The 72,089-nt window shown below is 35.2% G+C and overlaps 1 protein-coding gene across 2 annotated transcripts; it reads right to left on the bottom strand.

The window, feature by feature from the left end:
* Positions 1–14,233: 14,233 nt before the first annotated feature.
* Positions 14,234–51,622, bottom strand: dpr18 (defective proboscis extension response 18). Of its 2 annotated transcripts, XM_074104045.1 has the most exons (8): positions 51,499–51,622; positions 33,372–33,474; positions 27,608–27,778; positions 22,010–22,188; positions 19,468–19,681; positions 18,347–18,776; positions 18,023–18,126; positions 14,234–17,118 (listed from the first exon to the last, which is right to left on the bottom strand). In XM_074104045.1, the coding sequence occupies exons 2-8, from the start codon at positions 33,430–33,432 to the stop codon at positions 17,012–17,014; spliced, it is 1,266 nt and encodes a 421-aa protein (XP_073960146.1). In that variant the 5' UTR covers positions 33,433–33,474; positions 51,499–51,622; the 3' UTR covers positions 14,234–17,011. The 2 variants fall into 2 exon arrangements, with proteins under 2 accessions (XP_073960146.1, XP_073960147.1); XM_074104046.1 differs by lacking the exon at positions 27,608–27,778.
* Between the last annotated feature and the right edge of the window lie 20,467 nt (positions 51,623–72,089).

Raw genomic sequence — 72,089 nt, 5'->3', positions numbered from 1 at the left:
CAGCGCATTGGTTTTTACTGTTTTTACCTAATGCTGTAATTTTTTTGTAACAAATAAATGTGAAATGTACTTAAAATATGGTCAGCGCAGACATGATAAGACCTCTGCACATTACATTTACTGATTAGTTACAGTTTTTTTTTTAATCCTTGACCTTGACAAGCAAGCAGAGCAAGGTCCGCCCGAATTGCTACCACCATCTTGCTCGCTAATCCTGCCGTAAAAACTAATGAAGGAGTATTCTTTAATAAAAAACCTTGGATAGATTTATTTTACAAAGTCGACTCCAAAGCAAAGCAAAGTACGCAATTCCGAAACGAAAAAAACTAACTACTCCCATTTCCACGCCCATGTCTACATATTTCACTAAAACTATTTAGATCCCTATGCTCTATGAATGTCAAATGGGGTAAAGTTTTGGAGAGGAATAAAGGTAACTTATTTGCCAAAGGGACGTGATAAAGTAGAGAATTTGCCTTGAATATTTTTTATACTTCACCCGCTTATCCCTGACGTTTATATATCTTATTACATTCTTAGGTTAAACAAAAACCATGTTATAGATAAAATATAAGAAAATTGATGTATATAATGCATTTTTTTTGTCTTATTCATTTACGTTTTAATTTCATTAATCAGTGTGGATTTTGATAAATTAACCAAAGATGGGAATAATAATACTTAATAAATAATAATAATATTAATAATTTAAAAGGAATTAATAATAATAATTTAGTAGTGTTGCGTGTTTACACGCAATATTTTTATTTTCTCTTCTCTTGTAATCTATATAAATAAAAGTGAATCGTAAAATGTGTTGCTAAGCGCAAACTCGGGAACGCCTGGTCCGATTTCGCTAATTTCTTTTTTGTTGTGTTCGTTACTATCAGGAGAAGGTTTTTATGAAGAAAATACAGAAAAATACAACGGGGGCGAAGCCGCGGGCAACAGCTAGTGTCATCATACAGATGAAATAGTTATAACTATAGTAATGTAGTAAAACAATAAATAATGTCAGTATCAAATTCTAAATACTCTTAACGTAATGTAAAAATGTACCTGAGATTTTATTTCCGTAATTTTGTCTCCGATAAAAGAAACATTTTACTTAACAAGCAGAGCATTCAACTTTTGTAACTGAACGAATTAATATTATTATTGCTGATACTGAGGAATGGGAGGATCATTTGTAATCATGTCGAAGGTGAAGTCAATAAATATAGATGACAAGAAGTGAAAAAAATAGATCGAATTTTCGATCACACTGTTAATTACCATTTGTTACAGCTTAGATGTCGATTTAAATGATAGTGGCTAGAAACAAAAATAAGCCCATACCTACTAATTCTAGTTGTTTAGGGCAAGTACCTAACCTCACAATATTCAGACAAAACTTTCATTCGTTTTCTTTTTATGCGAACGATACATTCAATAGGTACATACGTATACAATTTCGAGCTCTCAATAATTTATTTAAATCAATTGTTTCATGATAAGTTTAGGTCGTAGGTTTAGAATTGACAGTGAACCTTCATTATAATTTTCTTAATAAAAAAAAATAGTGAGATTTCCTCTTCATTTCCACATGTCAGTTCTGGAGTCCGCATTTCAAGTAAAAGTAATTAGCACAAGCCTTTGTTCCACGCAAGCAGATCCCCAGGAACAGCACAGGAAACCTACTAAAAAGAAAAGAAAATGTTTTTTTATTTAAAAAGTATCGATAAATGAGTTAATGATCCGCGCTAAAGTTACCTTACACTGCGCTTGATCTCAAATTCGAAGCGCGTTTTCGACCTCCGCGTTATTTCGCCGGCAATTCACCAAACCTAATTATTTTGTATTCTCCTTTACTTTTGATTATCTTTTTGACAGAATCTTCAAAATAAATGTCTTATATTTAATGAATGAGACGGAAGCCTTAATTCACAAAATAAATTCCTTTTGAGAGCGTAACTAAAAATACTACGAGTACCTACTTCGTAACGAAACTTACCAAGATAAAGGGACGGGGGAATAATGTAGCAAAGCCAGTAATCTGGGCAGGTTAATAAATTAAATGGGTTGCCCTAACTTCTTCTTACTTTATTTCCATAATAAATTAGATTACCTTTTGACGTATTACTATCATAAAATTAGCTAGCACCTAGCTCTATTTTTTAATACGCTTGAAGCTATAATTCAATTCAATGCAACGTTGGAGTTCTCTAGAAGCAATAAATAATTCTAAGAAAATCTCGAATCACTCGGCCCGTTATTCTCGGTTCTACATCAGTTCTCCTTTGTGGGCGTGAGATCAGAGTACGCTGAATAGAAAGAATCACCAAACTCCCATATTTTACGGCGAAAACTAGTTACAGATTGCTATCGGAAAACGTGCGACTGAACAAACCCTTGCGGTCTGTGGTCATTGTTACAAATATTAATTCTGTATGCTGTACACGTAATAGTTATTATCTCAAAATTGTATTAATCAGCGAGTTATTAAAATTTACGACCAGTAATAAAGTTAGTTAACTATCTACGCTGGCAATGACTTATTTCCGTGAAAAACGACAAACGTATCATGATCGTTAGTTTAGACGCTTATATCAGATACAATTATGATACCAAAATTATATTAATCTAAAAATGGACCCTGCGGCATGGTACCAAAGATGCTGGCAGCATTTCCCCGCTGGATCGCAAGACTGATGCGTTGAGCGAGAAAACTGCCAGCTCTTCGGTCTCCTGTGGTATCTCTGAGTCTCTTCGATAGATCTTTGAAGAGATTCAGAGCGCCAGGGCCCCACGGACCAAGGGTCTCGACGCCGAAAGGTACAAAATCATATTCAGCACCGAGACCACTATATTTTCCTGCTTTGGCAGTTTCCGCCATTTCTGCTGCTGCTGCCCTTATTGATGTTCGGTGGAGATGAGACGGGGCCAGTGTGTCAACACAAGTTGCATCCCATACTAGCACACGTCCCATACTCCACGGAATCAGCGACATTCCGTCCGGTCTCTTGCCGTCATTTCTAGATATGCCTGTTGGCTCTAAAATAGCCGGCACATTGACCGTAGCAAGAGACCGACGGATAATATCATTAAGGGCAGCATGTCTTGAGAAACGACCCGCACTTCTCTGGCAGGAAAGACCGTGATGCCCAAGCCGGTCCACGTCGTTTCCGCAGGGACACCGATGTGGGGCGCAGACCGGGACCCCGAGGCGTAGGCATACCGACAGTCGCAGGGTATTGGGTTCTAGGAAGGTGCCCAAGTTTCGGGAGGGAGCGCGTGGAGCCAGTAACCAGCTTCTCTCGTGCCTGCAGCTAATAATCTGGCTCGTCCAGCAGTGCAGGATTCGCGGAGTAGAGATACTTGGGACAATTTAGATATAGTGTCGTCCCAGCTCCGTTGCGATTTTGGATTTTCCGGAAAATTTTGACTGGGGCAAGCAATTGACCAAGCGTTTTTGGCATCTTCCAAGTCCGAGATCTCATAGTTTGTGCGTAGGATTTTGCCTATGAGACTGATCGAGCTATGGACTGACGACAAAAAGGCTGGTAACGCGACATCCGAAATTTTGCGGATCCCTAAACCACCGTACCGAATGGGGAGGGATCCTTGGGTCCACGACTGCTCGCTAAGTTGACAATTAAAGATAGCTTCCAAATTAGTTTTGAGCAGATTATCCATTTGTGATAAGAGATTTTGATATTTCCAGAGAGGGGAGCAGCGTAGCACGTAAGTTAATTTAGGAACGAAAAGGCAAAATTTAATGACAGACAATGCGTAATGTGGGCTAATTTCAAGAAGGCGATGAGAAAGATTTTCGAATTTAGATTTGCAATTTTGAATATATCCGGGAAAGCTGTCTTCAAAAATGGGGGATCCTAGGAGGCAAAGCGTATTCTTATCAAGTATTTTAATGTTTGGTGCAAGTTGGTTGAATTTTAGTTTCAGGTTGTCGACATTTGTGTTGGAATTTGGAATATATAGTTCACATTTGTTGAAATTAAGTTCAAGACCAATAGATTTGAATTTGTCAATTATTAAAGAAAGGTCGGATAGTACAGAGTCTGCATCACCTCCTAAGGTCCCGTCATCCAAATACCATACATTAAATTTTGATGTCAAATTTTGAATTATTGGATTTATTGCCAAACTGAAAATTGCAGGCCCCAGGGGATCACCTTGCTGACAGCCGACTTCGGATGACAACTCGTTTGAACGGTACATCAACTTTGTTGGATCTGCATAGCAGTGAAGGAGATAATTGTAAATTTCGGGAATGTTCGATTTAATTTCGGAGAGCAAGGCGTCCCTATTTACCGAATTGAAGGCGTTTTTCACATCAATTTTGAGCAACACTTCACACTGGCCGTCACTAAGGTAGGTCCGAAGGGCATGTACAGCGGCCACGCAGCCTCCTTGGACTCTGAATCCTAACTGAACGGTTTATGCCGCAGGGTCCATTTTTAGATTTAATATAATTTTAGTTTATTTATTTTATTGTACATAATATACCTTATTTAGTCGAATGAATATTAAATATAATAATGTTATTATTATAATGATATATTTTTGGACGCTATTTTGGAGAATATTTTAACATTATGATACCTAGTCGTCGATGCTACGCGACACTAGTAGATATGGCACTCTATAATGATACAAACGTACTCCCACCGATACCCTTAACTTAAGCCGTGATTTTAAAATGGTGAACTGCGGCAGCATAATCTGGCCATTATACACGAAAACCTTTCACGGGAAATCCTATAAATCAATCACGCATATTGAATGTACATTATCGTGGTCATAACCACAGATAGTTTTAAACCTTTTGCAACATTAACAAGGGTTAAGGGCTGAAAGCCACAACGTTCGGTAGAGGTGAACAAAAAAGGATAATACGTGTTCCAATAATAATAAGTATGCATAATATTAAACTGGGAATCAAAGTCAAAGTAAAAGTCAAAATAAACCTTCTACCTTATCTGATAACATTATGAATGGACGTTTAATATGTATTGTACATTTATTAGTGGTATCTATAAACTTACCTATATAAAATAAAAATTTACATAAGATAAAAATAGAAGCTAAAACTAAAACAAATTACATAAAGAGTACCCATTAGGCAAGGTCCCGAAGATGCTGGCAGCGTTTCCTCTTTGAATAGCTAGGCTAATTCTTTATCCAAGGAAGCTGCCAGCTCTTCGGTCACCTGTGACGTCTACTAACCTTTTAGAAATTTCTTTAAAAAGTTTAAAAGCGCTAGGACCCCACCACGGACCAATTCAATTTAGGCTATAACAAGCACTTATGAATGTCAAAAAAAATCTACCACTGGATCGGAAAAACCTCTGTTGAGAAGAATCCGGCAAGAAACTCAACGAGGTATATGTTTTTTGTAAACAGATTTACAATATTATTAAATGATATCTATACATCACAAGTATTTAACACAACTTTATTTTTAACACAATAGGTTCGCTATTTGAAGTTAGGGATCGCAAATGCGGATTGGAATTAGTTCCAAATATCCCTGTCCATGATATAATCATTAACTATATAATGCGCCTTAGATATTAATGTCTTCTTGACAATGAATATTTACGTCTGCAATTAAAAAAGTTACTTTGACGATAGACCTTATAGGTACTTATGATATTATTTATTTATTCAATTTCAAATTTTAAGGCTAATTTATAGTGATTTTTAGTAATAATTAAATATAGGTATAAGATTTGTGTTACAAAATTGAATTAATAAATTTATAAATGAAACGTACATAAAATCTGCACAATGCGCTTAAATAGATGTGTAATAAGTTAATCAATGCTGATATTATTATTCGGAAGGCAAAATATTTACGCCATAGGAAAGATGATTGCGTGAATTGGGTCGAGAAGATGCCAATCGAGCAAGCCAAAATAAAGGCATTGTTTGTCCTTTTTTTGGGTACGCTTAGGAAAGGATTTTCGAGTGGAACCTTTCAATTTTGCGTAACGTTAGACTACTAAGGCAAGCTTTACAAAAGATCATCAAGATAAAAATGAATAATGGCTTGATAATAATGCACGTACCTATATTTTTCTCATGTCTTAACAATGCTGCAGATGTATTCAGTGCCCTAAGTTTAAGTTTTCGGTTACAAAATACGTTTCGATCGCGTTCGCGTTAAAATCACAATTTGTACGGAAACACAAACATCGCAAACGTTCCGCTAGAGGCGCTGTTCGTGTTTCCATAAAAATTGAGATTTTAACGCGAACGCGATCGAGACTTATTTTGTAACCGAAAACTTACACTTAGGGCACTGTAATAACTTTCCTATTATGTACTAGATGAATACAGATTTTAACTTGGTTATTTTTAGGATAGTTTTTCTTTCAATTGTACCATTATAATATTGCATAATTGTTATATAATAAATAAAATTTTTGTTTATGAGTCTACCCATTTTCGCTGTGTGTGTTAAAGCTGTGTGTGTGGAAAAACTATACCAAAGGAAAACTCCGCTTAGCGAGGCGAGGAAAATGTGAATAACCTATTGATAGATAGATAGATAGAAACTTTAATCCTCATAGCAAAATAACATGGCTCTATACACGTTTACGTACGTACGTATTGGTACGTATTGGTGGTTCGTATTGGTGGATTTTTATATAGACACAATGTGATGAAAAAGAATTGTCTAATAATTATTATTGATACTGCGATGCACATTTGCAGATTATCTGGAAAAACTGTACCGTTTACCACCTGAAAAAGAAAAGGAGGAATTAACATGAAAAATATGTTTGAGTACGACTAAATCCTTTTTTTCTACTCTCCTTCACGTTGGCTTGTTCGTTCACGTTTTAGTGCCTTAATATTTCTTGTTGCATTTAAATGTTTTAACCTTGTCTTAGTTTCTTTCGATTTAAGCGGATCTACTCTACTATTTAGGATTTATTTTAGATTCCTTGAACTGGTCCCATTTCTAATCGTATTTTTCTTGATTAGATAGCCGAGCGAGCTATATGCTAGATATACCTAACATTACAAAAGCTGTTCGATTACCGTCGCACTTTATCAATATTTTATTTCATATTTTAAACTTCTTTTTCTTTAAATAATTGATTGATTTAGGCTACTTTGCGAAGATTCATGTCATTGAACTTCGACGTACCTTATTTTTAGTAGCGGTGAAGCAAGAAAAAGCATCGTGGATTATCTATTTCTGACTGTAAAGAGAGCTGGCATTTGCTAATAGCACTACGTCATCAGGTCTTCCTAGTTATTATGTAAGGCAGGTTTATTAGTGCATACGACCTGGGAAATATATAACCTAGATAAAATATATTTAGAAATTGGTGTGGAAATTTTCCACTATGAGGTGTTTTCCCATCTTAATGTTATTTGCGATATTTATTTATTCATGGAGTAACCTAAAGACATGTTATAAATATTCATTACGAATATAAACGTGAATTAGGCGTGCTCTCTATATAAATATTGAAGAGCAAATAAATCTCCCAGAGGACTAAATCAAATCAGTCATTTAAATAGATTTCAGAATCAATGAACTAAAAGAATTTTCTTGCTCACCCGCGACCTTACGATAGCTAAGCTTATGCAAAATATGCGTGTTCATGCAGTTCCTCCACCTCCACACTGTAAGAACACACACAAATCACACAAACCCATCTATCACCACCACCACACTACACTGACGCGTTTTGAACTCAACCAGAGCTCATCTTCAGAGTGACACAACCGTACACCATGCTACCAGTTGTTAGATTAACGAACCTCAACCACCTTTTTAATTTGTCACTGTTACTCCCCAAGTACCCACATATATTTTATGAAACAAAAACAAAAAAAAATATATATATATGTGGGTACTTGGGGAGTAACAGTGACAAATTAAAACGGTGGTTGTGGTTCGTTAGTCTAACAACTGGTAGCATCGTAAGGTCGCGGGTGAGCAAGGAAATTCTTTTAGTTCATTGATATGAACCTCCGCAAAGTAACGCCTGATCCAATACATTTCGTAATGTTTAAAATAATTATAAAAAAAAATATTCGACTGCATGGCAAACGAGCAAGTGGGTCTCCTGATGGTAAGAGATCACCAGCACCCATAAACATCTACAACACCAAGGGTATTGCAGATGCGTTACCAACCTAGAGGCCTAAGATGGGATACCTCAAGACGTGCCAGTAATTTTACCGGATGTCTTACTCTCCACGCTGAAACACAACAGTGCAAGCACTGCTGCTTCACGGCAGGATTAGCGAGCAAGATGGTGGTAGCAATCCGGGCGGACCTTGCACGCACAAGGTCCTACCACCTGCAAATAAAATAAAACTAAACACAGTCTCTAAGAAATGTGCAATTAGCTCTACCAAATTGTGCAAATCTTCGATATACAGTCAAAACATATTATCATCATAGAATGTTTTTATTGTATTTATTAACAGAACCGTAAATTTGATTTTATCTCCTTGAGACAGCAAATTTAGTGCTGGTAGCAACCATTACTGCCAATGACGCCTGACAGAGCAAAATATACGTGTGTCTGACCGGTTATTAAAGGTTTTCTAAATGGGGTTTGTATTTTAGGAGCGAGTTTGTTGCGTACCTGGAATAGACATACGCAAAACATAAAGACAGCACAAAACGTAGAGACAGTACGTTTAGGCATTACTAGTCGATTAGTTATTTTGATACTACGGAACATTTGGATTACCTAAGTCAAATATTTCCGTGTAAATACTCGTAGGTTACTTACTGGGTACCGTAAACTGCTACAACTTTGCCCTCTGGCCCCAACATTGCCTGATTCGATTTAGAGTCGATAACTTAGCACCCTTTAGGTTTTAAAACTTTTATCCCCCCCGTAATAGTAATTCCAGTGTAGATAAAAGTTTAAAACCTATAAGAGTGCTAAGTTATCGACTCTAAATCAACTCGGGCAATGTTGGGGCCAGAGGGCAAAGTTGAAGCAGTTTACGGTATTTAGTATTTTATACCGAAAACGTGTTTGCTGGGCTAGAAACATTTTTCGCTATTTTGTATGCTTGTAGAATGTAAAGGCCCGGTTACAAGGAGCCCAGCTAGCGCTGTCCATCATCCCGCTCGAGTCTCAAAGGGCTAACAATTTCAGCTCATTTAGACTCCAAGTGCCTGCCAAGCACCGGCAGGTGTTCCTGCGCTCCGACTTCTGGCCGAAGGGTGTGGTGTTCCGTCGTTTTAGGGTAGCGACGAAGACGACGTTCAAAAATCCCTAACCATTCATAGTTTTTTTTAAATGTATTTTATGTCTTTTTGTTTGGTATAATTTGAATTTTACAGCGCTTTGGTGTCTAACTGTGTAATGCTGTATTTTTTTTTGTTGGAATAAATAAAAATAAAATAAACAATGGTTTTTTAGTCGGTTTGGAGTGCGTTAACACAAAATGTGTATGTCATGATTACGCAGCAGTCTCCACAGCCACAGTAGTGTTGCAGATAAAATGATTAATGCCGATGAAACTAAGCAAATTGTGATCCAACTTATTGAGTTATTTAGGGAATGTTTGACCATTCATTGATAATATTTATTTGACTGATATATGTGACGTTCGGATAAAACGAACATAGACAGCATCAGAGATAACTGACGCATACGAGTACAATTTATGTGTGGTGGAACAGACTGATAATATTATGAATTATGAGTCTATACCACAGTTAATCGTCGGTAAATGATCTTACGCGTAAAACCATATTGTTATGCAAATGGAAAAATTATAAGCTCTAATTTTATTCTTCTTTTCACCATTCATCCTGATCCATATTATTGTTACTAAAGCCGGAGCACTTCTTTGAAAAGCAGTTCCTAAAATAAACCTAGAATCACTTTTAACCCTTTTCTTACCTTAAATCAAATTTGCCGTCATCCACCCACTTTCAGATAAGTAAAGGCAAGTACACAATACAGATATTATAGGATAGATACATACATATAGTGACGTGGCATTGTAACAAAGCCGTATAGTTTTTTTTATGTCACTTCAGTGATGGATGGCAAAGCTTGTGTAGGTATAGTCAATCAAATTTGATTCCTAGGCTATCCATCACAGAATCGTGTCGTGAAACTTACTATGGACCCCTTTCGTAGTGTCAATAGTGCTTTCTAACGTCATTGACTAAATCTAACATTAAGATATCAATGCAAAATGTTTATCTTGTCACTGTCGTAGTTAAAAACTCATTGAGGCTATAAAAATTGTAAGCCATAAGTGATTTTCGCATTGGCAACTCTAAAAACAGGCACATGCTGTACGTTGTTGCGGCAAAGAGCCAGTCTATTTCTTGTAACTAAGACCAATGTATCTTTCAACGTCATTCTAAAACATGATACAATAAGTTTTCTTGTCTTGAGTTACTCAATTGAGTGACCACTAACAGCACATATTTTGAAAGTTTGTACTAAGACCAAATGATAAACACGAATTGTATCTTGTGTCATTTGACGTTACGCCGTGGGGTTAGGATCATTTTGTCTAAAAAACAGCTGGTCTTAGTAGCAACTGGTCTAAAAAGCAGCTGGTCAAGTAGCGAGTTGTCTAAAAAGCAAGTGGTCGTAACTTGTTTTTGTCGAAAACTTGAAACATAGGTAGGCTAGGTTAGGTTAAAGTTGCGTCAAGGCGTGAAGCACCTCAGCCACGCGGAATAAGAGCTCTGCGAAGCGGAGCTCCGTCGACTTCGAGTCAAAGAATTTTAGACCACTTGCTACTTAGACAAGTTGCTACTTAGACCAGTTGCTTCATAAACCACTTGCTACTTAGACCAATTGCTAATTTGCTACGTACACCAGCTACTTTTTAGATGAAATGATACTAACCCGGTTTTTGTTTAGTTGACAAAGGAAAAATACCTACATGTACAATTTTTTCTGATATTCTAACCGGCAGACTTAATTTAATAGTATTTTTTACCCAGGAAACTACAAAATTGTGAAATTGCTAACCAATGCAGAAAAAACGATTTCTAAATCATCATCATCATCATTAGCCCATAGCATATGCTGGACATAGGCCTCTTCCATGGCGCGCTAGGGCCTCGCATCTATCCGCCGCCAGCGACCCTCTTAAGGTCGTCTGTCCACCGTGCCTCAGGATGCCCTACACTACGTTTTCCCGTCCGTGGTCTCCATTCGAGGACTCGTCTGCTCCACCGTTAATCGGTCCTGCGACAGACGTGGCCAGCCCAACGGCACTTCAGCGAACTAATTCTTTTTGAGCAACATCGGTGACTTTCGTTCTTCGTCTTGGGTTGTTTCTAACCAACCAACAAACCAACCATCCCAGCCTATATACGTCCCACTGCTGGGCACAGGCCTCCTCTCAGAACAAGAGGGCTTGGGCCATAGTTCCCACGCGGGCCCAGTGCGGATTGGGAACTTCACACGCACCATTGAATTGCTTCGCAGGTTTGAGCAGGTTTCCTCACGATGTTTTCCTTCACCGCAAATACCGCACCGGTAATTTTTGGGTTGTTTCTAAATACAAATTAAAATTAATTGCAGGTTTTTTTATTAGCTAGCAAAGATGACTACTACTATAACAGTTATAATTAAAAAACAGCTGGCTTTAGCTTTCCTTCTATTTTTACTACTTGAGCTTTGTAGAACGAAACCAATGAACAATGTAGGGCACAGGTAGGTGTATGCATATCGTATGTAGACTAAAATGCATACGAGAACGCTTCACTGCACTGCGTGGCGCGGTTCACTTTTGTTAATTAGTTTCCGAGCACCCAGAGACTTCAGAGTTTCTATTTCATAGAGACCTTAAAGTACAGGTTTTAATAAAAAAGCTAATTATGCATGTTGACTTCCAATTCGTACGATCTTCTTAAAGGAATACTTATAACTAGTAAGTAAGTGAAATAACCGACATAAGAGGTAATTTTATCTTATCCGTCTAACCAGGCAAAGCTTCTGCTATCCTCTGGTATGAGTGTCCATCGTGATGGTTTTCACTCAACATCAGGTACCTTGCATGCTCGTTTGCTACTCTTAACATCCTTTCACCTTCACCCAATAACTTTTTTTAAATAACGGGATATTTTACAGAAACCTAGCTTCAGAGATAATAATATTTATACAGGGTTAGTCTGATAAAATTCAGAATGATCATCCTTTTTTACGAGCTTAATGTAGGTAACCTCAAATTTATTCAGAACACTTTTATCTAGTGAATATGAGAAATACTGTCTAGCATTAACTGAACTTAAAACACTAATTAAGTAAATAGTGGAAATCATCTTATTAAAGCAAATCTACGTTCACAGTATTTTTTTTATCAAAATAAGCACTTTTCAAAAGATAATAATATACATACATACAATTAAATAAATTTTTAAATAGTTAATTAAAAAAAATCTAACACTACTAAAAACACGTAACATGTAAAATTATTCATTAATCAAAAAAATACCAAACCAAACATTCCACAAGAGTAACTCATATCAGTATTAAAAAAGATCTTAATAAGGAAAAACAAAGCAGTCCGCTAACGATGTTGAAATACCGTTGAAAGTATTTTCAATTGAAACAGGCTATGAATTAAGCAAATAGAGCTTATACAGACTGCTCGTTTGTAAGTATTGCAAACATTTGCAAACTCACTTTGCAGACTGAGAACCAAAATGCAAAGAGTTTTTTAGAATCTACGTAAGCATATCGCAATGAAAATAGTTTACTTTTTGCAAATGGTCGTTTCTGAATTTTATGAGTTAACAATATCGTGTAGATCTTACCCAATCGTACAAGTTTTAATACTCGCAATTTGCACTCGCAAAGATTAAATAAAGTGTAGATTACTTTGAACATCACAAGCACTCACCCTTTTTTGCTGCTGATTATAGTATGAAAACAATTAAAGGAAATTTATCATGCAATCTTGAGCTCCAATTTATCCTTGTAAATAGTCTGACTGTTTAAATATAAGAAGTTGTATAGGTAATTTTAAATAGCAAACGTTGTTGATAGGTACAGAGCACTTTGTGATATTTATGCAATTAAGGTATTTAATAAAATAAATAAATAAATATCACGGGACAATTCACACCAATTAACCTATTTATGAGCGAATATAGCCAAAATGCTTGCCACGTGCCGTATCGTGATCATGACACCTGCTCCTAAAACCATCAGGCTTCTGATTCAGATAAATACGATGAAACTTGCCGCTTTCGTGCGAGTCTGTAAATAGCAACAATTTTAAATGTATTGTCTTGCTAGTCCACGTCTCAATACTGCCGATAGGCAGAATGTTTTCTTATAGCAACTTCGAGTCGTTGCTCTCTCCTGTTATCGACGTCAGTTTGTCAAAAATAGTAGGTGCATGTAACAAAATAACCGGTAGAATCAGGATTATCAAGTTGTACTTAATTAATTTCGTGATTGGCCAAATGCTTTTAACTTAATCAAAGTTATGTCTAATCCAAACTTTGGAGATTAATTTGGTAACAATAACAATTCTACAGGCTTCGGATTAGTATTAAATTCTTATCAAGGTGCGTGAAAGCAGGCTTAGTATTATAATTTTAATTAGTTGGAACCACTTCATCATCATCATCATGTCAGCCGAAAGACGTCCACTGGTGGACACAGGCCTCCCCCAAGGCTCTTGGAACCACTTATTAAAATGAAATTAAAAAAATAGGTAGAGTTTGCTAACCACAAAAATAAAAAAATATATTGTTGTACATACTTAGAAGGAGCAGGCAATTTCTTCTATACCTAAACTAATTTTTTACCCAAGTAATTTTGTCAGTTCAAGTAACTTTTATCTTCGTGGCTGTTTTTTTAAATATCGTGAACTAAAATGAGAAAACAAACTTCGATAAAATTGTGCTTAATTTTTTTTTCAACGTTTCAAATCGTCCGCTGCACTAAGTGCTCGTACAGATTTAATTTTGAGATTGAAAAATATACCTTTAGCTGCCGGCTTACAGCATTATGACTACAATAGCGATAGCACCTTAAGCTCTACATTGTTAATAGAAACATCGGGGGCTGAAGCTTCTTTATTATCCATTGAAGTCAGCTGTATAATTGATTTTCTACGTCGCCGACCCCCTTTCCCATTTTCTCCCGAAGGTAAAGATGATATCGTAGACGCGTACTCAAGCTCAGTATTTACGAAACGATTTCTATTAAGTACTCTTAAAAAAAGTAGACAAAGTAAAACAAACGAATGTGTCATTAAATTTATTTTATAGATTTTACAGTTACTTATTCTTAATCGCTTTGTTTTTCTGTTTAAAAAAGATTTTTGTATGTGTTTAACGTAATCGTGCAACAACTTATAAATATTACTTTGTTAATTAAAGAGCTTAGAGGCTTTGCCATTTATAATCCACAATTATTAAATCTATTTATTATTAACAGTGATTCAATAGGCTTGAACTGTACATTTTTTGTATTAGATACACGTTTAAGTAAATATTTAAACCTACAATATAACATTGAGATATACTGTGAATATCCTCTTACGCTATATCATTTCGCCTAAAATTAACGTTAGTTAAATACAATAAAATTATTTACAGCTTGATTAAGTAGATCACCAAAACGATTGCTTAATCCGTGGCAAAGGTTGTGAAGAATTCATGTTGCTCCAACGATTTAATTTCTTTAAACGGTTAATTTTAAAGAAATGAAGTCACTTAAATAATTAGGTTTTCTTTTTAATTCACACACTGTAGCTGTACTCTTACTTGTGTATTATAGGTTTAGTTTCTCGTTTCTCGTCATGTGTAGGTATGAACCGTTAAAACACATTGACTTAGCAAGATTTATAGTAGGACAGTCTTATTTGTATTCAAACCATACATAAAAATAGTAATGTAACCGACTGATAGACACCACTTAGCTTACCACAGGAGGTGCTAGAAAACTGGAACTATAAACTCAGGTTGTGAATCTTAGGTAAACTGATGAGGAATATTTAGAAATTCTCTATATATGGGGTCACTGGGGACACGGGGTCTTATTCGTTATTTATAAGCTGACCCGATGAACTTTGTACCGCCATGTAATGTAACTTATTAGCAATCGTATGAGGGGTGTGTTTTTCAAAGTCGCGACGTGTAAGCACAATATACGTTTCAAAGTTTTCACCAATAGCTGCAATAGGCGACTTCAATTATTGTTGGAGTCGGACGGCCGAATTCACCATCAAGTTTGATCATTGCAAACGCTTGAAGATTCACAGCAAGTATTCCTTCAAATTTACTTCATTAGAAATATAGAGAACCGACTGAATTAACGTCAAACGACCAATACAGGGTTATAAATATAAATTCTTTAAGATCTGCGGTAATTGTTTTATGAATATCGTGGATTGGTTTGGTCGTTCAAAACTGCTTTAGATCGCATGTAGAATGATGAACACACAGGCGTGATCAGAATGGATAAACGACTTGACAAACGAACTGAACACACAAACGATAATTCGATGTTCTAACAAAAGGATGAAGTCGCAATTGCGGTTATTAGCAAAAACCGCGATATTGTGCCTTCACATCCCGTCACTGAACAACTGCAACGAAACGAAATACACAAATTAATTCACGTTTTCCTAATAATTTAACAGTATATTTTTCTTTGCATGATCAATTCATTAAAAAACTGAATACTGATGCAAAGAAATTGCTGCGCACATCTCTGCAGAGCTAACGAAATACCTAGGCAGTAAAAGAACCGTCGGCCTGAATCAATGGTCAAAAGACAAAGCCATTTATCAGCATTACCAGAACCAATATACAACGCCAAGTTTTTTCTTGCATTTTTCCCTAAAAAAGTAATTTAGTTTACAAAATATATCCGAAAAAATCATTCTGTACAATTTATATGAGAAAGACGATTTTTTTTTCATACGAGAATTTTTAGAACAAACACGAATCCAACGAGTCATGGATCAAATCAGTCCTGAGTCCTGTAACTAACACGACTGATTTTATAACAAGGATCACTTTTTTTTAAGAGCTGCTAGAGCAATCTTCAAGAGATTATTTTTCGATCGAGTCATTTTTTTACGCTTCAACTAGAATCATAAATCACAGCGAATGAGCAAAAAACATGGTGTAGCACAGACAGTAATTGAAAATTAAGTAATTGTCTTTGGATTGTTTTTCGCATGCACCTAGTTGAAGTCTTACACAAGTACTAAAATAACTTTCTCCATAAAATATCTTGCACCTTCGGATTCTTATAGCCAATAAGCGGGGACTTTGGTGTTGACGTGAAGTGAAACTTTACAGTTGTTAGTAAATTGGCATATTTTTAAAGTTGTACATAACACGTTTGGATTTTTGTACAATTAATCTTGAACTCCCAGTAGCCTCCATCATACAACAACTATGGAGTTAAATAAAGTGTCATTAAAAGAAAAAATCGAAGGAAAACTGTTGAACTCGTGATTATAAATGGCTATTATTTGACGCATATTGTGCATTGTGTGAAAAACATATGTCTGTAAGTAGTTTTGGAGTAGGTTTCATGCTGATTTAATTTGTACTGAAAACGACAGCAATGTTATTTTACAAATAATTTTACAAATAAATTAAACTTATTTTGAAATTACTTTACAATAAACTGCATTAAAAAGTAAATATATATATGTAATCATGGGTACAAAGTATGAAAATTAAATGTGATATTTTTTATCAGTATGCAGAAACTCTCTGAGCATCTAAATTAATTCAAATAACAATGTGAAAATTTAGAAACAGCGTAAGCAATAAAATTTAATGCTACAAATATTGAAACCATACCCTTCAGCATATTAATGTTCTACTAATTAAGAGTTCGGCAAACTCCGATTGTATGGAACTTTGTTCACCCTTTCGGCACTGTTTCCACGAGACTATGTTCTCGTTTTAGAATATTATATACTTACAACTTTTAACGAACTGTGCACTACTTTCAGGAATATTTACAAAGTACTTCTGTATTATTAGGTCTTAATTAGGGAGAATTCAAGTGGCAAATATGACTAAAATCGTAATGTACGCCAAAGATAGACTGTTCCAGAAAAGGGTCCCCTTGTTCCACGTATCATGGTGTACTGCTGCCTGATTTTCACCTGTCGAAAAAAAATACAGTCCGGCTTAGAAGACCTATCGTCGATGATACTGCAATGATCAAAAAATGGCTAATGCCGCGTAATCAACAATGTAATTTTTTTATAAGAGCGTTAAAATTATTAGTAGATTATTGTCGTGGCCTGGAAGTAGGCAATTGCTGGCTGAGTACGAGAATTAAACGGACGAGCTTGCGAGTCCGTTTAACTAATTAATACGAAGCCAGTAATTGCTATTTCAGCCGAGACAATATAAAGCTTTTCTAAAAAATGGTGAACCTTTTCTCAACAAAATATATTATGACATATAATTTTATTCCAAAATTTTTTCATGCTTTCCTGCCTTTTTTTCATTAAAAAAAAAACAGCAGGTGTATATTTCTACACCACACCACAAGCTGGTTCAGATCCAATAAAAAAAGTCTGGAGTTCCAACAAAATAACTGATAGCAGCCATTTGTGTTGGCTGTATACGTTTGTGTTGGCGTTATGAGAAAAATATATTTGTGTTTATAATATACCAGCCGAGAAATCTCAAATTTGTAATTTTTGTTGGGTACGCGGCATTAGCCAATACTTTTACGTTTAGTCGTGTCATCGAGACAGTTTACACAAAATCATTCATCATTGCAATCTGGGCCTTTGTATGTGGGCTATTATAACGACAGAATTGCAACGACAACACTCAAAAGTGGGGCTTAATCACGACTAAAATTATGACTACATGAACGTTTTCGGAATGAATATTAACTATGGATTTAATAATTAGAGATAATGGAGTTTTACTGATAACTACTGAGCGCTGAGAGCAAAAATAAAATGCTAGCCTGCGGCTTATCAAATACAATAGCACAAATAGTTTGTTCGATTTTGTATGTTAAAGATAAAATAAATATGAATGTCTTACCAATCAAGACATGTACGTTGATGATTACTTGCGAATGGTTCTGCAAGTGACACGTGTAAGTGCCGCTGTCATTTTGCGATGCCGATGCTACGCTGATAGTGGCACTAAAAATGTATGACTCGTTTTATATTGTGGTCACAACTTTACACATCAGTGTAAATATCGGACCACACACTATTATAGTGATATCTGATATCCTCTATAATAGAGATGTTTTAGTGTAAGAAAAGAGATTATTTAATTTGTGTAGGTTTTCTATTTTACTGAACTACATATTTTCCAGTAACTTTCAATGAAAACGAATAACCATAAAAAAAATCTTACCTCATATTTCGCCACGAGATATTTTCGAAAAATTCCTTTCCCTGCTTTTTCCATACCATCCCGTAAATGTTATTCACCACAGGTGGGACGGTCGACGTTATTATTGGCGCCAACGTTGTTTTCAATTCCGGTGCATTTTTAGTTGTAGTACTAACACTAACAGTTGAAGTTATCGTTGTGGTTTCAACGCTCCAACTTTTGTTCATTACCAAATCTATTCTATTAAATACTGTACTCATTTTAGTTGTTAATTGTGTTGTGGTGGTTGAAGGCGTTGTGGTGGGAGCGGGCGTCGTTATAGGCGCCTTGGTGGGTAGTGATGCTACATATTCATCTGATATGACGCAGGATAGTTTAATTGAACTTCCTGCTTTGTAAAATCTGTCCTTGAGTTCGTGAGTCTGATCTCCGTTTATGGTTAGAACTGGAGCTGAAACAGGATAGATAGGTAAATAAATCGAAGCTCGTCATTTTTATGAAATTAAATTGCAAAATTCATAATAATATGTAGTTGTTGTAAAATTTTACAAGCCGATTTTCACCTACATCTACGGTCGAATTAAAATTAGGTGAGGATTATGTAGACTAGATGACATTGTAGGTACAGTCAGCAAAAAGTACAATAAACATTTTTTTTTTTCAAAAACTCACTAGGGAATCGTACTTCAAAACAAAACAACTGAATCCAAGATTATCCGTCTGTTTGTCAGTAATTACGTCTATCAAGTTTTGACATTCGCAAGTTTGTCAAAACCAAAAGGTCTGCATCTTTTAGATGAGATGTAAACAAACATACAAGTACCATTTTGTAATAATTGTTTTATTTACATGGTCTGGATCTGCTTTAAACTTATTTTTAATTTTGTTTTGGGGACACTTTGTATTTTTAACTAAATGATGCTGCTATAAAGTTTCAAATATCAATCAATTAATTAGTGTTCGTAATGAAAGGATACCCCGATGAAGCTGTTTAGTAAAAAGACGCTGGGCAAAAAGCAATGCCAAAGAAAGTAGCCCGTAGGCAGATTTAATTATATTTTGTAAAAAATCCATGGCGACCTCACTTCTTGTTTGCCCGCCCATAGCGGCTTTCTTTAAGTTATCAGATTTCGGATACTTACGTAGTACTGTTAAATTAGCTAATATTGCTTTAGGTGGGTGTGTTGATATTTGGCACATGTATAGTCCGGCGTCGCTGCGTTTGACTGGGTTCATACTAAGTCTCCAATTATTAGGGTATTGGTACTTGACAGCTATCCGGTTGTCGCCGGCGTACGGCGCCGGGCCAACCGTCAACAGCTGTGCTGAGTCCGTCGTCCGACGCAGCCACATTACCTGGATAAACATACCGTCAATTAGTATCAAAATCGATAGTGTAATTATGTTTACAGATAGGACTGGTCCTGTGATCCTGAATATTATAAATGCGAAAGTTTTTGAGGATGTGTGTGTGTGTGTGTGTGTGTGTGTGTGTGTGTGTGTGTGTGTGTGTGCTGTACGCAGCATAAGTAGTGTTTGGACTAAACCCCGTTATCTAACGCTCTGTTTGGGGGCAAGTGATGGGGCACTTTTGATAATCTGAATCGATAAAAAATTAAGTTGATTTACTCACTCACTAACATATCAAAAGATCTGATTCATATTCAACAGAGCTCTGCTATAGTGATTTTTTAAATTATTATGAGATAAAAGTTTTTTTTTATTTATTATTGTGTTTCGTGACAAATTAACAATATTTTTTCCAAATCAAACTACGTCGCCTGCTTATAAAAATCCATTTTAAAAATAGGTACTATGAAAAATTGTCAAAAGAAATATTTATGTCAAAGAAACCTATAGATAAAAAAAATAGAAGACATGAAAAATGTTTTTTGATTTTAAAGAGAAAATACTACTTATTTCTTCTCAAAAGAAGAATTTTATTTTGACAAATAGCACTTTATAAGTAAATAATGAATAAACTAATTATGTGAAGCAACATCACTATTTTAGCTTGCCCCCAAACTGAGCGTAGATAACGGGGTTTAGTTCGGACAGGTCATCGCAAAACAATCGAAACACGGTAATAGAACAAGATTAATAGCCGTATTATATACAGTATTATTTAATTATATTTTGAAATTAAATTTATAACGGTAACCCAAAATTGACCATGCTTAAAAAGTATTTTCATTAAAATTATTAACCTTTTTCAATTTCACTATGTTTAAAACATTTAGAAATAACCATTAGCAAATAATTTACGAATTCCAATTTTATTGTTACAAAACGGTTCAGGGATGCCAATTTGACAAAACTATGTCAGACAGGCAACTAAAAAAAAGGTCACATGTTAAATTACGATAACATCTGCTTTAGATAATTATAATTTTAGGTACTACATATTAGGACTCTATTGAATCTTGTTCTATTTCCAATCAGTAAGTAATTCTGTTTTTGCGATGACCTGTCCGAGCTATGGTATTATTTGACGTAGTCATTCTATATTCTCTTTGACAGTTGACACCCAAGACTACTATGTGGCCGCTGTTTACAAAATTATACGGTAGTGGTTTCTAAACGCGCCGCGTTGCGACTGTTACGTAGTTAACAAAGTAATCTGGACAAGTATTTTTAATCTATAAACTTTAAAATGCTGAAATACCCCTGACTAAGCTAAGAAATACTGCAAGGATTTTTTTCTCATGTAAAAAAAAACTTCATCGAAATCGGTCCATCCGTTTGAGAGCTATGAAGCCACAGACAGTCAGACAGACACTGGCACAGGCTTATACCACCCTTCTTTTTGTGTTGGGGGTTATAAATAAAGAAAAGGCGTTAATTTGCGGATGTCTACATAGTTTATTTATAACTGAGCAACTCGGTAGCGGAGTAGCAAAATTGTTTAACATTTATTTCAGATTTGGTGATCGCAACGGATTGTGCTAATACTGCTCAAGTAATTGCTTGAACTGCTGTAGACGGGACTCCAAACTTCCGTTTATTAGGTAGAGATCCTCGCAGCACATGCAGCCATCACATGGACACTAAAGTTTTAATTTGAATGTTTAGAAACGACCGAGTTTGTGAATTTAGACAAGTTAAACCTAAGCGTATTTGACTTAAAGTGTGAGGCAGTTATTTAAACTTATTTAACCATCGCAAATCATTTTCTATTTTATTTATTTCTTGCTATTTAGAACATAATATACGAGATAGTTTTATAAAAATTGAACTTCTCAATCGGGTATTCGTTCAAGCTTGGAAAAAATGGAAACATGTCGTGTCGAGCAAAATTACTTTGACTACCTATATAATGAACAGACTTGAGTGACCCGTGTGTAGGTAGCTATGTAATTGAATGTCTCAGGGTTGTTTTGTCTATGCAGTTCATGAAACTGACCACGGTACAGATAAAACAAATAGGAAGTTCCTAGCTCCCAAATATTATTAGTAAAATAGTAACTAACTCTGTTACCAAAACTCACATTTGAAGTTTCTATCAAGTTATCAAGGCTGGCCTGCATTTTTGTGTGAAGATATCAGTATTATAGAATTGAATCGGTAGCCCAATACCCTGGATTAACCTCTGCCGCCTTTTACACTACTGAATGGTTATCTGTTAGCTGGAAAGATCCGAGTTGATGAAAATAGGCACAACTAATACACATATTGTAAACTTACAGTTTTATCCTTCAACATCCCAACTCGGCAATTCAAAAGGGCTTCGGCCCCTACATGGGCCGTCACTTGCATCGCACCCTCAGGATCCCCGACGTCACCTTCGAAGTACGGTCCCCAGTGATGCTCGTGGTGATGGTAGCCCTGGTACGACCCATAGTGGCGGGACTCTTCTAATTTATCTGCCAAAGAAAATATAAATAAGTCCAGAGGGTCTACTTCCAAAAAAATACGTTCAGAGGGTCTACGTCCAAAAAAATAAGTCCAGAGGGTCTACTTACAAAATTATATGTGTGAAAATGGCGATCCCAGGTGGATCAACAAACATTTGACAAATACCTAAACAAAAAGTTGCTAAAGCACAAAGGCGCTTTAAATATCCCTAAAAAGTCAGTTTTCTATAAATTGACGTGTGTAAGGTTACGTCAACGTTTGTCTAAGATTATTGGTAGCACGACAGTTTTCTAAAAGTAACGAGTGGGGAACATGTGCCTGGTTGTCTAAGTTATTTCTTATACGGAAAGTGTTTTTTAAACGATGCATGCTTTCGATCAAAAATTTTTTTGTGAAATGATAGCAGTTACCTATACTATGAAAATACCTCTCGAAAATAGAGATTTTTTTACAAATTTTGTATTATGAGTCAAGTAATATTTTTTTTTTCAAATATGTATGGTGTAGCGTCTCATAATTATTAGCTACTTTTTACTGATAATGTCCGGCTCAAATCAGGCTCGGGACACTAGCAAGACTATGGGTCAAGCCGCTCCATTGATCTTAAACGCGTAAAGTGCAGGTGGTAGGACCTTGTGCAAGGTCCGCCCGGATTGCTACCACCATCTTGCTCGCTAATCCTGCCGTGAAGCAGCAGTGCTTGCACTGTTGTGTTTCGGCGTGGAGAGTAAGACAGCCGGTGAAATAACTGGCACTTGAGGTATCCCATCTTAGGCCTCTAGGTTGGCAACGCATCTGCAATACCCCTGGTGTTGCAGATGTTTATGGGCGGTGGTGATCTCTTACCATCAGGAGACCCACTTGCTCGTTTGCCATCCAGTCAAATAAAAAAATAAAAATAAAAGTTCAATCATTTGACCAAGGGGTAGGTACCGCTTATGATACGGACATGAACTTTACGCTTCAATGTTTAACAGAATGTCCGGAATAATGATGTAGGAACTTTAGGAGATAAAAAGTAATGCACTGAACAATAAGAAATAGTTTAAACACGTAATGTCTTAGGTAGTAGTCAAATGTGTGAACTTCAAGGGGCACGGCAGTGCCTCCGCTAAGTCGAGCGCAAGGCAAAAACTGCCGTACCAATATATTTTCTGGAACCACTTCGACGTATTTTCACGCCAATATCTTGCAGCATTGGGGTACAAGTTTTAATTTTTAATAAATGTACCCTGTACAGTTGGCCTAAATGCAGCTTTTACAATATTATACTCATAAGTGCTAAGGTTTGTATTTGCGTAGCAAAAAAAAATTATACCTTCTTCAGTAATCTTGACAACATTATCTGCAATGCACAGCTTAAATCATTGGAGATAAAAAAAAAACTAAAACATATTTATTGGGTGTGGGTCGAAGATGCGCATTAAAAATTAATCTTTTATAATTCCCACGATATAGGCTTTACATTTTGGAATCAAAGTAACTTTCTTTCCGTAGCTATTTGAAATCTCACGTTTATTTAAGTTATTTAATAGCTCAAACGATTATATTGCCACGGGATAATTATTATAAAGTCGAGTTTCATTATACTTACTCAAAGAACTAGAGCGGTGTAATTGAATAGTATCGATTTCTTTATTACAATTTTTACTACCTACGCGTAGATAGTAAAATCTAGCTTAAAGTAAATAATGAAGGGAACTTCAAATACGTAATGTATTTCGAATGTTACGTAATTGCCTTTCATGTTTAGCTGTTCTTGCAGGTCGTGAGAACATCTCCATTGCAGCATCGAGTATCGATTACGATTAGTGACAAAGGCTAGGTTTAATTCAAACTAGGTCACAAACAAGTTATGAAGATTTATATATAAGAATGAGCTTGTAATTTTTCATTTATTATATTAATGAAACGTAGCGTAGCATATCGTAACGAGAAAAAACACGTGTTTTGTATGGATGTCGCTGCTATTCTGCCTGCCTATTAGAGTTCTAAAGATACGGGTTTATTTCAGACTGCCAGACTAACAGAGGAGAGAGGGTCCCGTTGGGTCTTGTGCCCTTTTAGTACGTAAAACTAAAAATGGTCTAAAAGAAATGTCACAGTAGCGTCAGATAAATTCTAAATAGAGGCGGCCACTCTGACTTTACATTCTATCAAGTTTGATAGAAAGCGAAATACATGTACATATGTAGCGTCATGGTAATCCGTGCTAGCTATGCCGACTGTACTGCTATCGTATAGTATTAACGTCATAGCTAATGTGACGTGGATCAGGGAGTCCAGGATCCCACATTATTTTACGAATCACGCATAGCGTGCTATTATATAATACAAATGAAACTTAACTCTTTGAAATGTAAACATTTTTGGGTCGGTCTATTCGGGATTAGTGCCTCATAGCTTGACCGACCGTAAGTATTTGTATAATTCGTTGAGCAAACGTATCTGCCAACAAAAGCTTAACAAGCTATCCTTAGTTGAATTTTATGCTTATTTTTAAATGGTTATTGTAGAAATAAAAACATATTATGTAAAAGACGATTCGTATTTTCAAAGGCCAAGTACAAATAGCAAAATAATTAATTTAGTGGAACGCCAGAGAGGACCTTTGGGACTTCGGAATCTTACGGTTTGAGGTGAGTGAAGTAATTCCTTAATGACAGTGGTCGAACTTTAAATGAGGGATGCCTGCCACGGAAGCGGCTTTTGGTTGGATTCAACGTATTTACCAATGGACTGAATAGTATATACAGTTAACAACACATAGCTTTTGATGATTTGTGTAATGGACAGTTAAGATCTCATTTTATTTTACGAATGTACTTTGGATCTATGAGTTGGTTACCGGTGTACAAAGAAGGCACTAACTACGAGTATGAAAATGTTTCTGACGCTCGCGATCGCAATCAAATGACAGTTTTTGTATGCGATATCTGTCATTTGATTGCGATCGCAAGCGCCAGACACGTTAGGCAATACGGCCTCCGCTCTTAATCAAGATGGTCTTGGGTAAATAAATATACGGAAATAAATCATTTAGAACACGTGTCTAATGTAATTTAGATTAATTTATCCTGCTCTTAACCAAGATGGTTTTGGGTAAATAAATACACATAAATAAATCTTCTAAAAAACGCGTCTAATGTAATTTAATTTATTTATTAATTTATCGTGAAACTTGAAATGTCAAAAGACTTCAACATTTCATTGTGTCACTATCCCTTTAAAAAGTTACAAACTTGTTATAGCAAATAGAACTTTTGTCTATGTTCAGTGAAGGCGAATGATGAAAGAAAAAGTAGATTGTTTAGTGACTATTATTGATTATTTAGAAATTCCAAGAAAAGCTCCAAAATGTTGCAATAATAATTCTTTGTTAGCTTAATGACTTAATTTAATAAGCTTATAAAGAGTAATACCCTTTCCTTTCATAACGCGCAATAAAAACCTTATCTACTTAACTTTTGTCGTAAACATAAAATTGTTGGTAAAGTCTAAGATCGTTACAGCTCTCAAAGATTAAAAAACCTGAAACTTTTTAAAAAGATGCGCTGAGCAAAAGATTTTGCAAGAATTTAAAACAAGCACAAATAAGTCAAAATACCACGCACAGGACTTATCACGCTAACACACACGAGTAATATTTACCTCGACGTTTCGGCAACATTACAGCGGCCGTGGTCTCAAGTAGATTACTCGTGTGTATTAGCGTGATAAGTCTTGTGCGTGGTATTTCGACTACGAGTGAAAATCACGAAAGTTTAAGACATTATAAGCACAAATAAGTTGGTATTCTATACCTAGTAAATCTATGAAAACTTATTTTTTTGCGTTGCTTGCTTGTATCATCAGCTGGATATGTGGTCTACCACCCTAAAGTTGATAATCGTTTGCATGACACAAAACAATTGATTCCTATAGCTTTTGTATGAAATTAAACTTCCATAAGTTTTTTAAATCTTCAATGGATTGCAGATTTGAGAATTTAATGTTTAATTTTTACTTAATACCTCCAGACATTCCAGATATGTACAAGAATTATCGACAGACGGCGGTTACGATTTGATCTTACAACGATCACTATCATTCTCAGAACATTCTTACTGAACTGTTATTTGAACTCATAATGTGACTGGAACATACGAAAACAAAAACTGAAAATAGAGGCTTAAGCCAGGACACCAAACCAAAAGATAAGCCAATAAAAAAAATGTCCCGAGAACACATTGAGAAATTTTACCGCTAGCACTACATATTGGGCTTCGATTACTCCTGATGGCTCGTGCTGAGGCACCGACTTCAGATTGGTAGAAAATTATTTTCATGGTTTTTTGTAGTCGGTTCAATTTTTTGTTTGAAATATTTTTTTTCACCCTTTTTAGTGTAAATAATCTAAGATACAATAGTTTTAGATGTCACCTGCTCATCCTGGGTTCAAACCCGGCTCGCACCTCTGAGTTTTTCGAAATTCATGGCGGAATTACATTTGAAATTTACCACAAGCTTTGCAGTGAAGGAAAACATCGTGAGTAAACCTGCACAAACCTGCGAAGCAATTCAATGGTGCGTGTGAAGTTCCCAATCCGCACTGCGTGGGAACTATGGCCTAAGCCCTCATGAGAGAAGGCCTGTGCCCAGCAACTGTGATGATGGTGACAATAGTTTAATGTCAACTGCTCATCACCTTTTACAAAAGATTGCTTTTTCCGATGCAGAGACATTAATTATTGAGGAGTCCTGGTGTTTCACCACCCATTCCATTTCACCATATGCATTACGAGGAGCATAAATTGCTTAGCAACTGTGTTAAATTAATTGAAATTCAACCCATGAAATACTTGTTATTGAGTAGTAACTCCGATGGTCAACTGTGGTCTTCATCATCAGTTCCACTTCACCAAATGATGATTTTCAAGAGCAAATGCACAAGTTACTACTAAATATATCAAAATTACCATAGGTGTCCCTACAACATTTGAAAAGTTCCCTCTATTTCCTTAGGATCCAATCATCAGATCCTGATTTGGTGGTTATGGGACCTAATTGAAAGCATTCCTAGACGAACGCAAAAAAAAATTAAATCGGTTCATAAATGACAGAGTTTTGAGGTAACAAACATTAAAAAAAAAACTGTTAGATATCAAAGTTTATGGTCATTAAGATGAAATAATAATCTTTTCACTAGAACAAGACTGAAGTAACACACACACGCTATCATGGCTGGGGCATTACTTTTCAACGATTTTACCACAATAATTTTATTTAAAACAAATAAAGCATCTGCTTAAAGCAACAAAAACGACTAAGCACGTAAAAAGATGAAACTCATGAGATAATGAAAGAGGAAAGTTTGAAACTAAAGTAATCGCTGATGTAGTGAAAAATGTAATCGAACCTGATAAAAAACGACTACTCAAAACTTACTATGCAACAAATGGTCGCTTCTGTCGGTGGGGCCCTCCCGTTTGATATTCTCCCGGAGCTGTTTGGTGATATTCCTGAATATTTCCCTGGATAGGGCGAGGCCGTCTCTCTCCTCGCTCCGTCGACTCCTGATGCCATTCGGTCGATTATCTTCCGGGAAACGCAGCGGTTCTGCACAACGTTTTTTAATAATCATAAAACATAACTATAACGATATTTTGACTGTGAAGTTGATTTTGTGTCAATATCGTTTAAGAATAAGAAATAGAAAAATATTTTCGAATAGGTGCAATTTTTTTTTTGTCAATTTGTCGTCTTAAGAGCCTATGAACCCCAGCGTTTTTGCCGGCGGCTGCTCGGCGGAGCGTCGCCGCCAAAAACACTAGTTTGCATTGAGCCTAAAGCTACTTAAAAAAAAAAGGTTCTTTTATTAGACGTTCCCATATTTTATTTTTTGTTTAACTTGCCACGTTCGCTAGTTTGTATACGAGTAAGTAAGACATGGTTTCAAAATTTGCAAACCATGTTTCGAATAAAGGGTCAAAAACTATTTACTACCGGAGTTTTCAACGATTAAGGTGCATTTAAAGCACCTTGCTTGAGTAATGTACTTTCAGTTCCAATTATAAGAGGAGGATTAGTGTGACATATTAATAAGTGGACGTCATAATTATCCATTAATATCATTTGTTCGGCCCGCTATTTAATAGAGCAAAGAGCTCGCGAGAGCCAGACCTTTTTTAACTATGTTATACTCGTAAGAGCTGAACAATTATTTGTGAATATTTCTCAATACAGATAACTTCAGAACGATCCCTGAATATAAAGCATGAAAATTGTATAAAATGCCCCACTACCGAATCCTTAATACTTATTCGACTTCTATGTCAACTTAACATTGCCTGATACACAAAACCTACATTTTGCTATCTATTTATTGAGCACAATAAAAACCATACAGTACGAACCAGGGGTCGGACAAAAAGTGCGGATGACGTAAAAATGACGTAATCTTGCACACAAGATGATGTTTTTATTTAAACTTCCGAGTGACATGTAGTAACAAAGTAGCATTAATGAAGTAACAAAATAATCGTAAATAAATCAATGGAATTCAGTGAATAAAATAAATGCCATATTGTTTAATAAAGAGGTTGATAAAATTAAATGATGTGATAATTATTTATGAAAAACAAAAATACTATTTGAAATCACCTATAAGTGGTTTGACGTCATCGGCACTTTTTGTCCGACCCCCCCTGGTACGAACCAAAACGTCTTTATAAAGTTTAAATTCTCTAGAAATAAGGGGGGTAGAGATAAAAGCCGTGGTGGCCTAGTGGTTATCGCCTCTGAAGTAGAGAATCGTGAGTTCAAATCCCGGCTCGCACCACTGAGTTTTTCGAAATTCATGTGCGGAATTACATTTGAAATTTACCACGACCTTTACGGTGTAGGAAAACATCGTGAGGAAACCTGCACAAACCTGCGAAGCAATTCAATGGTGTGTGTGAAGTTCCCAATCCGCACTGGGCCCGCGTGAGAACTACAGCCCAAACCGTCTCATTCTGAGAGGAGGCCTGTGCCCAGCAGTGGGACGTATATAGGCTGGGATGATGAAGGGGGGTAGCAAATAAATAAGTTTGTATTTAGCATATCCAATTATTCGATGCAATGATAACTTTTTGGTTTCTCCACAGAAAAAGGAATACTGGTAAGTATTATTTTAGGAAGTAGAGTAAAGAAAAACGCTACCCTAAGGACTTACATTTTTTTATTGAAAATGCAAGTTCGCTCGTGAATTTCATTTTGCGTTTAATTAAAAATCTGAACATGAAAGTACCGTGAGACTCACTCATATTAAATGATATTGTAAATGTATATTTCTATGAGAGAGTTGTAACTTTATATAAAAAAGGTTGTTATTGTGAGAGAGCATCTAACAAGCTAATAGTCCACACATGGAAGTAAAGTTGGGGAGAAGCATGTTGGTAAATTAATATTTGTATCATAGAATTTAATTTTCATGTTAAGTGATCATTCCACATTTCATTACATCTATTTCACAATTTGTAGTTTGATTAGATTTGTATTTCGAACTAATGGATCCTGCATACTTTTTATATGTATACAAATGTTTATATGTAACATATAGGTTCTCTACAGGGGGCAATTTAATTTCAAGTAGAAGGTAGAGAGACATACTCATTATCAATATAGATTGAAAAGCTCCAACAGAATGCCCCTTCATGTACTCAATAGAACACAAGTTAAATTGTTTTCGAATTCAGCTTACAATAACAGAGGTTTAAGTTCTTGTTTTCAATTACCTGTTGAGATTAGTGGTGTTTTCGATTAAACTTTCGAAATCATGAACTTTTGTTTGCTTCTTGATAGTTTTCTTTGGTAAGTTGAAATTACTTAGAAGTTTTTTTAGTTAGCATTTGCTTCCCAGAAATCAGACAAGATTCTTGTTAAAAAGGTTGTGGTAGAATATAAGCGAGTAATAAGAACAAATGAAATAAAATCAATTTGCAGCAGGTTTTTACCTTCCTTTAAATCCCATTAATAAAAATGCGAAAGTTTGTAAGTATTTTTATTTGTTCGTTATTTGTTCTTCACGTCCAAACCGCCGAATTGATTTGGGTTGGGCTCGAAAAACTCATTTTCCCGAAACATACACTTTGTCTAAAAGTTCAATTTCCGCTAAATTTACACTCCCAAAAGGTACATTGTATCTTCTCAGAATGTGTACTATCTGAGAAAATGTATTATTTGAAAAGTGCACCTTCTGAGAAAATGCACTATTTGAGAAAGTGTACCTATTGGGAATTGCACTTTTAGAGACAGTGTACGCTCCGAGAAAGTGATCCTTCCGAAGAAGTGCATTTTTAGAAAAATTGTACATATGTTTCGGGAAAGTGAGTTTTTCGAGTCTAACCCATTTCAATGAATTTCGGTATACAGATAGATTGAGTCCCAGAGAAGGACATAGGATAGTTATTATCCCGGAAAATTACATAGTTTCCGCAAAATAGCAATAAACGAATTTCACGCGGACAAAATCGCGGGCAACAGCTAGTACGGAATAATTCATTAGGTCTTTTTTCTATTCACACCAAGTACAGCATAGTTTGGCCAGATCCAAGATCGAATTTTCAGACCACCTACCTAAATCAAAATTAATTAAGCTAAACAAAAAGCTACAAGGGCATAATTTCTTATGAATGCATCGACAATACAAATTAACTTAATGGTTACGTATAAAGAGATCACGATTAGGTACTTGTCTTATTATGGAAAAAGGCATATACCTAGTAATAGATAGTCATTCATAGTATAATTCATAGACAACAAGATTTTTGTATAATAATAACCCCGTTCGATTAATTTGGATTTTGATTTTAGGGAAAATCTTTTTTAAAATGATAAATTTGAATATTTCAACTGTTAAGTTCATTTCTGGGGTTGTAAGTATTAAAATGAGTTTTTCTGTATAGGAAACGCACAGACGCGAGGTTGCTACCGAATAGAGTTGGTTTCATAATAGACAAATAAGTTTTAAAGCTTTGTTTTGTTTACTTAGTCATTTTTAGGTAAAGTGGAATGTGGCATCGAGACAAACCAATCTGGTTACCGATGATATTATGTATATATCGGCGGCCGATCGTAAAACCCGCCAGATCACGAAATTCCTAGGCATATCGTGAAATGGGGCCATATACTGAGTGGGTTATGCTGAGTGGGGACCATTTTAGCGTCATGTATGTCTTTATTTGTTCTATGTTTGTTCCTATGTTTGTTTTTTATGGCGTTAAATAAATGTATTTTCTTTCTTTCTTTCTTATTTCATGAATTGGCTAAGGGACATCCGCCATATCGTTCAAAACTCACCGTTTAATGATTTGCCTAGTGACATTTAGGCAGATCATGAAAAACCTAGGCATATCATGAAACGCCACCATTTCACGATTTGGCTAGTTTAAGCAGATCATGAAATTCCTAGTCATATCATGAAATGCCGCCATATCGTATGTAACACTTCGCCGGCCGCTCCCGCGGCACGCTCGCTTCGCTCGCTTGGCTCGTGCGTAGTGCTCATAATTCATACTAACCACTCTTCGCTACGCTCGTCGTACCTAAATTTTTCTTTTTTTCAGCATATGATTATGTGCCCGGTATAAAGCTAGGAATATCGACGAATGCGTTGCACACACATAATTATAATAATAAATCTTTATTTCGCATAAGTACGAATTCATGCTAAGATGAAAAAAGAAAAATAATAAATTAAAAGTAAAATACTAATGCAAAAAAGGAGTCCACTCAGCACCTTGTCGGGTCACTAAAGGTGGCTCGACGCTGATATTACGTGGATCCAGGTTGGCATCCGATTCAGAACTACGCGACACACCACACAGTCCAAATATAACAACCATATATTATATTATTATCTGTTTCTCTTGTTAACTGTAAATTTCATGTTCTATGTACAATAAAGAGATTTAGATAATACATAAAACAATTCGCACCCACACAAAATTATTGCAGCCTGGCAACCTTGGGACATAAACCGCAACACAGTAACTCCAACCTACAACAGAACCCCCTCCCTACCCTCAGGTACAACCACATCACATCTTACACAAAAGTGCTTATGTTGAGGTTGAGCTGATCTGTAAGTTTAATAAATGATCACGGAGGTCCTTTTTGAATTTACATAGCGATTTCACATATCTTATTGGTGGCGGGATGTTATTCCAGCATTTCGTGGCGGCATATTTAAAGCTACCACGAAATGAAGCGCCCTTGTGTCGCGGAAAAAGAAGGCGGGGGGCTCGCCGCACGGCTCGGTTTGAAAAATTAAGTTTATTAAAAAGATATGAGGGTTGTTCAGTTTTAATTATTCCGAATAAAAGAGTAGCAAGATGCAGCGTTCGACGAGCCTCTATTTTAAGAAGTTTGCCCCTGTTAAGGAAAGGAGTCACGTGAGAGCGATATGGAATATCAAAACAAAATCTGGCACAGGCGTTTTGCAGGCGTTGGATTGTTTTTTTAGTGCGAGACAATAGACAATCATGAAATACTGTATCAGCATAACTGAGTTATGATAAAATAAGCGAGTCACATAATTTAACTCTTAAATCAACACTTAAATAGGCTCTCACTCGATACAACACTTTTAGACGATAATAAGAGTTACGTACAATTTCACAGACATGGTTCTCAAAATGCAATAGCCCGTCAATGAGGACTCCCAGGTTTCTGGCCTCAGCGACACAGCTCAGATAGTCACCTGCTATACATACTCGCGGATTTTGCGCTACAATCGCAGAAATGAGTTGCTTTGAACCCAGCACTAAAAATTTGGACTTTAGCGGGTTCAGGAATAGACTATTTTTTTCCGACCAGCACGCTACCCGACTGAGATCCTGGTTAAGTTTTTCAACAGCTGTATGAACACTATTTGGTTTACAGGTCACATAGATTTGTAAGTCGTAGGCATAGAGATGGCACCTACAGTCCCTAATACTCTCTGATACACATCGTGATATGCCTGGCCAACTTTTAGGCATATCATGAAATGGCGCCATTTCATGATGTGCCTAGGAATTTCATGATCTGGTGGATTTTACGATCGGCCGCCGACATATATTCTCATGTATTTGTAACTTTGGTTTATCTTAGTAAATTAATAAATAAGTCTGAATAGAAAGCTAATGCAAATGAGTACATCTAGAACGTTAATTTTCAAAGCAATTACCTGACGTTGTTTGCAGACAGCACAGTGCTAAACACACGATGTAGAGGCCGCCCCACTGCATATTAGACGAAACATCACCGCACACGCATACCTCTCCGCTTACCTGCAATAAATATTATAACATGTAGACGCTACGCTACTGCCAAGTACTATCATTAGTGGTTTTTTTCTTGAAAATGTAATGCTTGCTGTATTTAAAAGAAATTTCTTCGAAGTCTAGGGAGAATAGAAATTTACTGGCCAAGCGTACTCTATAATATGAGGAAACATCTTAGCTAACTATTATTTGTTAATTCTGGTTAAACGCGTGTAAAATGTGATGCTTCTATTTATAAAACAATCGTGTATAATATTGGGTAAGAGTAAGCGCTCCCAAATCTAATAGCGTTGGAACAAAGGCCAGTGTGAAGTTTATACCGTTGACTCTGATATGATGGTGATGTGCATTTGAACTTTAATTTTGTAAGAGTTTATAGGTTTTTGTTGGAATAATACCTATCAACAGTGGTGTCGTTTTTTGTCCAAAAAAACCCATTTTTAAATTTATTTATGAACGTTATCTTTGTGAGTTATTTAGAACTCGTGAATTTTTCGAAATGGCTGAAATGTTATATTTTTCCCCATGACGCCAATTTGAAAAAAATCCATTAATTGAATCGATAAAATAAATTATGTAGTTATCGACCTTGCTCACGTGGATTCGTGCTGAAATGCGGCCAAACACCATAAATATGAACACTTTTGCCCTTTTTCGCTTACGCCTTGCGCTCGCTTGGTTAATAATAACACATTTCCAGAGTAAGTTTCCACGTCACACAACGCTCACATCTTCATTATTTCTTCTGAATTTTAAAACCGTCTTTATTATGTGTACTTACTTATTTTAAGATTGTGGAGAAAATTCATACGGATATTTAATAAGTACTCATTAACGATTAGATTACCTAAGTAATCTGGACTTAGATAACATAATTTTTACCTCGTAAATTGACAGTGGTAAAATTAATTTTTGTTTCGAAGACAAAATCGCGAGCAACAGCATAAGAGATTTTGAAACCCATAGTCTTCAACTGAACATAATATGGTATAAAATGTATAACCCCCTGATGAGTTTATACAACTTAGATTGCTATCCGTAAGGTGTGTGCTTAATATTTGAAGTGTCTGTAATTGGTTCACGCATAAACTTGAATAAGGTATGACCAAGGATGGACTTGGCTGAAATTAGTTTAGTCTGTTCTAGTGTAGAAAGTTAAGTGCTGTTGAATCATTAAATTGCCTCCGAAAGGGTAACTAATAAATGATAAATTAATAGGGATAATCCTTTCACAACCTTATTATTCAAACTGGAAAAGTTTTCAGCTTAATTTTTAGGGTTCCGTAGTCAACTAGGAACCCTGTTAGTTTCACCATGTCTGTCCGGCTGTCTGTCTGTCTGTCTGTCCGTCCGCGGCTAAGCTCCGGAGACTGTTAGTACTAGAAAGCTGTAATTTGGCATGAATATTATATATATATCTGTCATGCCGAAAAAGTGGTAAAAAAAATGTAATGTCCCATAGACGTAAAGTGGGAATGATTTTTTTCTCACCCAACCCTATAGTGTGAAGTATCGTTGGATAGGTCTTTTAAAACCATTGCAGGGGGGGGGGGGTTGCTGAGACGATTTTTCCTCTCTTCGTCCTTCCCCTCTAAAATCTAAACCGGTGGGTGGAAAAATTTGAAAAAAATCAGGATGATAGTAAGTATTTAAATGACCCGAATAACTCACGTCGAAGTCTTTGAGAAGACGAAGGGCTACGGATTAACCCGAAACATGTCGAGCTAAACTCGATTTAAGACGTGAGTTATCCGGGTCATTATATAAAATATTAGTAGTCTCACGGTAGTTTCATGTTCAAAATGATAGTAAGTATATCAAACTTACAAGAAAAACTATAACGGTTAAGTTTCCTTGAAAAATATAAGTAGTTTAAAAGTAAATAGCATCCTAAGGTATAAAATTTACCTAAACTTGGAATACTCCGTACAGTCACCAGTCACCATTAATATCTGCCACAGTGGAGCGTCCAGAAATATCTGACACGTCCTTCCGGTCCTAGAAATAAAGTCGTATCAGATATTTATGCACGCTTGTTATGTCAGATATTGGTGCTGGTGACTGTACAAAATACGAAATCATTAGAAAAATATTACTTAACTTTTTAGTAATGGCTACGGTACACTATTTTAAGCGTGTCTGACACGCTCTTGGCCGGTTTTTTGTTCTGATCTTAATACCTACTTAAAAATCGTTTACTCGTAACCTTTTACTAATTTATTATACTTATGATTTCAAAATAATTTAACCTCCTGCGACCCATTATACAACAAAATACGACATCAAAATTAAAACTCTCATAGATAAAGTTGAATTTATTTTCTTGTAAATTTGAATAATATAGCGAAAATCACACTTTATTCCTTTTTTAAAAGATATAAGTTCTATTTGCTAACAATATGTAATAGTATTATCACTTTGAACCCCAGGATGATAACCGCTTGATGCTTATGTTATTATAATTATTATTACCTAACCTATTCTATTTTCTGAAGCACAAAACCGAGGTATTGAATCGTGTTACTATGTATTTTGAACGCAATTAACATGCAAACCAGGTGAGAAAATAGAGTAGGTACCTATGTACAAAAGATTTTCTTTAAAATCGAAAACCGAAAAGATTGTCTATATCGTAGTATTAATGATCAAGATTTTAACATGATAAGACAAATAAGTCTGATGTCCCGCTAAGTCGTAATTCACTATTAATAGGTTTCTGCAAAAAAAAAAATTTTTAATAAAAAAAAATTTTGCTGCCTGTACTTGCATTGTCATCTAAACATATTTCAAGTCGGTACAATTAACTATTGAGGAGTTCCCTCCTGCGGAGACGATCCTGGCAGGACCACCAAGATGTCACGGCTCTAGATTATTGTATTGACATTGTCTGTCAAATTATGTATGTCAAATTTAAAGTCAACTGGACCGCTGGAAGTGGGTTAAATTTAACTTCCAAAATTTGACCCAAATAAATAAATAACACAGGACAAGCTAAAGAAAAGCTCGGTGGCGAAACGCTTGCCTTACAGTGATTGCTAGACAACATACGCAGTCACAGAAAACGCTGATTGTGGGCCGCCCGTTGAGCATTATGTAGCCGGAAAGTTACACTTAAATTTCCCATCAGATTGCGACAGAATAGTAAAACTTACCGTCAAATAATACTCCCCTCTATTCTTTCCCACTACTTTTTATAGTGTTATTGCAATTTCACTGGGAAATGTAATCACTAGAATCACGTTATTACTAGAAACACGAATCGTTTCCACAAGACTTGAGACTAATAGCGTCGCCGTCGAACTCGAGCATGGACCCGAAATATCGACGGATGAAGTTATCCATCTTACTGCGCCGAGTCAGTGATTTTCTAAAGACATTTTAGGAAACGCCTCTGATTTTGCAAGTCAAAGATGAAGAAAATTTACTTCGTCATACTATTAGTATTTCATGGCTGGATAGTTTTTTGAATTTAAGTTTTGAAATAAATTGTTTGTCGGTTCAGATAGTAATTACCACATTTTGCACGTCATGTAGGCTATTTAGGTACCAGTTTACATGTGCTTACGAAGCACAGTTATTCTAAGACGTAAATGAAGATTAACATGGCATAATTACTCTGAAGACATAGGTAAAGCAGGTCTAACGTTATTGGGTACCACACAAAGGCGTTAGCTTAGTTCGCAAGTGCTTCAGGCAACTGCGTCAATGTTATAAATGGTTTAGTTTAGTATTTGATTAATGGAAGTGTACACAAGACAGTAAGTTTCAACTTGAATAGACCCTTAATATACCCTTAATTTCAACAGGTAACCAATCTATTGTAGAAATAAAATGCTTCTCTATTTGAATTACAAAGTGACAGATGAAGACAGACAGACAGTGGCAAACAAATATTATGTATGCTAAAGTTTAAGGGCCCTGGTCCACGGCGACTTTTTCGGCGAGTTTGTGTGTGTGCGAGTAAAAAAAAAGGTTTTTTTTGTGGATCTATAAACATGCTTTAAAAAAAGACCAAAATAATTGGCTACACTTGGATACCCCGTAAACAGAAATGATACTCAAATTGACGATGGAGCCAAGCACCAAAAAAGTGCTCAGATTTACCTCAAACCCGGCTATGAAGTAGATAAATTCACCGATTTCGCCGATTCCAATGATGTAGGTATGTGCCGGCAGCCGATCGTAAAATCCGCCAGATCACGAAATTCTTAGGCGTATCATGAAATGGCGCCATTTTGGCCAGGCATATATCACGATGTGCCTGAGGAACAATACGACAGATCGATTAGAGCAACGCATTCGTCGATATTCCTAGCTCTATCAAAAATAATAGTATGAATAGATGGTTAGTATGAATCGTGACCACAACGCATGAGCCGAGCGACCGAAGCGAGCGTCCCGCTGCAGCGACCGGCGAAGTGCCAGAACCAAATTAAGTCGTTAACCTTAGCTATTGTTTGATCAAATTATACCTACTTCAAATTATTCTAAGTGCTGGCTCCATACTAATTTTGCTTGAATTTTTCTAAGGCCTAAATCCGATATGGCGGCGTTTCATGATATGCCTAGAAATTTCACGATCTGACTAAACTGGCCAAATCATGAAATGGCGCCATTTCATGATATGCCTAGGAATTTCGTGATCTGGCGGATTTTACAATCGGGCGTCGACATACCTACATAATAATATACATACAACTCAATAGCGCCAAAAATGGCACTTAAATCAAATAGCCTTTTAACCGTCGATATAAAAAACTACGCAGACGAAGTCACGGGCAAATAAGTCCATGATATGAAATGGTTCGGTACAAAACTATGTCTCGAAGAAAAAGGCACCGACTTGTAAAAGTTTCTGATCCCATCGACAACCTACCCAGATCTTCACGTTGTGAAAAACGAATAAACATAAATTACCTTCAGTCAGCAAAACCCTTTGATAAAAATTGAAGATTAAAGACTATTATTGTGAATATTTGATCACAAAAAGGTAAAACACGCTAAAAGAACGAGCCTGAATATGTCGATGAAATCCCCTTTCAAGAGAGCTTATCAAAACTTGTTACAGGGTAGGACTCCACGAAAAGCTTTTATTCTTATCTTCAAAACGTTTACAAAATATGGTTGAACGGTTTTTTTAGGTAATTGCGCTCTATACAAAGTTTTCGCCTATCAATATTTGTCCTAATTGTCAGCCATTATTTTTTATAACATGAAGATAAATTATTTAATATAAGGTAATGGTTATAGCATTGAAACTCCAAAGAATTGGATATCCTGAGACCGATTTTGTAATTTAATTTCGCGAGATAGCAAATTTCTTCTTGGAGCATCGGAGTGTTAAATTAACAATTCTCTTCTCAGTCAATATTACAAATAACTCGCCTAAATCATATTTACGTAATGTGATGTTTCAGAGCATCCTCAAATTTTTTTTTTATTCGGCGGGATGGCAAACGAGCAAGTGGGTCTCCTGATGGTAAGAGATCACCACCGCCCATAAACATCTGCAACACCAGGGGTATTGCAGATGCGTTGCCAACCTAGAGGCCTAAGTTGGGATACCTCAAGTGCCAGTAATTTCACCGGCTGTCTTACTCTCCACACCGAAACACAACAGTGCAAGCACTGCTGCTTGACGGTTGGATTAGCGAGCAAGATGGTGGTAGCAATCCGGGCGAACCTTGTCCACCTGCATATTCTAATAATATTTCATAATTTATTAACTTGAAATATCTACGTATACTTGTCATTCAATTATTATTTAGTAGGTACCTAGGTACGTATGAGGCTACAGTAATTTGACCAAAAAATTAACTTAAGTGAATTTTCACTTACACCGTCTAAGAGGGTTAAAAAGGGGGCAAAGGGTTGTATGGAAGTTTTGTAATTTTGAAACAAGGAATATGTAACTTAATACATATATTTCATTAAATCTATACGTGTTGTATAATAAGATAAGCCGTAGGTGTAACTGATTGAAAAACTGACTGACTGATGGCTCAAATGCCTTGGTCCTAGGAGGGTGAAAGCTGAAGTTGCCCTTAGGATGTAGAAAAGTTAAGACGGATTTATTGGAATTTCAATGGGATAAGGAATAAAGAGTTTTAATATAGTACATTGACTTAGAGACCTTATCTCCGGTACTATAATTACTGGAGTCCTCAGAATTCAGTATTTATTTATTGCAACACCTCCAACTTGACATGCGTTATAGCAGGTTAAACCTCCGTTGATGTTTGTAGCAAAAACTTTATTTACTGAAGGAAATCAAAAAGCTTTAAGTACCACAAATTGAAATTATGCGAGGTTAGAGTCGCGGGCAAAAGCTAGTAAAAATAAAAAAAAACGAATGAAAATTTTCTACGTTGTTTTAAGTTAAAGAGATTTTTTGATGCTCAAATCACGTCAGCAATTAGTAGGAATTGTTTTGTCTGCCAATGTTTTTTAAACATATAGAGCTTTACTCTATTTATATAACAAATAATTAAACAAACTAAAATTTTACAAATCAAAATTACGAATAAAAAATACCCTGGAGATCGCCCACTTGGGGCATCGTCTTTTGTCTTTGCTTTACTCTATTTAAATTAGTCTAAAATTCAAATGTAAGCCGCCTATTTACGTATACGACCACAGACGCACTTAAATTCAGCGAATCAGTATCGCAAAACCTTTGAAGTTAGAGCAAATTTGACTGTCTGAAGTTAAATACAAAACAATCCTTGTTCTAATTTTGAACGGGTCCATATTGACTCTCATAAAATTCTTATTCCTATTTTTTTTTTCTACCGATTTATATTCATAATAATCACTCTTCATAATTTTTTTCCTCATACTTTTTTTGTTCATAATTTTTTATTACTAACATCGGAACTCATATACGTTAGCCTATCCAATTTATTAAAAGTGTAAACAAACCGATTTCATCAAAGTTCTTGTATAAACACCCACTGGATTGAATCAATAACATATTTATCTATAATTCGTGTATTTTATCTATAATTTATGTCTAATTAAGATTGGCTTTTGGAATCTTTTTTTACTTTTTATTTCAATTCCAAATTTTTGTTACTTTTACGGTCATCCCGTTAAACCCATATAGAAAATACAAACTGAAATATAGATGCACAGAAAAACCAGAAAAATAAGACCAGCGCTGGGAATCAAACCCAGATCCTCAGCATTCCGTGCCACGTGCTATACCGCTTCACCACAGCTGGACAACGGTACAGACACGAATTTCTCCTATGCACCACATATCTCAGCCTGTATGTTTCTTATATTATCTTTTTGTATTTTTTAAAAAGATTCCAAATACCAATCTTAATTTGATTGCTTAATAACGATATCTCTTGTCCGGGTGAGCGGTTAGTTCCAATGGAGTGCTGAAAGTTTCTCGACGAAGGCTACAGCATAGATGTCGCTAGTGTCGCTGCTTAAGTGACTAAATAAGAAACAAACAGGCTGAGATCGTGTCAGTACTTGCCTGCCACGGAATGCCACGTGCTGTACCGCTACACCACCGCTGGACAACGGTACAGACACGAATTTCTCATATGCACCACATTACTCAGCCGACGCTAGTATTATGGTGTAGCGGTATAGCACGTGGCACGGAATGCCGAGGACCTGTGTTCGATTCTCAGCGCGGGTCTTATTTTTCTGGTTTTTCTGTGCATCTATATTTCAGTTTGTATTTTCGATAGATGTCTAATCCCTTTTTAAGCAAAATTCACTTGATTTCAATATTTATTTTTTATTTGAAAAATCTTCGTCAAAATCTGACATTATTTCTTAATTGAAACATATGTGTAATCTGTAGTAGCATAGACTACCGTAGATTTTATTAAAAAAAATGATTTTGATTTTAAAAATCGAATAATGCGCGAATGAATAAGCGATTTTTATTTGCTTTCCTTAAAATTAAATTAAAAGTAGTCTTTGGAATGAAATCAAGACAAGTATTGTTAATAATAAAATAGACAAAAATGCATTGATCTATTCAATTAATAAATAATCGAATTACTGAATGATTAACTATTTTGCAATTAAAAGGTTCTAGGTTTTCACATCGCTAAATGTCTATGGTCGGGTTAATGGCGTCTTTGTTTACGCTTGTCAGAAATTGGATTGGAATACAATATAGCAGACAGTGTTCATTTTGTTTTTACTCATAATGTCATTACTAAAACAAAATACATCTCAACTCATAATTTTCAGAAAATTTTGCTTCATAACAGACGAATATCATAATTTTCTTTTCAATAATGGCATTAATAAAAAAAACATTTGAACTCATAATATTGTTTTCACAACGGTAACTACCTATTAAAAATAAGATTTACTTATTATTTATATTATATTAGTATTCGTTGAAAATAAGTTCGGTCCTGGCGCTTCGTCAGCCGATGCCGCGGCAGCGGCACGCTCGCTTCGCTCGCTCGGCTCACGCGTTGTAGGGTCACAGTTCTACCTAACACTCCTCCTCGCTTCGCTCGTCGTCGTACCTAACGGAGTCCTTCCTTAAATACATCATTTTGCACCACTGCGCGTCAATAATGCGGGTAAATAACACTAATGTTTAAGAAATATATGACAACAAATATTAGTATTAACAAAGTTATGAATATTGGCGTTATGAATTAGATTGATTAGGAATTTCAATCGTTAGTATAAGAAAAAATATGAAAACCAATATTAGTATAAACAAGGTTTATGATTAGTGATATTATGAATTCTGATGAATATAGGTTTCGATCGTTAGTATTAAAAAAATATCTTAATAATGGTTTGAGAAACATTTTCAGACTTCCGATAATAGGACTTAAAAAATCATGTGAAACAATGCGCGCCCAATTTGAACCAGTAATGTCAGGCTTGATTTTAGGGTTACATCAAGTCTGTATTTAAATAACGAAGGTTAAATTAATAATACCTCGTGACATTAATTAAACGCGCTTGTACAGATTAAGAGAGGCGTAAAGTATAAGGCGTATTAATTAATAGTTAATCAGTTAATGACGACTTAACTAATAGGAACCAATAATGTAACGTGGAAACTAAAAAATGAGCTTAATTATCTTCGAAACGTGAAATAACTTTATTAAATTTTTATGAAAAATTTGCGTTCCATTCAATCTTTTTCATAGGCATCCTATCAATATAAGTAATTAGGGCTGCGCTGAAACGCTATTTACGTCCATGTAAGCCGAAAAATTGTAAGAATTGAACTTAAAACTGAGGTGTTATTCTATGAACACTTGGAAATTATTAGTTATATCGTGTTAAGTATGTATTATTTATTAAAGATGTTTCTTAGATAACATATGTAACATATTTTGTAAATTGCACTTAATAGTCGTTTCCCAAATTTATGTATCCACTTTTCCATACTAGTCAACCCTTAACCCCCTACGTGCGGTCTCTCAGACCTTAGCAGATTTAAAAATGATAATATTTCGATGCAATCGCGGCGCCCAAACTTCTAATGACCTTGTACCTTTTCCAGGGGGCCATGTGGTTGACACGTTTGGACGTGTATTTTTTTTAAATTTACTTTTGAATTGTTATTGTCACGGTCATAATATTCATGCGACTCCAATCTCTTTACCTAATTTGTAATTGTCTTCTGGAACCGTAAGGTAATTGTATCCTAAAGTTAGAATAAACATTAACAGCAATTGACATAAATAGTCTTAATTTAAGCTACTAAAATTGTAAGAAAGCATGTAAAGAAAGTCATATTCATATTACCAAAAGTCTACTCCTAATGTAACTCAATGTGAATTGTTTACTCAAATCGTTCAGTCATTCATTTGTACGAAATTGATTAATAAGAACTTAAATGTCCCAATCCCGACACCCCCCCAATCCTTGACATTTCAGCCGTTTTTTTGAAAAAATAAGAGAACGAAATTGATATAACGCTGGAACCGTGTTTAATATACTACTAGTACCATATATGATTCCCATGTCAAAGTATTAATTCAGTCAATCAATACTTTTTAAAATTGACGTCAGTCTTTACTAACATGTGCTTCAGAGTGAAAGTGTGCTACTTTTCTTACGTGCTTGATTAAGGACTTCTTGCAGTTTTTGTGGATTTATTCACTGAAATACTGTTTCAGTTGGTTAGTTTGAACTAAAAGCAGTTGCTAAATGTACTAATTATTTATTTTGTGTATTTTAATGGATAAATCTCCTTTTATGTACTATTTAATAGGCATGTCAAGCACTGGTACAAAATTTCTTGAATTCCCAGTGGTTGACACCTACGTCAAGCACTTCTTCGATCGATTTTTTTATGAATCTTAATTTCAACCTTATCGCAAGGTAGAAGATAACAAGTTAAGCATTTATCTGCAATCAAGACATTTCTAACGGTCGTTTGAGTAGTCTTTGACATGGGTGTCAAAGACTCTTTTACTATAGGGGGACCCAGTGTTTGACAGGTATGTATTTAGGTGTCAAATAGTAGGCCATAACTGGTGTCAACGATTGGTTACAGATATATAAAAATAAATAAATAACTAAATTTATATTATTATTATTATCATTTTATTAATAAAATAAAATGATGAATTTATCTCATTACGATATGTTTTAGTTATCCTTTAAGTGGATAATAGGAGTATTATATTAGATATCAACTATTATAATTGTTTATAATAAGTACTGAAATGTTCTTGCGAGGTAAATTGTATATTTAAATGTTACTTGTCATATAGTTGATGATGATGATGATGACTTCAAGTGCTGCTAACTAATTTCACTCTTTTATTATCTACGTCACGCCTCGTTTGTTTTAATCGTGTACCAATAGCAATTAATACTGTTTCCGTCAATTATTGAACTCTTTGAAAAACCTTAAGCACAAATACGATACCAATTTTTAAAGCAAAAACTATGAATAGCTTTTGAATTTGCATTCATCACTTTTAGCTATAAATGGGAATGCTTCGCGTTGCTACCAATTTTGCAGTAATTAGCAACGACACATTCATCAGTCATTTACATATTGTTATGGAGTACCTATTAATTCAGTAGAAGGCTTGAGCTGAGCTGGTTCGATGTTCAAAAATGCTTGTATAAAACTATAAGTGTCCCGCCCCGGCTTTGCACGGGTACTATTTTCAAAAAGTTCTCTATCAAAGGCACTTCACATTTCGACGGCCCCTACGTAGGCAAATGATCGAAACTGGTACAAAGCTTGTAAATGTGTTAATAACCCAATAAAAACCGATTACGCTAATAATAAAAAAACTTCAGTTTTGACTTTCGATGATTTACGTAGGGTATCAAAAACTATACCCATCTTAATACCCTTCCGTGAAAAATTATCTAACTGACGGTAAACATCGCATTCTAATCCGTCGTTTAGTTTAAAAGATCTAAGCGTACCTACCACGTTCTCGTATTTACCTACAGACGACGGACAGTGACTTTATTTTGTACTATCACAGAATAAGTAATAGTAAAAGTAGTACTATGTAAGTATACATAATTATAACTTGATTGACTCAGATAACGCATAGCCTAAAAGTTTAGCTAGTGACTTGAAATTTTTCAGACATATTTCTTGAGGATTGTAGAGATAGTAGAAGGGATTTTGGAAATTACCACGTTATTGGGAGCTAGCCTATTTTATTTTTCGATCTAGGCCAAGCCACGAGTATGAACTAATTTAACACGTTGGCTGGCGTGAGCATCAGTGGGATCACCGTAATCTTCTCTCTGTGGCCATGAACATCACCGATGGGGTCAAAAAATATTATACTATATAAATATACAATATTCCCAAACTAAGTAAAGCTTGTACTATGGGCACTAGGCAATGGATAAACATACTTATATAGATAAATACATACTCAGATACATATTAAAGTTCAAAAAAGAATTAGAAGAAAATTCTTCGTTAAACTTTTTGGATTTGACAATTACAAGGATTAATAAACCAATTCAAAATTTACCGTAAGCCCACTTACACAGATGCCGTAATACCAGCATCATCTAAGGTTAATATTATTATTATTTTGTAGTTTCCAAACTTTCTATGACTTAAGTTGTTTATAATTAAATGATTATTTATTGACTATTTCCCATATTTTACGCGGGTTTCTAAAATTATTGCAAATTTCATTTTTAAATGTTTAAAATATATTTGTTAGTTTTATTTCTATATTTATTGTACAATAAACGTTTCAAGATTAAATGATTTGTTTCAGAAATACTTAATTAGGATCAGTTGATCTATCAGTCTAAAAATTCTGCCCCTTACAGATAAGTTAGAGGGCACGAGTTGGAATCTACTTGTGGAATCATTTTTTGATATACCCGTACGTAGGATGACACTGGAGACATTGTAGAATTCATGTGTTATTTCAGCTACTTTTCTACTGGTACTGCTTTCTATTATTTTTAGGGTTCCGGAGCCAAAATGGCAAAAAACGTCTGTCTGTCTATCTGTCTGTCCGTCCGCGGCTTTGCTCAGGGTCTATCAATGATAGAAAGCTGTTATTTTGCACGGATATATATATAGCCGACAAAATGGTACAATAGAAATTCGAAAAATTTTAATTAAGGGTTTGCTAAAACGATTTTTAGATTCAGTGATGTGTTTGCAAGGTATTCAACTTTAAAGTGCAAATTTTCATTAAAACAGAGCGTCCCCTCTAAAATCTAAACCGGTGAATGGAAAAATTTGAAAAAAAATCAGGATGGTAGTAAGTATATCAAAACTTACAAGAAAAACTATAACGGTTAAGTTTTCTTAAGAATTATTAGTAGTTTAAGAGTAAATAGCAGCCTAAGGTATAAAATATAGCTAAACTTGGAATATTCCGTAAAAAATACGAAATCCTTAGAAAAATATTACTTAATTTTTTCGTAATGGCTACGGAACCCTATTTCGGGCCCGTCCGACACGCTCTTGGCCGGTTTTCTATCTGTTGCCTTTACAATGGTGTGTATTCCGATAAGGGAAAAAATCCCATTTATAAATCGAACTCATAATTTTCAATCAATAAACGTTTCTTAATTATTCACATAAATTAGCATTTAATTTTAAAATTAAACTGCATATCGATCATTGATCGTTTCGACAGTACAGCAAACCGTGCCAATTTACTAGCAACAAAAATGTTTGCGAGTCCTAGCGAGTTGACTACATAACACCTATCTAAAACCATCACAGCAAAACAAACGCATTACAGAAAGCTGCATCAAAAACGACAAAAATTTTTTTTTTTTTACTGTAGCGCCCCCTGTGGGTATAATATCATGACACCTATTTAAGAACCTCTAATCCCACTAATATTATAAATGTGAAAGTTTGTAAGTATGTTTGTTTGTTACTGCATCACATCTAAACCGCTGAACCAATTTAGATAAATTCGGTAAACAGATAGTTCGAGTCCCGGGGAAGGACATAGGATAGATTTTATCCCGAAAAATTGCATAGTTCCCGCGGGATAGCCATAACCGAATTCTACGCGGACGGAGTCGCGGGTAACGGCTATTAATTATAATAAAAACCATATCAATAACAGTCAAACCATTCTGAAGATAAATGTATACATTCAATGGTCATTTTACGAGTGAAAAGTGATTACTGTAGCGCTCCCTAGCGGATAAACGCCATAAAACCTATCTAAAAACTACCCCCAATAAACTAAAAACTCTTACAGAAAACCACATCTAAATCGGTATAACTGTTCTGGAGATAAAAATTAACATTCGTTTGTGCACAATAGTTATTTATGCAACTGTATCGTAATAGGGGTCCTTAAAACACGAGTGTGGTTTTATGAAACGAGGCGTAGCCTAGTTTCATAACTGGGTTACATGAGTGTTTTCCATGGTTTATTATGGTTTATGGATTATCTATGGTTTTTGAACGCATAATGGAGGATTTACTATATGGGTGTAGATAAAAGTAGATTGATAACAGGGGTTGTAATTGATCATTTACACTTGAGTTAAACACTACTTTTCATCACAAATGAGAGGAAATAAAGAAAACCGTTATAAATATGTACGCAATTTGTAACAGAGAAGAAGAAAATTTATCGCGCCAAACAGTATTTTTTTTAATGGCCTTGCGCTCTTTGGCTTTGGCACATTCAGCCAGCACTGGCCAGCAGCATTATGCCAGCGTGGAGTAAGTATTACGCATCACAAACTCCTTGTTTACCAGTTCGTGAATACAAAGGAGCACCATTCGATTTTTAAATTTACTTACATCCCTAAAGATGTAAATCGAATTTACAACACGGATTTCAAGTTAAATGCAACCTACTTTCAGAGCTTAAGTAATGAAAACTAAATTAACCTCTTATGCTAAATGCATATTACCTTCTCCTTTTCATTGTGGTTCGTGGATATTAATATATACTTACAGGGTGTTAGAAATGCAAATAAAAATGATTATAATTATAATTACAAAAATTATGACCATTATTTATATTATAAAAAATATATACCTACAAAATGCCTGTACTTAAAATAGGCAATTCCTCTTATTTCTCGTCTAAACATGCATGGGTTAAGTTATTGTTTCTCGTTCATATACCGTGGCCTGTAGATACCTACTGTATCTCTATATAAGAGCTGGCAGTGGAATCAAAGTAGATAAGGCTACAGTTACCGACTTTCATCAACTCAAGCGTCAAGAAACAGATAATAGCACACTATCATAAAGTGGGAATAAAGTTTCTCTGTGAATAGTTGTCAGAATTTTGGTTCAACTCGTCGCGGGTGTAGTTGTGGGATTCTGCGACTTTTGTCATACATACATTAGTACCATATCTATTTCAAAATCAAAATCGTTCTTAAATTGAGTAGGTAATCAAGCGCAGGGTTGTGGGTATGTGTGATATTTGAAAAGTTACCATGAGCTTTTACGATGAAGGAATCATCGTGAGGAAACCTGCACACATCTGCGAAGAAATTTACTGGTGCGTGTGACTTTTCAATCGGTACTGGGCTCGCGTGGCGTGAGAACAACGGCCCGAGCCCTCTTATTTAAAGAGGAGGCCTGTGCTCTGCAGTGTCATGGACTACGTCATAAGTCTTAGACGGAAATGGATTGAATACAGAGAAATAAAATATTCGCATTCGAATCTATTATAACTGACCGTAGGAACACGGCAAATTGATATCCTTTACCTTTTTTGAATGCGTACAAAAAGAAAAAGGTACTTACATTCAAGCACTTTAGTAAAGAACTATAGTCATAAATGTTGTAAATGTGTACCTTTTAAACTGTACTGACTCGATAGTCTCTGAAAGGAAACTAGGCTATGCTAAGTCCTGCCGGTCAAAATATTGCCTCAAGTATTGTACAGGGCGTCTTTCTGAAGAGTATTATCTTGCAAGCCAACATTTAGGTCGTGGTCGAATTCTAGGAATTGTGGCTCCGTGCCGATTGACTATGTAGGGTAAATATAGTTCAGTAAGTAATGAATTTAGTCTATATCAAACGTTGGAAACGTATGTTTAGATAATTAATAAAATAAACAATAATCGTTCAACAACTCCCTGGATTTACATTATAGTAAAATAAAGTCTAGCTAATGAAAGATGAATTAATACGAATACTTTTGAGAAAAAGTGAATCTTAGGAACCATAATTGTATTGACCAGTTCTGAAATGGACATTAGTATCAAAATATTTTACCATGCCTATTTAACCTACAAATTCGGTGGCGCATCTAAACGCTCTTTTTTCTGTTTCAACAAGGCTTCCCTCTCTGCTTGTTTTTGTTTGAATTTGCTTATCGTGATAAAAATAATTTGTGCACACCACTTTTTAATCTTTTTCACCCATGTTTCGGCAGTAAATTTCCAAAAAACTCTATGTTAACACACGAAGGTATTACATTCAACAAATCACAGAATAGCTAATAGTACAAGCTCAAGTGTCTGTTTACTTATACTCTTTGGTCTGTTTGCCCATGACATTTGAATAATGTTGCCACTCAAATTATAGCTGGGTTCATCTTTCATTAGCCAAACTATAGTTTGTCGGCAGGTTTATGTTATAAAAAGAAAAAGCTTCAGTTAGAATTGTATATGGTTGTTTTTTGTACTATTTTAAATGATTAAATCAATAACCATTACCACATCAACCGGCATTTATTCTACCACTAGCCTTTAAGCGCAGCTTTGCTCGCATAAACAAATGGAGGTCTAGCAGGCGAATGGAAATTGCACGCTTTTAAAAGAAAAGAAAGGGAGATAAAATATTTATTGCTCATAAAAAAACATACATATAAGTGAGAAGGTACATGCTCAGCTACATGTGGCAAAAGGCTCAGGCTCAACATTTTATTAAATTCCCAAAAATTAAGTAGGTACATCGTGGTGTTTATTTACATACCTACGTTTTATGACGAACACCAGAGTACAATTTCATGTTTCTAGACTTAGTGAATAGTTGATTTTGGAATTTTAAATGGATCGCGTTGGAATATATTGGTATAAAATCAGTTGATTGTTGTTACCCGTGTGGCGTCGGGTTAGAATTACACCTCTCCATTTCTTCCGTGGATGCCGTAAGAGGCGACTGAGGATATAGGTTAAGGTACTGTAGTACTGTAGGTACTGTAGGCGACAGGCTAGTACCGTTATTGTCAAACTTAAAACCTAAAATTGCTAAAAGTGGCTCCGAAGCGGTAACGTTTCGTGTAGTGCCTACCCTATTTGGGAATACAGGCGTGATGTTTGTGTGTGTGTGTGTGTGTGTGTAAAATCAGTTGATGCGTTATTGCTGACGTATTTATATATTATTAAAATCATTCAAATTAGTCGAGCTACTTTAGCATGTAGTAACAAACACAAAAACATACTCACAAACTTTTAGTCTGCGGTTCCACTGAGGCGGAGACGAGCGGAGCGGATAGGGGACGTGTAGGGATTGATATTCGTATTAGTTGAATCTTCATCTCGTCTCCGCCTCAGTATCACCAGATGAGTAGGGATTGGTCGATCCGTACACGTTTCCTCTCCGCTCCGCTCGTCCCTTACATTTGGAATATTAGTAGAAGACTAAGTTCCATTAAGTAAGGGTGCTAATGGAAAAAGGTAGAATTATTATATTGTCATGATTTTATATTATTTGAATGTGATAAAAGAAATCAATAAGATTGACGTCAGTTTGGGATAACCGGCAAGAAGTTGATGGACTATAATATTTTTTTAAATACAAAACAACCTTTGCTCAGTTATGTATTTAGTGTATTCACATTAATAATTTATATTCAATTTTATACAATTTTAATAATACGATTTGCCTACAGTTAAGTAAAAAGAGATGTTTTTTAAAGAATCAAAGCATGAAACGATGTCAGTTAAATTTAAATTTTAAATTAATTTACGATAAATCGGTAATTACATAATCAGCCTGTAATCATGATAATTAATGACGACTACCTAATGATAACTCAGTTATGCAATCACGAATATAATCAATAATCGTTTGTAAATATTTAATTTATAGCAAGCAAAGCTTTAATGATTTCATTTTAGTAATAGTACATAGTAAATTGAAAAACAAAACGTTTTTTTTTCTTATTAATTTAATTATTCGTTGTTTCTCCGATAAAATAAATAAATTAAATATTTAGTAAATTGGCTGCAAATGACTCTTTCACGTGTATTTTTTCTTTCTAGCAGCGCTGTTGGAATCTATGATTGCGCAGAAGAACGTGCCGCAAATAATTTTACAGAAAATAATTGAAATAAAGAAAAGCTTGTCTACCTACTTTATCACGAATAATCTGTATCGAACGACGTCACTATTATTTTTTAATTATTTTTAAACTTTTCTACCACAAAATTACCAATACTATTCAACTCTGCTGCTGCCATAATTGTCAAATATACTCGTAGCGCTTAAACAAGAAACGCATCTTTAAAAGTTTTCCAGACCTTTTTAATTTACAACCTTCGAATTTAAACTAGCAACTTTATTTTTAAAACTTCAAAAATTCGCACACAATGCACCACCAATAAAAATAAACTACTTACATTTTAAATTGCACGGGTAAACATGAACAACACAGATCACTGCACTCCACGCGTCTTGGTTCGGTACGATACAGCCCGCACGAGAGGCTGCGTGGTACTGAGCCGGAACGGTGTGAGCGTCACTGTACGCCCTCCTTTCGGCTTACACTGCTTACTGTAGATGTTAATGAAGAAATCACTATTTACAGGGTTTTGAACTGTGTGTTCCATAATTAACAATAATAAAACTTGGAATCAGTGTTATCTCCAGGGGTCGGACAAAAAGTGCGGATGACGTAAAAATGACGTAATCTTGCACACGAGATGATGTTTTTATTTAAACTTCCGAGTGACATGTAGTAACAAAGTAGCATTAATGAAGAAACAAAATAATCGTAAATAAATCAATGGAATTCAGTGAATAAAATAAATTTCATATCGTTTAATAAATGATAAGTGATAATTGTTTATGAAAATCAAAAATACTATTTGAAATCATCCTATAAGTGGTTTGACGTCATCGGCACTTTTTGTCCGACCCCTGGTTATCTCGTATAACTGTTGGAAGACAAATTTGCGACATCAAATTGTTACAGAAAACATCATGTTGAAATAAAGTTGTTAAAATAAATCCCAACAATTAATAGTGCTGAGCTTTCATGGAACACTGTCGTATTAATATTGCCGAAAGATATTATTGCAGTGAGTTGGCGATTTTCGTGAAAGTTTTCACTTGCTCTCATGTCATTGTTAATAGGAAGTTCGTGTCAACGAAGAAAATAACAGATTAGTTGTCGGAATAAAATTACTAAATAAAAGCTTGTGAAAAAAAACCTTTTTTTTGGAAGATGCGTGTTATATTTCGCGACAGTAACGAAATTAAACTTTGACATCTTTTTGATGTAATTTTATATACATTAATTAAGAAATTGAACAATTTAGGTTTCCTATAATAGAGAGAGAGAGATCAAAATAGCACTAAATAAACCTGTTCTCGTATTCAATTATAAAACAAACTAGTATTTGTCTGCAACTTTGTGTGCTTCCTGTGACCTCGTAGTAGAAGAGCTGTTGCAAAGATTAACACCTACATACAAAAGAACAGGTAAATACACAAAAAAAATACCGGATTATGTACACAATATTATTGTTATTTCGCTATTCTCGATCGTACTTGACTATAGTTTGCAGTGTATACCAACCAACGTTACAAATGCTGTTGCGTATTCAGTATAAAAATGACTTTTTTAACGCTTATATAACGAACGTGTGATTTAGCGAGAGTTGTTGAAGTGCTTACTCGTACGTACAATGATAACCTAAAAAAAAAAATGTCTAATTATTTACTAAAATTCCTTACATTATATGGCAAAAGCACAAAAAGTAAAGTAATTCTGGCAGTTTTAGATCACTTCCATTATTTTTGACTCTGAAATGTAGATTTGTCTATTATATACTGAGCGGCAAAAAATCTGGCCCTCAAATGTATGCAAAAATAGGTTATTTTGTACGTAGAGTGGGCCAAATTTTTTGTCACTGAGTATATTATTTATAGCATTGTATTGTAGCTTCCACTATCTATTTTAACTTTTAAACTCACTTTTTGTCTGTCCTTAACTGAATGCTCCTCTCATCCACTTAAAGGTTGACTGGTAGAGATCCCTTAAAGGGATACGTTCACTTTAAACATATATCACAATGTTTGTCAATTGTGTTTGTTTACTTATTTTGTACAATAAAGAGTTTACATACATAGATAACGTTTAGCAAGTAAAGCACATAACAAGCGAACAGAGATTATTAAATTTTCAGAACAATTAAATATTAAGAAACTTGAAATTCCGTTCCCAATTATATTAGAATTCTCCAAAATTAAGGTCCAAAAATGTAAAGCACAGTAAAGAAAATCTGGTAGACATACTTAAAGGATACCTTTTCCTCCAGAGCATATCAAATGGTGGGATTAAATGGTCTGGACGTCTGTTATTATTATAGCAGTTGCTTTGTTAAATAGAATTGAATACCCAATTTAAGTCTTTCAAGCAGACATCTATTACTAACATAAAACCTAAATCAAAGTCAAGACTGACGAACAATTGAAATTAAATTATAATCAAAGAGGTAAATCTTTCATTGAATTGACTTTGAGGTAGTCATTTATTAAATCCTTTATTTGCTGACTAACTTTTGCCTGCGACTTCGTCTGTAAATAATTCGTTTACCGTGCGCTTGCGGAAATCATACATTCTAAGATAAACTTACCCTATATCTTATGGACTCAAACTTCCTCCATGCCAAATTTCAATACGATCCGTTGCTTTAAGCTTGAAAGCATAACAATCAAAAGAACAGATGTATTCACTAACGCATTTCTAATATTACTGAAGATAAACAGTTCATCATGTTTTGAATACTTAAATTTGTCAATCAATATTCTCATCAATCTGATATGAAAATGCGAGTAGGTACACATATATAATTAATTTAATTTAGTACACATAAATTATGTCAAGGCAAAAAGGATAAAGTTCATTAAAATATACAAGGTGTTCTACCTATACGTAAAATTAATCTGGACAAAAGATAATTGAGTTCACAAATTTTTCCGTACGTTGATCGATGTTCAAAGCGATTGTCAAAATATCCATCCAAAATTCCAATGTTAAATATTTACTACTCTGTTCAATGTAAAGTTCAATAAAACTATCCCAATCATCTTCTGCATCTGATGCTAACATCTGGTAGCATGATGTACGGTTGTGTTGCTCTAAAGATGGGCTCTGGTTGAGTTCGAAACGTGTCAGAGTAGTGTGGTGGTGGTGGTGATAGATGGGCTTGTGTGATTTTTGAGTGTTCTTACAGTGTGGAGGTGGAGGAACTGCATGAACACGCATATCTTGCATAAACGCAGCTATCATAAAGGTCGCGGGTTAACAAAGTTGTTTGTGAGATTGTTTTAGTTCATTTTTCTGGATTAAGTCTCGAGTCTGTGTAGGTGCTGATGTTTCAATCGAAACCAGAAACATAACATGAATCGATCTAACACAGGTCAAGTGTTGCTTAGAACATATAAGTAAAGCAAGGAAAATCGTCGTAAGAAAAAACGCAAACGCTTCCCATTTTCACCGCATCCACTCCCCTATCGTGTCGGCGAGCAGAAATAGTTGACGCGTTCAAGCTTTGAAACGTGACGCGGGGTCTCAAACTAAGATTGGAGTGATTGAGAGCTGTCGACCTCTATTCTTGTGGTTAACATGAATTTTATAAATATTTACGAAAAATAGGTACGATTTGACATAGTTATTACTTTGGTTTTTGTTTTATATAAGCCTGTCTTAAATTAATATGGGTAAAATAAGTGTACAAAAACAGCCAAGATCGTGTCGGACACGCCCAAGATAGGGTTCCGTAGCCGTTATGAATAAATCAAGTAGGTTCTTCCAAGTTTATACCTTAGGCAGCTATTTACTCTTAAACTACTAATAATTCTTAACTAAAATTAATCGTTATAGTTTTCCTTGTAAATTTGATAAAGGTAATTACTAATATAATTTTTTTTTTATATTTTCAAACCAATAGTTTTAAAGGGGATTTTAATGAAAATTTGCACTTTAAAGTTGAATATTTCGCAAACAGATCACTGAATCGAAAAATCGTCTTGACAACCCCCAACCCCCCATTGATTTCAAAAGACCTATCCAAGGATACCCCACATCATAGGGTTGGATGAGAAAAAAATAACCCCCATTTGACGTCTAGTGGAGATACAAAAAAAAAATATGTTCGAAAATTTTGTGCTATTTTGTCGGCATGGTTGCTACATAATTATATCCGTGCAAAATTACAGCTTTCTAGTACTGATAGTCTCTGAGCAAAGCCACGGACGGACAGACGGATAGACAAACAGACAAAGCGAAACTATAAGAGTTCTGTTTTGCCATTTTGGCTACGGAACCCTAAAAACGAGTTCAGGAAACTTCCTTGGGTGGTAAGTTTTCTTCAAATTAGGGAATAAGTAAGTGACCAAAAAGATTTTTTTAAATCGATTCATAAATAACAAATTTTAATGTTTGATGTCATAAAAATAAAAATATGAATGAATTGAAACCACATTTTTAATTAAAATCTGTATTTTGCCCATTTTGCCTTAGATTCCACGGCAATTAAAAAAAAATCGTTGATAAAAAAAAAATGAAATTTTTTATTCTATAAATTAAGATCAAATAAGGAGCTTTGGATGTTCAGCACATATCCTTCACTAGTTTTCCATTCCAGTGTATTTTTTTTATACTTGACTTTCGTGTCAATCTTACAAACGTGTGATGCTCTTTAAAATTATTCGAATAAAAGGCTTTAAAATGCACTTGACGTAATATTATTGAAGTTTAGTATAGAGTGAAGTGATCACGAAGTGATCACGCGAAACTTTCCGCTCTTAACTGCGAAACTAATGCATACACAAACCTTTTATGCATAACTTTACTTTGCATAGCTCAAGTCTCGTTCATTTAACATTCGATAGTAAAATAAACTATCATTGCTTTTGTGTGGCTAGGGAGACAACGAGTTTATTCAAGTTTTTCTACAAAGTTTATACAATATAATTTATTTATGACTCCAATGGCGAAGATTATCAACTAATAACTAATTTCAAAAGTGGCCGGGTAGCTATTTTTTCTTAAAATTTCCTTTTTCGGTGAAAAGTAAAATAAAATTATCATTTAGTAGGTAAATAGATGCAGCATTTTATTTTTTAAAATTATAAAAAAAACTTGTATAATAATATTATGCACTAAGTAGTAAGCAAGTTTATAAAACTTTTAGCTATTAAACTTATCCTAATTAACCTAATTTATCGGTTGTTCTGTAAAACGTCAATTTTAGTTTTGGACATGTGTACCAAATTATCCTTGAGTTGTGTTATTTTAGAGAGGTCTCAAAGTTATCTAATTAATTAACTTATTACGTACTAGTAAAACAGTTTAGTTGGTAAATTTTTGACTGTCACAAAATTTCCGACGAGCAAACGTTTGAAACTAATGCTGCTGATACGGTATGTTTGAGCGTAATTCTAAACTCATTTGAACGCGGACGGAATTTGCTGTCTCGGTGTTCGCTTAAAACGAATTGAAGCATAGTTTCAAAACAATAGAGGAGTGTTCCTTGTATCTGGAATGAACACTATGCCGTAATAGAGAAGCTAATTTTGCAGATAGAGATTCTGATAACAAACATAAAAAATACAGCCAACACATGAAAATTTATGTTGGCTCATAAACTTTTACATATAAGCGATATAGGAGAGAAAAATACACCTTTCCTTTTTTTTAAACACACTTATGTTATTTTTCGGCATGATTGTTTTTCCAAAGGACCTATACGACCATGCATCTGTTTGATATTCGTCGTAATAGTTTTCCTTATTTATTAAGACAATTCGCTATTCAGTAGGCATTATGTGTAAAAGGAAAATGGATTCCATTATTTTAAGATAATGCTTGTAATATTTGTGAACGCCAGTCTGGAACGGCGATAGGTTGTTTTCGAATCCATTATGGTGGTAATAGACTGTAAACTATTTAAACGACCTATTATATTATCTGATTACTATTTCAGAGAACGCAGAATTCCTCGGCGTGCTTCCATTTTATTTTTTAAACACGACTTTTATTACTTAAATTATTTCTATTAAGTGAACAAATGTGAAGCAACAGCACAGCACTCTTTTAGCTTGCCCCAAACTGAGCGTTAGATAACGGGGTTTGGTTATTATGGTATATTTTTATACAAAATAAGTACATCATCATTTTTAGCATAAAAAATATGCTTGATCACAAGTACTTTTGAATTTCAAAAAACTATCGCCGGTTTAGGAAACTTTTGTTGAGTATGCGATACTTTAGCAAGATATTTTTAGTACGTACATAAAATTTAGAAAGGAGCAAATATACCAAAAATTCTTGTCACACTGCCCGTTATTACTCACTGAGTGTATTCTATTAGGTACTTAGTAATATCTCATTTACTTAGTAATACCTACTTACCCATCATTACAAGTACCATAATAACCAAACAGTGGAGTAAATTAATGGGCCTAAATTAGTACTAACTAACACAGTGAGAAATAGGAATTTTAAATATTCATGACTTAGGTTTGGTGAGAACTTTGAAGAATGAAATACAGGCGCGAGTATCCATACGTATGTAATTTTCAAAAATGATAAAATTAATACCGAGAAAAGAAAACTGCTCTTTAAGTACAATACGTAATATTGTTACATATTATTGAAGTTCACATGAACTCCGCTATGAAACTTAAGCGGAGTACAAAAGCCTCGGATACTGTCGATGGCGTCGGTACTCATTTTATTTCCACACAATGGATGCATCCTTGGTTCGCGTAATTTTTCCCGATATCGCATTATGGAACTAGTAGTGGGTTCGTTTTAAATGTTTCAAGGTTTTCACATATACCGTATAAGTTTGGATTTCTTCATGAACGCCTCAAAAAAAAAGATACTATGGCTTTATGGGCATTTCTAATATTTGTGCACACAGTCACTTCCATGGATCTCACTACCGTGGATGTAATTTCGTTCTCTAATATTTCGAACTCATCGTAAGATAAACTTTTTTTAAAATATTTCAAAGAGTAGTTACATACACGATCACGGTAGTGACATTCATGGAAGTGACTGTGTGCACAAAGATGATAAAAAAGAATTATATGAATTTTGTATTCAATCACAGTTTATACTATGCGTAGAGAAATACTTCCAAATTAAGCGAGATTTTTGTGCATGGTCTACGAATAAATAATATTATTTGTTCGTAGTGCAATAGTATTGAAAAATTAAAAGTAACTTTCACTCTAACCGGTTGAATTCGCGAAACCATAATTTGCGTAGCACCGCTACGCATATTCGAGTTTGTAGCAACCTAGCGTAAATGAACTGTCGTAGCACCGGCATGGTGTATAATAACAATATTCGTATAAAAGACCTGATTATGAAGGCATAATTATAACAAGAGTGTTGCATAAGTGTAGAACAGTTGGCGTCTATTTATATTGAAATAATTATTCTAATAATTACCTCGAGTTGCTTCGCTTCCATTGTTAATTCAATTGAATTAGTATAAGTAAGCTCGATTTTACAGTTGTTATACTACATATTATTATCGCTATAAAATGTTTTTTTTTTTTCATTATTAAGTTAACCGTCAAATACTAGTTGAATTAAAAATCTGTTTTATTAGCGTTTATACAACTTGAAATGTTTATCTGTCAATATAATACCTATAATAATAAACTTATGACGAAATGAAAACTTGCGTCATTGGAAATATTTTTTCATAAAACGTGACTTGACGTGGTTTTTGGTTTACTCCCTAAATTTTGAAAGTTAGGGATTATTCGTGTCAGTTGTAGTTAAATTCCACTCTCGGGGCTTATAATCACGACGATATAATATATTGTTAAAATAACCTCGACAAAAATATTAGTGCCACTTGTCCCATAGGACTACTGGGACGTAATCGTCTCAGTTGTCCCATCAATGGGACAACTCAATGGGACTAGTGGGATAGACGGCACGTTTCGGTCACATGCAGTATCCCTGGGCACGAGTAGACGTATAAGTATTAATGTTAGCAATTATAATTTTATCGTAGTAAATCTGTGGTGTTATATATGAGTAAAAATTGCGCCCGTTTAAAAAATAATTTGAATCTGACGTTACCTTTCGGAAGTCCATATCCGTGACCTTACTATGCTAGCTGTCTTTATAACAAATGCGTGTCATGCAGCTTCTCTGCCTTCACGCTGTAAGAACACACACCTTCACACCTTCACATTACGCTGACAGGTTTCGAACTCAATCAGAGTTCATTATCAGAGCAACTCAACTGTTCACCATATTTTAGCGCGGAGGTAGGGGACCTGCATGAACAACATTTGTTGCATATACGAAGCTATCGTAAGGTCGCGGGTGAGCAAAGTAATTGGTTGCAGTTAAAAGGGTTTTTTTAATTATTTTAATAGTTATCAAATAAACGATAAACTTGTTATCTTAAATAAATCGATTGATTGAGGAACAACACATCCAATACTATAATTTAGGACTCGGTTTCGCTCAGAAGCAATGTTCGAATAAGTACGCCTGTTTCATCGAGAGAAACATACCTAGTTCAAACTTTGTCGTGCCAATCCCTAACTTTCAAGTTCGCCCGTACACATTGAACTTTTCCATCACAAGCCAACGTAACACGGCTAAATAAAAAGCAATACATTAGCCACGTCGAAATAGAAGTTCGTAATTATGTGGATAATAACAAATAATATTGTCTGACAGAAACAATCGACCCACTCGATGTCTCGCGTAGCCGGCGGCGGCCGTCAACAATTGTTAACTGGAACATTTCTGGTCGCGGCTTCCTTTCCCACCGACAACTATCGGATAGTTTACCCAACAAGAGTGGATCTGCTCGAGGTAACACATCACATTGTTTGAGAGTTGTACGTACTTGGAAAGTAAATCAAACTGTTCGGAGAACATACTTGGGCGGACCATGTTTATCATTTATCAATTATAGCTGCATAGATGTCTGTCGTTGACAGATTTAATTTGCGCTAGCGTGTGGCCTTACTATGTACTGGTAAAGTAATCTTAAGATGTCCTGGGAAATCAGTGTAGCCCTGAACCCTTTCTGAAAGGCTCAAGTAATTGTTGCAAACTCAACTGTTTTTATTTTATCATTAATGTTTTAAATTAATACATAAAACTACTTACTTACGCTGTAAAGTAAAATTAAAACGCACTACAGAGGGCATGACGTTATAATGTTGACCAATTACAGCTTCGCATGTAATAGAATATAAAGCTATGTAACCGTCAAAAGATTCACATTTTTTGACACTTTATCCTTTTTTATCCGAAACGTTCATATAACCACACGAGCCGGCACGGCTAGGGTGGATAGACACGTCGAGGGAAAAATGCGTGTAATGCTCGAGTTTTACACTACTTTTCACTTCGATTGAGAGGAAATGAAATAGCAACAGTGGAAACATTGTTCACTTACTAGGTACCTTTTATTTTTCATGCATTGCTATATCATTCATTTTTAGTTTTATTGGTTTATTCTGATTAATCCAATGATTTTTTAGTTTTATATAAAATAAATGGCTGTTGACACATGATTAACTTGGTCTTAGACGAAGATTTTACTTTATAAGCAATAGAGCATACAAAGTCATTTTATGTCGCCTAGATCCAGCATAAACACGAACTTTACGAGCATGAGAAGTGAAAAAATTATTTTACGAGCTAAACTTAAACAACCTATGCAAAATGAGGACATAACCACTTGCTGAGATGGCTTGCTAATCGATATAATATTTATTGAAAACTGATGACAACCTCATAGCTCCAAAATATGACACAATATGTAGTCTCGTAGTTCATACGTGAAAAGCTAGACAGGTAGCTTGGAAGATGCTTGTTTCTGTTCCATTGCAATCGGCTTCAAAATACAAAGTACTAAAAATTCATAATATTTTAAAAGCTTGTCAAAGTCAAAGTCAAAGTCAAAATATCTTTATTCAATTTAGGCTAAAACAAGCACTTATGAATGTCAAAAAAAATCTACCACCGGTTCGGTTGTATTTAACTTGCAATGTATGTTTAGTTTAATGTACAGAGAGCAGATTTGAAGTAGCTGTTACAAGTTTAATATGGATATGACTAGTGCGATTGCTTAGATAGATAGATAGATTTATGTATTAGACATCTGCCTGCAGAGAGATCACTATTGTAGCTTCTCTCCATAAAATAGATATCATGTTGTTTATTGGTCTGATCTTATCTTACTTACCGCAATGCAATCACATAGATAATTAAATTCAATAAATGTTATTCTTGCAAGAAAACTACATCTCAAACATCCTATTTATTACGCACCTTTTAGATGAAAATAAATACTTACTTGTACTAGTCTTATTCATATGAAACTTGTGATAGCTACTTTAAATCCGCTGTCTCAAATCTTGCAAGTTAAATTTGACCCACTTCCAGTGGTCGGATTGACTTGAAATTTGATGTACTTACTTATGTAAATATGGTGACAATACAATAATCTGGTAATGACATCCATAATGGTCCAACCAGAATCGTCTCGGCATCGCCTTGATATTTTGTACGGAAATGTAGTTTAGATGACAATGCATGTACAATCAACAAAAAGTATAGTCAGCATAAAGCTTGTATAAAAAAGGAAATTTTAACAAAAAACTTTTTCTTATTTTGGGCACCCGACTGAACCAATATAACTGTAACAGAGTTGAAATGTAATCTCTATTGTTAAAAAAATGCTTGCTTATTCGTACAATCTAACTTTCAGCGATAAATGATAAGTTGATAACGTTTGTGTATTGGATACCCGCAGAGGGATTAACGCATCTCAAGGTTCCCCTGTCAGAACACCCGCATGCTAACTCATAATGCAAAATACACCGGGATATTGGCAATACCGTACTCTGTTCCATGTAGGTAGTAGCGTTGCTCTGTTCCATGCCCTGTGGCTGGTGCCACCTGAGAAGTTAATTGCTCCGCAATAACCGTCTGCGGTTTACTAGGGTTGCCTTTCAAACAAACGAAGGCATTGCTTAAGAAAACAAGGGTTCTGGTTTCACGTCTTAAAACAATAAACTTGGTAGCGAAACGTTGATAAGTACGACCCGTTCAACGGAGCGTTATTTATTTATAAGAAAATACTTAATACGGTTTTTTTTTAATTTTTAGTAGGTACAAGTTTGTTTTGCTCATTGTATTATTTGTTGAAGGTAGTATACCAAAAATCAAGTCATCATTAGAGGCGATGGGTGAAATTTTTAAAAGTGGCTGATTTTTTTATTGGTAGGAATAATTTTATTCGTCAATGGAAAAAATATCAGATTTTTCTGTAGTACCAATTAATTATAAAAAATAAAATAGTTTTTATTCCCGCCAAAATGAACTACTACGCCTGAATACGGTTTTTGTCTTGGTTCTCACGAACGAACGAAAAAAAAACTAACGTCAATGTCAAATTGTTTACATTCGACATAACCTCTTCCGCGTGCTCGAAGTTTTCATATGTTTTAAGATATAATCTGGATCTTACGACTGCTTTCTTATTCCCACCGGACCTACCTATGCCTACTTTTACGAAGATACTCTTTTTTGACCCTGGGTTCGATTTTGGAAGCTACTACGACAACCTACGGAACTGAAACTGTTCTGTACCTAGAAATCTGCCGATTAAACTATGTGATAAACTATGGAGAGCACCCAAAACATATTTCATTCCGACGTGCACTAATACCAATGTCAGAAATTCGTATCCATTAGAAAAGAATTGTAAAAAGGTTGGTGCCTATTGGTGCGTCGAAACTGTCCTAAACGGAAACTTCTTTGTTGTGAAGATTATTATAACGTAAGTTATTTTAAATTCTATGAAATATCAACACCACTTCTTTATAACATCCATATTATAAAAACAAGTAGATAAACAACGTAAGATCGAGATTATAACATATGAAAACTTCGAACATGCGAAAGAGGTTATGTCGAATGTAAACAATTTGACATTGACGTTAGGGTTTTTTTCGTTCTTTCATGAGGACCAAGACAAAAGCCGTATTCAGGCGTAGTAGTTCATTTTGGCGGGAATAGAAACTATTTTATGTTTTATAATTAATTGGTACTACAGAAAAATCTGATATTTTTTTCTATTGACGAGTAAGCTTATTCCTACCAATAAAAAAATCTGCCACTTTTAAAAATTTCATCCATCGCCCATGGACATAAGACCTCTACTGCCATACAAAATGTATGGGAGAATCGCTTTCTGACACCTCATAAAAAGTAAGTCAGCTGATTGGTGCTGTCAACTACCCCATTGTAACATCGACACCAGAAATCTGCGGCCGTTAACACATAAGAGTTGGTAGCGCTGAATGTATTAAGGGGAAAATAATGCAGAGCAATAAAAGGTGTATAACAATCGTGTACGAAGCAGCAGCGTGTGTACTTTACCTATAAGTTACCATATTGGTAGTTCCGATGCGACAGCCCTGAACGATTGCTGCATATCGAGCATTCAGCTGATGGGAACGTCGATATGCAATCAGATGGATCTCGGTGTTATTTTATCTTCTGTTGTTCTTCGGTACATAATAGTGTCAAGTTATGATAATTTCTCGTGCGATATCATTTCAATTATTGAGTGACGATAGGCTGTTGACAATTAATTCAATTAAAGAGCAGAGATTTGATAATTTCTAACTTAAATAATGCAGGGAATTATAGGAGACAACATTATCGCACCAAATTTGAATAACAGACTTATCTTTGCTTTGTCAGCTCGACTGCAGACGATTTGAATAAAGAGTAAAACAAACATAGACAAATAAACCTCCTCCGGACAGTCGGGTAATACTATAATGAAACTAATGTCCAAGTCGCCAACAATCGCCATCAATAGCTTTATAATGTAGGTAGATAATCATATCGTTTGGATATTTAATTAACTCTTGGATTTGAAATTTCATTTAATTTGGTAAGCACCAACAAAAATCATAACAAATGTTTCGCTAATTACATAAAATTTACTAGTATTTCTGGAATTTCAAGTAGTAAGTACGTACGGTCAAATGTGATGCCGTCTCCGTTTATTTGAACAAAACAAATAGATACTGCATCACATTTAAACGTCAGTTAAGACTAACCAATGGATATTTTTCTCTATGCTTAAAAATTTCGAATAATGATAAAAATTCATTGTTTGAAGATACTCCAAACTGAATTAAATATTGAATAAATTGGCATTGGTCTCAAAAATTACCAAAATGTGATAAAATTATTAAAAACGTATATCTCGAAATGGTTTTGAAATTAGACTATAGGTATTGTTAAAAAGTGATCAATGCCAATTATGGCAAAAAAAATACGGTGATTGTTTTTCCACCCAATTATATTCAAAATGAAATGCGTTGTAAATGTAAATATTAAAATTACAAAAAGATCAAAGAAAGGTACTTATAAGTAAAACATAAAATAATAGCTGATAAATACCTATATCTTTGTAGGTACTGCTAGCGACGTGCAATATTTTCTATTCTACAGTAGGAACTGCCTTACGAAGCTGTAGCCTAGGGGTTTAACCTAATAGTCTCTCAAGCAGGGTTGTGGGTTCGATCCCGGGCTCGCACCTCCGAGTTTTTCGGAATTTATGTGCGAAATTACATTTGAAATTTACCATGACCTTTACGGTGAAAGAAAACATCGTGAGAAATCCTGCACGTCATCATAAGCCAAAAAAAGTCCACTGCTGAACAAAGGATTCCCCCTTAGAACACGTTAGAACGAGAACCCAATCCCTCTCGTTCTGTGCGGAGGCTTGTGCTATGTAGTGGGACGTATATAGGCCGAAATGATGATGATGATAATGATGATGGCACTTATAAATCATCAAATTTTACAATCAACTATGTAAAAGCAAGCAAGCAAGTCACAAGTGTCACTATTACTAGAATCTAAACTTCATAGTATCGAATGATTACGCTAATTGGTGCGTGCACAAACCAAACCCGGTAGTCTTAGGGGCTGTTTCACCGCCCATTGAATAATTTTAATTGACGTATAAATGTGATGCCGTCTCCGTCTATTTGAACAAAACAAACAGAGACAGCATCATATTTATTCGTCAAATAAATTTAATCAATGGTTGGTGAAACAGGGGGTTAGTTAGACTATCAAAAGACAAGTTGAATCATGCGTACCTACTAAATTCAGCATGATAAGGTGTTAAAATGATTTTTGTGAGACAAGCAAGCCAGTACTTGCTGAAATGGAAATACTGACATAATATTTCGTCGAAATGCTATACTCAAAACTGCAATTCAAGACCAAAAAATCTACGACAATGTTGCCACTGAAATAAGATGTGTGTGCAATAGTACATTCCTTTTTTTTAAACACAAGATAGAATATTCTTTTTATTAGTCATTTCGATTTTATAATTTAAAGAAGTAATTTTGTTTACTTACTTTTATATAAACACTAGGTCAGACGCCTGAATAAAAACTTAATTATTTCGTAATTTTTGGTTGAAAAACTGGTATTGTGCTTGTATTTCTTCAGGTATTCATAACATTTTGGTGCAATAATTTACAATTAAGATAAAATCAAACTAATATTTGATTTAATTTTTTACGTACATTTAGCTAATCAACAAAACTGCAGAGTTATAGTGTGTAGCGCGCTTTATGGGGTTTATGGTGGCTAAATATGGTGGTTAAAACTGTTAAAAAAAATATTTCATTTAACCTTTTCAAATTCCTTTCCTGTGATTTAATATGAGGCCTATTACTAAGACCCAGTTGTCCGTCTGTCATTAGGCTGTACTGTATCTCATAACATAAACCATGGCAGTTGAAATTTTCACAGATAATGTATTCTGTTGCGGCCATAACAACAAATACGAAAAAAAATGGAATAAAATAAATATTCAGGACTACATTGTGGTAGAACAACGCAACCTTATCCTGTTTAACTTCCTTAGAATAAAATTGTCTCAATGTTAGTTGAGAGTTGAAAATAAGTTAGTACTTAAATATTTTTTTTTACAAAATTCTTATTTAATAACAATACAAGGAATCATATTAAAAAAAGGTTATTATTATTCCCCTTAATGGCGGCCTTAAGACTTAGGCCAATGTCAGTTAAATTAAAGATAAATATATTCTTCTTCTTCACGTTGTACGGTGATTGTAGTTTTTGAAACTTGATAGCAAAATTCCAGAAACCACGCGGAGACAACTTGCGCATTAAAAAATGTCAGACACGAGAGCAATATAGAATTTTGTGATCACTGTTAAAAAAGGTTGGCGAAACCTGAAAAGTTTATTTGACAGTAACAGAAGTGACATTGAGAGATTTAACAGTGATATATCTGTCGTAGATTTTTTGGTCTTGAATTCCAGTTTTGAGTATAGGCTTAGTATACTCATTTTGTATGGAAAGTTCTTAAAATATTACTTGTTATTTTTGTTAGCCAGTATGGTAGAGAGGCGTTTGCTCAGCGGTAGGCCGCTCATGTTAAAACAGTTTTGGTTGTTTTTTTTTAATGCTGAGAATATTTATGGAAGTTTTGCCCAACTCTTAAAAATATAAGAGTGTTAAATTAGTAATATTATTATTATATCGGTCATAAATGATTCCCTATTCAATATTCGATGAAAATCTGATATAGAAAATAAAAATCTCAGCAGAGGGAACAAGTTTTCAACCAATAAAGTAAACGTACGTCAAGATTTATCGTTGTCAGAAATAAAATTTCAAATAGAAACTTTTTTCGCACAGAATTTATAACATCCTTCCATACTAATCTCCCCGTCCGCCCCAAACGCTTCCTTATTGAAGATAAAGCGTTTCTCATGTTCCTGCGATTTCATATTTTATGTTAAAAAAATATTTTGCTTCCTACATTTTTTCTAACAGGCACTTCCTCATTATTTTAAGAACCGAATAAACATGTCATCGTACTCTTTAGGGTTCCGTAGCCAAAATGGCAAAAACGGAACCCTTATAGTTTCGCCATGTCTGTCTGTCTGTCTGTCCGTCCGCGGCTTTTCTCAGGGACTATCAACGCTAGAAAGCTGTATTTGCAAGAATATATATACGTTAACTATGCCGATAAAATGGTTTTAGAGTGCCTCCCATAGACGTAAAGTGGGGGTGATTTTTTTTTCTCATCCAACCTTGTAGTGTGGAGTATCTTTTGATAGGTCTTTTTAAACCAATAGGGGGTTGCTAAAACGATTTTTCGATTCAGTGATCTGTTTGCAAAATATTCCACTTTAAAGTGCAAGTTTTCCTTAAAATCGAGCGTTCCCCCCCCCCTCTAAAATCAGAGCCGGTGGGTGGAAAAATTTAATTAATTCAGGATTGTAGTAAGTATATCAAAGTTACAAGGAAAACTGTAACGGTTAAGTTTTCTTGAGAATTATTAGTAGTTTAAGAGTAAATAGCAGCCTAAGGTATAAAATATACCTAAACTTGGAATATTCCGTGCAAAAATGCGAAATCCTTAGAAAAATATTACTTATTTTTTTCGTAATGGCTACGGAACCCTATTTCAGGCGTGTCCTACACGCTCTTGGCCGGTTTTTTCTTGAGAATACTACATTACTTTCTCCCTTATATTATTTCCCTTGTCCTAAAAATGAAGATACGAAGTTACTGGAAATATCCCATATAAATACGATAGAAATCTACATTCTTCTTTCATGATATCTTTTAATTAGCATTTTTCAATTATATAGTATTTCTTGGTTAACTAACGGGCCGCATTCTCTCAAGGACTTAAGAATCTATATATTTATTGACGCTGGCTCACATAAAGATTACATCTTTTGTAGCAACATTTAGCTGAGCAAAACTAGCTCAGAAAGCGCTGTAGCTCAGCGAGTGGAGCAGCTTGTGCTCGAGCACTCGCTTTTCACTGCTCGCCCACTCGTTTCTAGTTACTCGCTCTGCTCGCTTCTCGCTCATCGTCGGCGGTGGGACAAGTGCCTAAGCGCAATCTCTTTAACAGTACTCGTGACACAAACTGCATTGCGGCCGAGAGTGCATAATTGTGGAAGCAGAGCGCAGAGACAACCATTAATGCACGCGTCACTTCCTTCTTTACTGTATTACAGTGCTCCGAATAATATATTATGCACATTTGCCAACTACGCGAGTTCCAATGAACCGAAAATTCGGACTGTTTGCAATTCGGGCTGTATTTCCTTTGATTTTTTTGACGTTTCTATTGCGTGAAAGTTAAGGCGACGAGTAATTTTAATCCGTTTTTTGTTCGCACTGGAGAAAATGTAATTAACCAAGCGTTTGTTGCAGGATCTAACAAAGATTGCTTCAATGAAATCTAAGACCTTGTTCTAGCAACCAAATTCCATCATCGTAGGTACTAAACAACATAACAGTGTTTCCATCAACACCACCTCGGTAGGTGATGTTGCTCCTCATTACGGTTTAAGAATTTTTCTTGCTCCTTCGTGCAACGTTTGAAATAAACATGCTACGACATGGGTGCCTATAAAAGGCGAGTGTACTATTCCTCGCAATCGTCCATAGGCGACGGCGATCAATTAAGCCCAATTTACACCGCGAGCGGAGCGGACTCCGTACGGACTCGGTTTAACGTACAACGATCGGCTGCATGAAACTACTTACTCCATAAAATTGATCGATGTAAGTTGAACTAAGTCATTAATGACTCCGCTCCGTTCGCGGTGGAAACCGCATATCCGTTTCACCGCATTGTCTGTCAGTTTTAATATAAAGCGAGTTGCGTTTTGCTCTGAATTCAACCTCTAAGGCATTGTCTAACAAACTCGGAATTACAATTGTTTTTTCACTACTTTCTGCCAGTCTGCCAAACAGTATAAGACGAGGGTAGAAAGAGATGGTGAATGCAATAGCGAACATCAGCGCGTTAGACAATATGGCCTCTGCTTGAATTGTCGATCTGAAATCAAAGTGTGAATTATTTGATTCGCGATAAAATAAAGAGATCGTCAAGTTACGTCCTTACTTAATACTGAAGATATAAAAAGCTTTAGAGAAGCAGTGGCTTATCATATTACCGGTGCGTATCAAGAAAAATAATTAGCGGCCGGATATAAATCATGTTATCTTTGCGTGGACCACGACAGCCAATAAGCGTTTTACGTGAATTACGCCAAGATAAATTGCCAGCTCCTGACATTAATGCGAACTTTCTTGTGAAAATAAATTACCTGTATCAGTTCGTTCAGTGTTGAATCGTCTTCTGTCGGAAAATTCGGTAACGTATCTCGAGTGACGTTCCACGATTGCCGAGATTTTGGAAGTAAATCAAATAATTTTCGGAATTCTAATATTTTTTTATGGTATAGGGGGAAAACGAGCAGGCGGATCGCCTGATGGTAAGCGATTACCGTCGCCCATGGACACCTGCAACACCAGAAGAGTCACAAGTGCGTTGCCGGCCTTTAAGGTAAGGAGTACGCTCTTTTCTTGAAAACTTGAAGGTCATAGCGGTCCGGGAATACCGCAGGCGATAGCTCATTCCAGAATTTTGCTGTGCGAGGCAGGAAATTTCTGGAAAAACGCACAGTAGAGGACCGCCAACCATCTTAATGGTGAGGATGTTGTCGCGTAGGTCGGTGGCGAAAGGATGCGGCAGGGATCAACCCGAATAACTCCTCGGAGCACTCCCCGTTGTACATGCGATAGAGGATGCACAGTGAAGCTACATCTCTACGCAGCGCCAAAGAGTCAAGTCGATCGGAAACTCGTTGGCAGCCGACTATTCGAGTCGCTCTCCGTTGTATGCGGTCCAGAGGGAGAAGCTGGTACTGGGGAGCCCCTGCCCACAGATGAGAGGAGTATTCCATATGTGGGCGAACCTGCGCCTTATAAAGCTGGAGGCGGTGGGCCGAAGTGAAATACTGTCACATGACAGCTTATTTTTCAGTTTTGAGCAAGTGAGTACATTGGTTCAACTTCCTATAGATATATGTAATGAACGCGATAAAATAGAAACACAGAAAGAAAAAATCATAATGAATTACGTGTCGGTAACTTTTATTAGAGTAAATATTTTCTTATTTTGATCAAACTAATTATGTCCTCGCCAAAACATAAGAACATATTAACAAAAAAAGGATCAAATAGCCTCCCAAGAAGACTACTTAGCTGTAGTCATTTTCCCTATTAGTTTTTACCACATATTGCGACTGTCATGGTTATAGGTTCCGTAATTGTGTAGCCGAATTATCTTTTATAGACTTGGACAAAATAAAATCCAATTATGTTTCGTTGCGGTCACTGTAGGTACTTGTTATTAAGGGAGTAATAACGCTACAACTGTACCCGTCCCTCTTTAGTCCCTTTTCCTTAATATTTTTGATTCTGTAGCATCAACCAGCAGGTTTTAAATTGACAGTAAGTATCTAATCGACATAAAATATAATAACAAGTCAGTCACGCCTCCAGTTTATTTCGCCTTACACTTTTATTTATCAAATTAAAATGAAAACTTCCAGATAGTTTGAGTCTCACGATACGGAATATATTCACTTCACTGTAAAATAAAAAGAATCAGATTAAATGGTATTGTATAATCCTTTGCCATTATAGCTCTCACCAATATTGAAGTTTTTTTACAGTTACTGATAGTGCCTTTTGGAGCGATAGTAGAAGCAGTTAGGTTAGGAGGCATCTCTCCCGACTGTCAATACATCGGACGCCGTTCCAGGCTCTATACTACGATGTGCAAAATTCGAACTTCGTATCTTGCCGTCCTGCTGGCGCTAATATTATTTAATAAGAGAGTAAGAGGGACGGTACGATTATGAACTTCGATTTTCGGAATTCAAAGTAGCCCCCCAGTTTGCGGATAGCGTATATTACCCAGATATCGCTTTTGTTCGCTACGAACTATTGGATATAAACAGAAATTATCATTAATAACATCGAAGGCGATCCCCAACGAGTATTTACGAGGCAACCCGATCGTTGTGCGCCTTCTAAGGCAATTCCTTTAGACAAGGCAACTAATACACCTTTTTTATGAAGCTGTTACGTTAAGGAGAAAGCTAGTAGTAATGAAAAAAAAAGGTGAACGAAAAAATTTTATAATTGCTTCTAATATTATTTCTGATATTACAATTACCTACATTTTTTATGAAGGATACTTAGTACTAGCGTTTCAAATGTAATCAGTTTTCTGTCGCAAATTAAAAAATAAGCATTAAAAGGTATCATTTTATAAAATTCTTACACTCAATGACGCTCATTTTCTCAGAAACTCATTAAATCGGTAATAGAATCCAAGTAAATACGAATATCATATTGTTCATTTGAAGATCACGGGTGTTATGTAACTTATATAACAATGAACTAAGAAAATTCTTTCCATGGCAAATGCCAATACATATAATTTCGTAGTTGAATATACATTTGAACAGTTGGAAAATATGCCTTTGATTCAAGGGTTCCGGGTCTCGGTGCCACCTGGCAAGCCGAAAAGGTAATACCAAGTATTCCTTCGAAAATATCAGTGATTTTTAGAGTTCCTGTGCATGTAAAAATATGAAAAGAATCTTTCTATTCTGTTCTATTTGAAACTGGAGCGCAAAAGGTTTTTAAAGTAGTTTGGCTTCTGTAGGTTTTTTTTTGTTTTGCACTGCATGCAAATGTTACAGTACAACCTTCTACAGGTGTTGGAATATAATACTAAGTAGGTATGTTGATATTCATATAATACTGATTTTACATCTTATTAATAGGTACATTTTTTTCCATTAAAAATAATAGGTACCTACGTAATAAACTTTATAAGAACAATACGCGCAAGAAATAAACAATCTAACTCAATTAAATTTACGAATAACATTACAGCGATAATGTAAGTTGTTCTCGACCGATATTTTCTAGCATGCAGAACACAACACTTAGCCTTAGGTACTAAATCATCGGGATATGATCGTCACTGTGTTATAAATTATCTGCGGAATCCTTTGT

This window comes from Choristoneura fumiferana, chromosome 21 (genome assembly GCF_025370935.1).
Source record: "Choristoneura fumiferana chromosome 21, NRCan_CFum_1, whole genome shotgun sequence".
NCBI lineage: Eukaryota > Metazoa > Arthropoda > Insecta > Lepidoptera > Tortricidae > Choristoneura > Choristoneura fumiferana.
Note: the sequence above shows the minus strand (reverse complement) of the source record. Positions and strands in the feature narration are given on the sequence as shown.

What these genes read in the sequence shown, in the direction of transcription:
- dpr18 (XM_074104045.1), bottom strand. Translation starts at nt 33,432, where the DNA reads ATGCAGTGGGGCGGCCTCTACATCGTGTGTTTAGCACTGTGCTGTCTG. An exon ending in AGCTAATTTAACAGTACTAC is followed by an intron (nt 18,777 to 19,467) that starts GTAAGTATCCGA and finishes ATCCTGTTTCAG; the next exon opens with CTCCAGTTCTAACCATAAAC. An exon ending in CAACGTACATGTCTTGATTG is followed by an intron (nt 17,119 to 18,022) that starts GTAAGACATTCA and finishes TTTTTTCGACAG; the next exon opens with GTGAAAATCAGGCAGCAGTA.